Below are 72089 nucleotides of genomic sequence, written 5' to 3' on the forward strand. Positions count from 1 at the left end.
AAAACAGAGGAAAAAGTTGGTGCCTAAAGGAGAGACTGAGAAAATACAAACCGAGTATCATGATTCTTCAAGAGACAAAGGTTGCAGAACGCAAGCTCAAAGAATGTAGGAATTTACAGGGTAAGTTCCTCAGATAGAACATGACACCACTCACAAATAGATCACAGGTCAATACAACAGTATTCTTGACATGGTTAAAAAACTCAAAGAGGGAAACAATCCACGACCTGAGCCAATGCGCCCACTTCAGGAAGTTTATTAATAAAAGAAAGAAAATTTACATAAGCTTCTCTTATGAATTGTCACCTTACAATGACCCTCCATGCTCTTTAAATAGATATCATGGACCAATCGCGTGTTAAACCATGGATCAAGTGTCAGTAGTACCGAGGAGAGAATGAACCGTCGGATCACTTCATGTCTAGAACATATCGTCACTGTCAGATAGTAAGTTACAAAAGTACATAGTAAAGAAACACACTTTACTTAACTCTACACTAGACCAAGTTATACTTAACTATTTCATATGTGTTGGAATATCCTAACAAAGAAATCCTGCAGAATTATAACCCATCTTATGAGGTAATGGCCCAAGATGCTAGAGGTAGTGCTAGGGGCCTGGCTATCCTATAGAACCCAACGGAGGTAACATTTGAGGATTAGGTTAGCTTCCCAAGGATATAATCAGGGAAATTTAGACATGTGGGCTCAAGGGATTGGGTCCTTCTGATGGGTGTGTATGGGTTTCACACTCTAGGAGAAAAAGGGGTCTTCTTACAGAACCTCATAAAATTAAGGGAAGCATATCTGAAATACCTATAGATAGTTGGTGTAGATTTTAATATGATATCATCACTGAAAGAAAAGAGAGGAGGCACTCGGTGAACTGAGGTGGAGATGGAGGATTTTGGGGAGCTCATAGCAGACCTACACTTAGTGGACCTTTAGACAAACAATTGAGTGTACACGTGGAACAATCACCGGGGAGGAACCCATCAGATTAAATCTCGAATATATCAGTTTCTGGCCTCGAAGAAAGTCATCAACAAAGATATTTTCCTAGAAGCCTCGATCCTCCTGTGCATGGTCTCAGATCACTAGCTCATTTGATTGGAAATTGATCTGAAAATTGGACTAAAGAACCATCCATTCTGATTCGAAGCCTTCGAGCTACAAAATGCCAATATAGTAAACAAAATCGAGGAAGAGTGGAGGAACAATGAGGAGAAAGGGAGAAAATTCATGCACACCTTCCAATTGAAGTTAAAGGCGATCAAACACAAGATCAAGAAATGGAATCAAGAAGAGTTCAACCACATCATGAGAGACCAACACTAGTTGAATAACAAAATCCAGGACATATAGCAACAAATCATTCAACATGGTCGATCAGATAGCCTTGCGGTGAAAGAAGGGAAGCTAATCAATCAGCTAGAGGAAAGTGATGAGCCCCAATTTTGGTACAATTTGGGCTCATTTTGGCCTATTCTACTTGCTCAAACCATTCATTTTTTACTGCTTATGCATGCATTTCTTAGTTTATTCATGTTGTTTGTAGGAAGAAGGGTAGGCACTCTATCTACGTGACTAATGCATTGTGATTCCAGGTTTTGGCATTAAAAGGGAGCAAAAGACAACAAAAAAGGAGACAAGGAGACAATGAGGTGGCACTGCTGACTTTTAGGAGAGGATGTCCACGGTCTTGGGGACATTCCTCGTGATTCCCACCAAGAACTCCGAGCTCCAATCCATCTCCCCTCCGAGCTTAGAAGCAGCCAGCTGTTCTACAGGAACAACAGTTATAAACTGCTCTACAGGAACAGCAGTTATGACCGTCCTACAGGATCAGCAGTTAAACTCTAGTTGGACAGCCGAGCTCCTAAAATCAAGGACACTTGTTGGATCATCATTTTTGTATAAGTGTAGAGGCCTTAGTGTTGGATAGGTTGTTGAAACTCTCGTATTGCTATTGTAATTTTCGAGCACAGCTCAGTTTTTGTTCCTTTTTGTAAGCCAATTTGGCATGATATCAGATTATGAATAAAGAAGGCAGATTCTGATCTAGTTCTGAGTTTTCTTAAGGAGACTATAGCTCTTAGGTTAGGGCCCAACCTGAGAGCCATAGATCCCCTCTGCTGTAGTGTTATTTCCATTTCATTTCAGCACTTTGAGCTTTTCATTTGCACATGCAATTCGAATTACAGGTTGTTAAGTTGGTCTTTTTCATGAGTTAGATAGGAGTTGCTTATGATGAATTTGTTTCCACTTGCTTAGTGTAGCAGAGGATAGATATAATCGATTGGAGCTCCAACAAAAAGGTTGTTAAGGCTCACTGCCGTCTCATCTGGGATTGGAGTGAAGTCCATGACTAACCACCAAGAATACGCATTTCTTTATTCCATGATTGCTGCAAACACAGTCACGTTATGTTAGATGCTGTCACATGATTCACACCTGCACCACACTCCTTTACCACGGCTTCATGCACATTCTCCTTCGCGTTTAGATTGCTGTTCATTGAATTTATAAGCACAGGTAGTCTAAGTTAATGCATTTTCGGTTTGGTGATAGTCACAAGCATTTGTTCCATTTACACTGCTTTCTCTCATTCCATTACTTCGTCCTCCATCTTGATCACGCATGCAAACACCTCTTTGACCCCTGCTCCGCTCTGTTATCTCCCAAAGTCTTTCACTCCTCTCGTACTTCCATTCTCTAGCCCTTTTCGTTGACATAGCCCTCTATCTTCCAACCTACTCCCTACATTCACTCCCTATCCCATTCCTTCACTTCTACAGCCATCACCAGCCTCATTCCTACCTTACACATCTCCGCCTGCCATTTCATCATCCCTCCATCACGCCAAACACTCACGGTAGGTCATCCTGTAGCCATTTGTAGACATCCTGTAGAAACCAGAGTATCCTGTAGGATCCCCTGCAGCCATCCTGTAGGAGGCCACTCTCTCGGTTGCTGAGCATCTGAATGCGAGGAACCTCTGTGGATGGATGTTAAGGATCCCTAGGGACCTCTCCTAGCCTTCCCAACCTGTCCCACGCTTTCCTTCCTTCTCCATCCCATCTGCACAATCAAACCCTAGTTAGCACAAAATCACAATCATTCCACACACTTAAGAGAAAAATACAAAAACATATCTTTCATGATGCAAGTAGTTTAGATCCATGCATTTGCACTTATTAGAGGTAACAACAGCATTGGTAGAAGTTTCATTCACATGTTTTGCATTGTAGAGGTTAGACTAGTTAAATTAGGGTTTCCTAGGTTTACATGCTTTGATTTGCTTTCAGTCCATTTTGTCAAGTAGAGTAGTTTTCCTTTGAGAATAGCTTTCGTCCATCAATTAGCAAGCTTCTTCTGAGAGCCTACAGAAGTTGGCTTGAGCCCTAGCGGACTTGTGCCAGCTGACCAAGTGACAGCTGCGACAAGAGCTAGTACTTGTGCATATAGCACCGTCGCTTCCAAGTTTGTACGAACTACCGTGTGGATAAAATGAGAGACAGGAAGCCCCAGGAGTTGTAGCGTTATTGCTACAATACTGGAGCTCACCATCTTTTTGGCGTCGTTGCCGGGGAAGCGTCAGAGTATTAGTAATTGTTGCTTTTCTTCTACTTTCGTACTCTTACTTCTGCTCAGTAGTTTATTTCATTTCCATTCTGCAAAAGTAGCTTAGCATTTCCTGCTTTCCTAGATTAGCATTTCCTGCTTTCATAGATTAGCATTTCCTGCTTTCCTAGATTAATATTTCTTGCTTTCCTAGATTAGCTTTCCAATTCTGCAATTTCATTTGAGCAATATAGTTAGTTGTAGATCACTTTGTTTCAGTTTTGCAGGTACCAAAGAAAAAGCAAAAGCACTCAAAAAAGAAAAGTCCTTTCCATTTCATGCCTCGTAGGAACCGAGATAGATCAGGCAAATTCCTACCAAACACCCCCACCACATCACTGAGTCACCCTTCTCTCTTCTTTGGTGACAGTGACCCAGAGGAACCTATAGGTGAACATCCTGAGATATACCAAGACCCTATAGAAGAAGAAGAGTTAGAAACCACTCCATCTGAAGCCATGGCTGATAATAGGAGAGAAGATGAGAGAATAGAAGGAGCTTTCCCCATCCGAGAGACCAATGGAGATATGAAAATGAAAAACATTAGCCCCTCCGCCTTGCCTCACTTCCATGGACTGACCACTGAGGATCCTGATACCTTCTTGTTTGAGTTTGTTGTCCTTTGTAGAACCTATGACTATACTGAAGATGAGCAAAAGCTGAAGCTTTTCCCTTCCACTCTTAAGGATGCAGCACTACGCTGGTTCATGGGATTACCTGGGAATAGCATCGCTACTTGGGCTCAAATGCAGCAAGCCTTCAATACCAAGTATAGGGATTATTGTAGGTCCAAGGAAACCAAGGGAGAGATCTTTCGAATGACCATGGGGAATGATGAGTCTTTAGAGGATTATGAGGAGAGGTTCCAACTTAGCTATAAACGGGCCAGGTGCACACTTGACCCTGAATCCCTCAAGTTGGTTCTACTCCGAGGAGTCCCTGAAGATCTCTTAGACACCCTTCACATGTTAGCTGGGGGGGACATTTGCCAACTGCCTTATGAGGACATCAAGACTGTGTTTCGAAATCATTCCAGGGCAGCTAGAAAACGAGGTAGAGGAAATCTCCTCTCCACCAGTGTCCCTTTCTCCAAACATGAGTTTACAAACCAATTAGAAGATCTTAAGAGTGAGGTGAGACAAACCATTGCCATGCAGCTGGACACATTCAGGATCCAGCAGAAGAAAGAAGAAGCTGAGAGAGCCTTGGCTGTCTTCTGTCCTAGGTGCACCAAAAGACACCCTAAGAACGAATGTCCATTGCATTCGGTTTAAGTGTGTTTTGTTTGTGAGGAGGACCACCCAACAAATCAGTGTCCAACCTTACCTGGGTTTAAAACCATGTACCAAGGAACCGAAGCCCCCACTGAACCTCTCTACTTCATCAACCAAAGGAGGCCTCAAGGATCTAGACCTTATCAGCAGGGGATGCAAGGGGCATCTCAAGCTTATTACAACCCCAACCACTCGACTCCCATGCCTTCCTGGGGTCCCCCTACTCATCCTTCTTGGTCCATGCCTCCTCCATGGTCTTATCCACCTCAGTACCCTACTCAACCTACTTCTCATCCATATCACTCACATACCCAGTCGCAGCCTCAATGGAGTGCTCCTCAGTCGGGGTGGAGGCCCCAATACAACACTCCTCCTGCCATTTTGCCTCCACCACCAGTTCAACCTCAGCCTTTACCTCCTGCTCCTCCAAGGCAACCTCAGATGCCTTCTCAACCGAACCCGAACCCCAATAATAGACAGGCTCAGCAGGTATATACTGGGGAGACCTCATGCCCTACCTATGCTGTGGAGATCCAGGAGATCAATCTTAGATCTGGAAAGACTCTTCCAGATCACCAACCTCCTCCCCCAGAGGATGAGGAAAACCACCAGGAGAGTGAACCAAAGCCTATTCCACCCTTTCCTGAGAGACTAACAGCCACCACCACACAACCTAACCCAGAAGAAGATGAGCTTTTGGGTGAGCTCAAGCAGTTGTGTGTAAAAATCCCACTTCTCCAAGCCATCAAGGATGTGCCAATATATAACAAGCTGGTTAAGGAGAAGTGTTTCAAACACCCAGGCAGACGGAAGAAAGATGCCTCAACTATCAATGTTATAGGACAGTGGTCTGACCTTATGCTAGGACAAGTCATCTGCCCAAAGTACCTAGATCCTGGAAGTCCTGTAGTAGATGTTCACATCAATGGCACCATTATCCCCCACACCTTGATTGATCTGGGGGCGGCCATCAATGTGATGACCAGGGATACCATGCTTAAACTCAATCTTCAGGGTTCCTTGAGGAAGACCTCGACAGTACTGCAATTAGCAGATCGCTCCACCGTGACTCCCGAAGGGATTGTGGAGGATGTCTTGGTCTCTATCGATTCTTGGGAATACCCTGCAGACTTCCTGGTTCTGCAACCAAAGGCCAAGCTTACTGGATATCCTCTCATCTTGGGAAGGCCTTGGTTAGCTACTGCAGATGCTTACATAAGTTGTCGGGCAGGAAACATGACCATCAAAAATGGTCCCATGTCCAAGCAGCTAGTCCTATACCCTCCTGCCCAACCTTCTTTAGAGCATGATTTACCACTCTGGTTGGAGGATGGAGAGGAAGACGAGGTGTACTCTGCACCTCTGTGCACCCTAGATACCACTAGAAGAGACCCTCCTACCGAGGATGATTTGATTGAGACCCTGATCCAGAATCCACCTTCCAGTGCACTATCTTTAGAGAAGTTGGTGGAGGATGCCCAAGCTAGCACCTTAGTGGACCTTTGTACAACCAGCCCTGTCACTCCCAGAGTCAAAAGTGTGGATTTCGGCCCTGAGAGAGCATTAAAGATCAGCTCCTCCCTATCTCCTTCCCAGGAGAAGGAGTTGTGTAGCCTATTGGCCAGCCACTTAGATGCTTTTGCTTGGAGCTATAAGGAGATGAAAGGAGTCCATCCCTCGGTCTGTACCCATCATATATACATCAAAGAGGATTGTAAACCAGTTAGGCAACCCTAGAGGAGAATGAATCCAGCCCTTAAGGACATTGTCAAGGAAGAGTTGCAAAAACTGTTGGATGCCGGATTCATCTACCCCATCTCAGATAGTGAATAGGTGTCCCCTCTAGTGTTGGTTCCCAAGAAGAATGGGAAGTGGAGGATCTGTGTAGATTACCGTGAGCTGAACAAAGCTACCAAGAAAGACCATTTCCCTCTACCTTTCATAGATCAAGTGTTGGATGGACTGGCAGGAAAGAAGTTCTTCTCTTTCCTGGATGGGTTTAGCGGGTACAATCAAATCCAAATCAGCCCGGAAGACCAAGATAAGACCACCTTCACTTGTCCGTGGGGTACCTTTGCCTACCGAGTCCTTCCCTTTGGGCTATGCAATGCTCCTGCTACTTTTCAGAGAGTTGTCTTGAGCATCTTCTCGGAGTTGGTCCATGATGCAGTGGAAATATACATGGATGACTTTACTCCTTATGGGGCCAACTTCCAGGAAGCATTGTCCAACTTGGGAAAGGTCCTAACCAAGTGCATCGAGATGAACTTGTCCCTTAGCCCTGAGAAATGTGAATTCCTAATGACTGAAGGGACCGTGCTAGGCCATACCATTTCTTCCCAAGGATTGCAGGTGGATCCTAACAAAATTTCTCTCATCAAGAGGGTTCCACCTCCTCAAAAAGTAAGGGATGTCCGGAGTTTCTTGGGATTAGCAGGATACTACCGGAGATTCATTAAGGACTTCAGCAAGTTAGCCTCACCATTGTTTGGTCTGTTGGAAAAAGATGTGGAGTTTAATTGGACTGACGATTGTCAGAAGAGTTTGAATGAATTAAAAGACAAGTTAGTGTCAGCTCCAATCCTGAGAGGTCCAAACTGGGCCCTACCTTTCCACATCCACACTGATGCCTCGAACAAAGCCATAGGTGCAGCCTTAGGACAAGTTGAGCAAAAAATTCCATATGCCATTTACTTTGTTAGCAAAAACTTGTCCAAAGCAGAGCTGAATTACACTGTAATCGAGAAGGAATTCTTAGCTGTGGTTCATGCACTGAACAAGTTCCGAAATTATATTACTGGTTACCAGACTTTTGTACATACTGACCATGCTGCTATTAGATATTTGATGAATAAACCAGATGTGAATGCTTGTATTATTAGATGGTTACTTTTATTGCAGCAGTTTGATCTAACCATTGTTGATAAACCAGGGAGAGAAAATGTTGTTGCTGACTTCTTGTCTAGATTGGATTTGTCTGCAGATGAAGATGGGACGGTGGATGACCAGATGCCTGATGAGCATCTGTTTGCTATCTCAGTACTCTCTCCATGGTTTGCTGATATAGCAAACTACCTTGTTTCAGCTCAGTTCCCTCCGCACCTCTCTTCAAAAGAGAAGAGCAAAATCATCAGAAAGAGTGCCTCATTTACATGGATTGGGGGCAATCTGTTCAAGCTTGGCCCCGATCAGATCTTAAGGCGTTGTGTAAGGGAGGAGGAAGTCTTTGACATCCTCCTCACCTGTCATGATGAGCCTTGTGGAGGACATTTTGCAGCAAAGAGAACTGCCTTCAAGATCCTGCAGGCAGGCTACTATTGGCCCACACTTCATCAAGATGTCAGAAGATATGTTAGCCAGTGTGACCAATGCCAAAGAATGGGGAAACCGACCCAGAGGGATGAGATGCCTCTCCAACCTCAAGTGACTCTTGAGCCATTTGAGAAGTGGGGCATGGACTTTGTGGGTCCAATCAATCCCTCTTCGAGGCAGAGATCCTACATCATTGTGTGTACTGACTACTTGACAAAGTGGGCAGAGACTAAAGCAATCAAAGCAGCAACAGAAGAGAAGGTGGTCGAGTTCTTAAGAGAGAACATCTTCTACAAGTTTGGCTACCCAAGAGAGCTGGTGACCGATCAAGGGAGCCAGTTCACCTCCAACTTGGTTGAAGATCTACTAGCTCATCACAAGATCAAGCATAGGACTTCCACCCCCTATCATCCTCAGGCAAATGGGCAGGTGGAAGTCACCAATAGAGCATTAGAAGGGATCTTGACTAAAGTGGTGAGCAGCAGCAGAAAGGACTGGGCAGATCGCCTGGTTGAAGCCACATGGGCTTACAACACCACTTGGAAGACCACCACTGGCTTCACACCTTATGAGCTGGTCTATGGGAAGAAAGCTTTGTTGTCCATTGAGTTTGAGTATAACACTTTGAGGATGGCAGCTTAGCTGGACCTAGATCTCAGCCATGCACAGCAAGAAAGGTTATTGCAGCTGAATGGACTGGATGAGCACCGCATGTAGGCCCTCCTTCACTCAGAAGTGGTTCAACTTCAGAGGAAGGTGTGGCATGACCAACATCTCCATGACAAGCAATTTCAGCCGGGAGATTGGGCTTTGTTGTATGATTCCAGATACAAAGATTTCAAGGGGAAGTTGAGAACCAGATGGCTGGGACCATATTCAGTGGAAAAGTGTCATGACAATGGATCTGTCCTCATTCGAACCATTGATGAGGAAGCCATTCCCATGCTTGTCAATGGGCATCGATTGAAGATCTACAGGAAGCCTCCCTCAAGACAAGAGTTCATCAAAACAATGGAGAAGGCAGTATTGGTCATAGAGAAGGGTCCCGCCCCTGCTTTGGGCACACCCTGAAGCATCTAAAAAAAATATATATATATAAATAAATAATAAAGATCCTTAGGTGAAAACCTCTCTGAGGCACCCAAGGCAGGTGGTAGGGGTGAAAACCTCATTGAGGCTCCCCTGCTATCTTCCAAAAAAAAAAAGAAGAGATAAAGATCCTTGAGTGAAAACCTCTCTGAGGCGCTTAAGGCAGGTGGTAAGGGTGAAAACCTCATTGAGGCGCCCCTGCTATCTTTAAAAAAAAAAAAACAAAAAGAAAAAAACAAGATCAATAAGCTATTATGTGAAATTTGCATGCAGATTGCAGGTGTTCTATGTAGGAGAGGAAGCCTCTCAAGTCAAAGTCAAAGGTCCTTCTCATGCAGCCAGGACACCTCACAAGCTCCTCCTCCAAGAATGCTTATGTTTTTCAAGATATGTGCAATTTTATCATGGTTTGAATCTTCTACAGGAAACTGCTATCTTTCTACAGGAAGACACAGATTTTCTACAGGAAGGTGAAAATTTCTACAGGAAGAGCTGCCTGTCTACAGGAAGCTCTGTACTTCTACAGGAAACTTCCTGTAGAAGCTCAGAACGAGCCAGAATGCGTTTCATGAGCGGATCTGATGACTACGGGTTGGTGTGGACGCATGAAAGCCTCTTTTGGGCCCATGCACGACGCTGATACCTTGCTCCACCATCCTCGTCACCATGCAACCAAGATCCCTGCACCAGCAAACCAGATCAATGAGTTCTCGTGGAAAAAATCAGTTGTCAGAGAAAAACGAACACCGAGAGCTCATACCACGTCCATGTCAAGCATCAGAAGCTTCGGGTGCGCGATTAGCAAGTCATCTCCATAGTCAAGTAGCATGCACCCAAGGAGGTGAGACTGTTACAAGGCACCCCGCGGGAATCCTGTAGCAGTCAAACCTGCAGGAGTGGATACCATTCATCGCCCAACCATCTGCAAGCAACAGGCAGGCGCATGCAACCAGAGCGTCCACTACAGCGCCAGCATCCTGTAACCACGAGCCTCCGGGACTGTGTGAGCCACATGCAGCAGGTAGATCCGTCGTCCAAAAACTGGAAATCATGTGCAGACGCGCGCAGGTAAGTGTTCTAATCCTTCCTTCCATAAAATCGCATGAGTATCACTTTGATTTGTTTGCATGGCGTAGAAATGAATGGTTGAGCGGCCGTAAGGCCAGTTGACTGGCCACGTTGGCTAGTGAAGGGATAGTCAGATGATGGGTGGCAGCCACGACAAAGGGAACATGCAGCACGCACGTGAAGATTAGTCTCGTCAACCGAGAAACGAGTTTAACCGAAAAGGGCGACGGCAGATCTGTGGGAATGAATGTGGCAGCAAGCGAATGTGCAGGCGGATGATGGGTGACGTCACCCAACGGTCCGGCGGGGACAACTCACCCTCCGCGCCACGAGCTGCGCCGATTCAAAATCTAATCGGCTAGATTGTGCACGTATATCCATCCACCTCCACTTCAAAACTTGAGTAACTCTCCTGAATACCTTTGCATGTTGATACGCCAAGCTTTCGGCCGACTGAACACCAGTGAAGCGCACCTCAACCGCAGTCCAACTACCGTTCTCCCCGAAGCCTGCGCACTGCTCCTACAGGAACAGTTTCTACAGGAACGCAGTCCTACAGGAAGCAGTTTCTACAGGAATGCAGCTCTATAGGAAGGTGAAGTCTTCACGTAAGAAAAGGTGGCAGAAAAGAGGTAACCCTGAAACTCCTTCCGCAATTGGCTTTCAAAGGTGGCAAGGTCATTATTCACAGTCTGGTCATAAAAAAATATTGGATTGCCGTGCCAATACTATCGCTTCTACAGGATAGCAGTATAATTAGACTGTGGTCTGTGAATTCATTGCATGCTCTGTCTATAAGACCGAATTTCCTTTGTATCTACCGCCTTTGGTCAAAACCACTGTGTTCATCATGCCTGGTGGGTTTATCAGGCGAGAGCCCACTAATTCAAATACATTAAGGAGAAACCCGGCAGTGGTTGAGCTCTTCACTAGAGCACAATGGATGCCTTTTTGTGATAAACTACAGGGCTACGATGATGAAGTAGCCGAGGAATTCTTGCAGGCATTGAAGCCTAAATCCCAGACACTAGCCACAGTAAGCTTCAGAGGTCTCAGCCTCCAACTCACCCCAGAGCATATAAGTCGAATCACAGAACTGCCCATGGGTCTGCCGTGGGATAAAGAAGAGCGGAAGCAGAGCCAGCAAGCAAAGAAGGAGTTCTTCCCACCTGAAGAATCATTCACAGAGGACAAAAATGGGGTGAAAAGGACAAGCCTGTTGCCACCATGGAACGAAGTCAGTTTGCAAATTATGAAATATATCACCTGTGAGGGTCGTTACAGCATCGTATATGTGTATCACTTCAGGCTACTCAATGAACTAAGATACCAGATTGACCTCCCTGCAGCACAGAGGCTGAGCATTCCTTACTTTTTATTGCAGTCCTTGATGGAGTGCTCCACAAAGCTCAAGGACGGAATTCCGGATCAGGTAGCCCACCATGGGCTAGTTAAGCTTCTTGTGGAGGATGCTCTCCACTCATATAAAGTCCCCCTCGCTTGGGAATCATTTAGGAATTTAACAAGAGAAGGGAACATAAAAATGTTGCTTGAAGAAACGGAATTCTCTAGCGGTGAAGAAGAAGAGCCAGTAGCCGAGAGTAAGAAAGGGAAAAGCCAAAAGGTCCCGACTCCAACACAGAAGAAAGAACGAAAGGAGAAGGAGGAGGGAAAGGATGACAGAGCAAAAGAGGACACCCCCATCCTGTAAGCAAGGGAAAAGAGGTTAAAAAGCAGGGCAGTCAAAACTGAGGTGGTCCCTGCCAGCCCAAGCACCTCGTCAGCTCCTGCAGTCAAAGCCAAAAGCAAAATCCATGCAGCCAAGCAAGAAAAGGTGGTGAGAGTTGCATCTGCAGGAACGCAAACACAGGCTTCTACAGGAAGCCCGAAAACACAAACACAGGCTTCTACAGGAAGCCCGAAAACAAAGACAAAGGCTTCTACAGGAAGCCCGAAGATCAGTAAGGAGCAGGCTTCTACAGGAAGCCCAAGAGCAATGACCAAGGCTTCTACAGGAAGCCCGAAAATCGTTGGAGAACAGGCTTCTACAGGAGGCCCAAAAACGGAGACAAAGGCTTCTACAGGAAGCCCGAAAGTGCAACCACAGGCTTCTACAGGAAGCCCGAAGACAGAGACGGGGGCTTCTACAAGAAGCCCGAGATTGGAAAGAGGGGCTTCTACAAGAGGCCCGAAGGTCATTGAGAAAAAGCCTCCTGTAGAGAGTTCGAAGACAAAGAAAGAGTATTCTACAGGAGGCCCGGAAGCGGGCAAAGCAGGGTCTTCCACAAGAAGCCCGGAATCTAAAAAGGAGGGGCCCTCTACAAGGAGCTCCGAGAGAGCAAAACACAAGAAAGAGAAGGCTGGCATTCTCGAAAAGGAGGTAGCAGTGGCACTGGCTGCCCTCAGCACACCTCCAAAACCGAAAGAGAAAAGGGAGAGGGAGACCCCTCTACCACCTGAAGCCAGGAGAAGCAAGAGGATGACCGCGGGCAAGCCACAGCCTCCACCCAACAACCAAACCACTTCAGGGGATGTCCCTACTTCACCCAGTGCAAGGACCCCCTCTAAAACATCAGCTACCCCCGAAAAGGGGAGCCCAAAAATAACTTCCTGGACACGAAAGATAGGCCAGTCGCCTTCCGAAGCCCGACTCAAGGAAATAGAAAAAGGGAAGGAAGCATCACCCTCGTCACCACCAGGGGTAGAGAAGGCAGGGCCATCAAAAGCAGAAAAGAAAGAACCTGTTCCGGTCCCGAGTCCTCGGCCAAGGACAAGGAGCAGGAGCAAGGTTGCTCAAGGATGAGCAAATGGTTCAGCTGGGGGGTGATGATGAGCCCCAATTTTGGTACAATTTGGGCTCATTTTGGCCTATTCTACTTGCTCAAACCATTCATTTTTTACTGCTTATGCATGCATTTCTTAGTTTATTCATGTTGTTTGTAGGAAGAAGGGTAGGCACTCTATCTACGTGACTAATGCATTGTGATTCCAGGTTTTGGCATTAAAAGGGAGCAAAAGACAACGAAAAAGGAGACAAGGAGACAATGAGGTGGCACTGCTGACTTTTAGGAGAGGATGTCCACGGTCTTGGGGACATTCCTCGTGATTCCCACCAAGAACTCCGAGCTCCAATCCATCTCCCCTCCGAGCTTAGAAGCAGCCAGCTGTTCTACAGGAACAGCAGTTATAAACTGCTCTACAGGAACAGCAGTTATGACCGTCCTACAGGATCAGCAATTAAACTCTAGTTGGACAGCCGAGCTCCTAAAATCAAGGACACTTGTTGGATCATCGTTTTTGTATAAGTGTAGAGGCCTTAGCCTTGGATAGGTTGTTGAAACTCTCGTATTGCTATTGTAATTTTCGAGCACAGCTCAGTTTTTGTTCCTTTTTGTAAGCCAATTTGGCATGATATCAGATTATGAATAAAGAAGGCAGATTCTGATCTAGTTCTGAGTTTTCTTAAGGAGACTATAGCTCTCAGGTTAGGGCCCAACCTGAGAGCCATAGATCCCCTTTGCTGTAGTGTTATTTCCATTTCATTTCAGCACTTTGAGCTTTTCATTTGCACATGCAATTCGAATTACAGGTTGTTAAGTTGGTCTCTTTCATGAGTTAGATAGGAGTTGCTTATGATGAATTTGTTTCCACTTGCTTAGTGTAGCAGAGGATAGATATAATCGATTGGAGCTCCAACAAAAAGGTTGTTAAGGCTCACTGCCGTCTCATCTGGGATTGGAGTGAAGTCCATGACTAACCACCAAAAATACGCATTTCTTTATTCCATTATTGCTGCAAACACAGTCACGTTATGTTAGATGCTGTCACATGATTCACACCTGCACCACACTCCTTTACCATGGCTTCATGCACATTCTCCTTCGCGTTTAGATTGCTGTTCATTGAATTTATAAGCACAGGTAGTCTAAGTTAATGCATTTTCGGTTTGGTGATAGTCACAAGCATTTGTTCCATTTACACTGCTTTCTCTCGTTCCATTACTTCGTCCTCCATCTTGGTCACGCATGCAAACACCTCTTTGACCCCTGCTCTGCTCTGTTATCTCCCAAAGTCTTTCACTCCTCTCGTACTTCCATTCTCTAGCCCTTTTCGTTGACATAGCCCTCTATCTTCCAACCTACTCCCTACATTCACTCCCTATCCCATTCCTTCACTTCTATAGCCATCACCAGCCTCATTCCTACCTTACACATCTCCCCCTGCCATTTCATCATCCCTCCATCACGCCAAACACTCACGGTAGGTCATCCTGTAGCCATTTGTAGACATCCTGTAGAAACCAGAGTATCTTGTAGGATCCCCCGCAGCCATCCTGTAGGAGGCCACTCTCTCGGTTGCTGAGCATCTGAATGCGAGGAACCTCTGTGGATGGATGTTAAGGATCCCTAGGGACCTCTCCTAGCCTTCCCAACCTGTCCCACGCTTTCCTTCCTTCTCCATCCCATCTGCACAATCAAACCCTAGTTAGCACAAAATCACAATCATTCCACACACTTAAGGGAAAAATACAAAAACATATCTTTCATGATGCAAGTAGTTTAGATCCATGCATTTGCACTTATTAGAGGTAACAACAGCATTGGTAGAAGTTTCATTCACATGTTTTGCATTGTAGAGGTTAGACTAGTTAAATTAGGGTTTCCTATGTTTACATGGTTTGATTTGCTTTCAGTCCATTTTGTCAAGTAGAGTAGTTTTCCTTTGAGAATAGCTTTCGTCCATCAATTAGCAAGCTTCTTCTGAGAGCCTATAGAAGTTGGCTTGAGCCCTAGCGGACTTGTGCCAACTGACCAAGTGACAGCTGCGACAAGAGCTAGTACTTGTGCATATAGCACCGTCGCTTCCAAGTTTGTACGAACTACCGGGTTGATAAAATGAGAGACAGGAAGCCCCAGGAGTTGTAGCGTTATTGCTACAATACTGGAGCTCACCAGAAAGGAGAAATAAAGAGGAGATCTTATGGAAGTAGAAATCCAGAGTCAATTGGTTGAGGGAAAGAGAAAGGAATACATGCTTCTTCCATAAAGCAATGATTCAACATTGACAATAGAACCAAATCTATTCCTTAAAGAACGAAGATGGTAACAGTGGTAGTCCAACATGAGGAGATGGAGGATCTTTTGGTCCAGCAGTTCAAATCCCTTCTAATGGAACCATCCCAAGATCGATCCGAGGCTACAAAGTGGATTTTGAGGAACATTCTGCAACTTATCTCTAGGGACCAAAACCTTTCCCTCATATGAGCAGTAACGCTGGAGGAAGTTCAGGAAGTGGTGAAGGGCATGGCAAAGAACAAGGCACTGGAATTGGATGCCTTCATGGAGGAATTCTATTAGGAAACTTGGAAGTTCATAGGGCCTGACATATTGAATGTGGTGGAATAATCGCACCGGAACCAAAAGGTATGTCCTAGCTTAAATGCAACCTTCATTGCTCTAATTTCGAAATCCTCCAAATCTGATAACCCTCAAGGCTTTAGACCTATCTCCCTTTGCAATGTCATTTATAAAATTATATCTACGGTGATTGTTAAACGGCTAAAGCCTCTGCTTCCTCTCCTCAATTTCCTCAAACAAACAGGTTTTGTTGAAGGCTGACAAATCCTAAATGGACTTGTGGCTTCCCAGGAAATTGTGCATTCCCTTAAATCCCAAAAACTCCATGGCATGTTGATCAAGCTAGACTTGTCAAAGGCCTATGATCACCTCAGCTGGGAGTACCTCAGCCATGTCCTTGGGGCCTTTGGGTTTGATCAAATATGGATTAAATCGTTCGAGGCCTTGGTGTCATCCCTTGTGTTCTTTATTCTACTCAGTGACTCCCCATCTCAAAATTTCAACTCATCGCGTGGCCTTCACCAAGGCGACCCCCTGTCCCCTTTTCTCTTCATTATTGTTGCTGAAGGGTTGGGTCGATACCTTAAAACTAAAGCTAGAAATTCACACATCAAAGGATTGAGGTTATGGGGCAATGATCTCCCCATTACTCACCAACAGTTCTTAGATGACATCATGCTTTTTTTTCATGTGCTGCTTCGGGAAGCCCTTCGCATCAAAGAAGTAATCCTAGTCTTCATGGAAGCATCTAGGACAATGATCAACAATGAAAAATCTTGCATTTTCTTTTTCAATACCCCTGGAAACATACAATCCTACCTAGCCCAGGTCTTGGGGTTTGGTATTGGATCTCTACCTTCCAAGTATCTGGGAATGCCCTTGATGGTAAACTCCCTTAAGACTTCTTGCTGACAACCCCTACTACAAAAATTCATGGGCAAACTCAGCAGCTGTGCTTTTCGATGGTTAAATCTGGCGAGTTGGGCAGTCCTCCTCAAAGTAGTTCTCTAATCTATCCCAATCTATCAGCTTTATGGAATGGCAGTGCCAAAAACATCATGTGAAAAGATGGTGGAAATGTTTAAGAAGTTCCTATGGGGAGGAGCTCCACAAATTAAAAAATGGGCACTGGTATCCTGGCCAAACTTAGAAAAGCATAAGATGGATGGAAGCCTAGGCTTAAGGGACCCTTATATCCTAAATCAAGTAATGGGGGGGAAATTATTGTGGCGCTGGATGAGTGGTGGGCCAGATCTATGGAAACAAATATGGAAAAGAAAATATAATATGCTTGTAAGAATGGAAGATGTCCTAAGATACAGGGATCCCCCCAAAGGGTCGACCATATGGAATTTGGCGACCCAAAACAGAGACCTTGTTCAACAACACTTCTTCTGGGAAATCAGGAATGGAAAAACAACCTTATTTTGGAAAGAGTTAGGGAAACAAAGAGAAACAATTTAGAATAGACAAGACCTGGGAGACTTCCTGCTATACAAAACTGGGAGGGATTTTTATATAGTGGAACAATTCTAGAAACCAGACCAAGCGCGAGAAGGATGGATGAGATGGAGGGAGAAGACGGGCCCTGGAATAAAATCAATGGAAGTAGCTAGAGAAGGAGCTAGACTCAAGGAAAATAACTATCATAAATGGACCAAACATCCTTCGATGGGGATATACTACCAAAGGGGAATTCACAATAAAAGAAGAATATGGAATAAGAGCAGGTCGAGTTGTAGAAGGGAAGAACTTGATTTGGAAAAAGAAATGGGGTAGAGGCTGGTGGCCGAAGGTGGCCTACTTCCTTTGGCTTGTTTGCAAAGGCCACATTCTTACATGGGATCAGCTCCAAAAAAGGGGATTCTATGGGCCGTCGTTATGTAAGTTTTGTAATACGAATAGTGAGGACCTTGAACATATCCTCAACACTTGTCCATATGCTGAACATAAATGGATACAGATGGAGGACCTCTTCGGAATAATGGATCAGGATAGGGATAACATCCGAGAAACCATCCTCCTCTAGAGAATAGGTCTTTTCTCCAGCATAGTCATAAATAGAGCATGAGGCCTTGCACTGGGACTCACTCTCTAGGCCATCTGGAAAGAAAGGAATCATCAAATATTCAAGACTCAACTTCTCCCTTAAGAGGTAGTGTGGGAAGGGATCATATAGAACACCAAGGAAACAATTCTGGTAGAGAAGTAGTATCGAGAGGACTAGCAGGTCCCACCCCACAAGGCTAGAATTATGCATAAATTAAACATATCTCTGACCATGGTAAACCAAGCCTCCTAGAAGGTAACAGTGAGGGGAGCTACTTCCCTTAACTATTTTACAACCCCTCTAGAAGGATTTGAGAATTTAAGCTTCGATGGCAAATCGAAAGGAAACCCGAGACTGAATGGCCTTGGAGGACTTTTTCGGGACTTCAGAAGCAACACCAAGCTCATTTATGTTGATTACTATGGGTTTTCTAGTAACAATGAAGAAAAATTTGCATTTGTAAGGAAAGGCCTCTAAATTGCAACCAAAATGGGCTACAGGAGTATTGTAGTGGAAGGGGATTTGAGGCTTGTAATCAACATGGTAAAAAAATTAAACCAAGGAACCAAATGGGAAAAACTTAGCCGCAATTAGAGAACAACAAGGCTAATCTAAGAGATAGGAACCCTTATTAGAAAATTCAACTATATAATGACAAATCATGTCAGGAGGGATGGAAATAACTTCAACTCTAGAGAATTGGGGTTGCAGTCATCAGAGTGCACCTCCTGAGAAAGCTTGGCTGAACCAACCAAAAGATGATAAGTTCTAACCCTTGAAGGAGATCTTGGAACAAGACTAGAGAAAGAGTGGCCAAGGCACTCAGATCCGTGATCGGGGTGAGAGGTGGATGAAAGACCCATTAAGAGGTTCATCATGACAAGGACGTCCGAAGGAAGTGTCACCGCCTCCCACTCGCTCAAAGCGTAGGGTGCGGTGGTTGTACGCATGGTTAAGACAAGATGGCGGAAGGAAGGTTGCATTGGCATGCACCAGAGTTGGTTGACAACAAAGAGGGTTAGTAGAGAGGAGGGAGATCACATAATGGCGACAACAATGAAGGCAGCAAAATGGTTTCGGGAATCCGAGGAGATACAACAATCCCAAGCATTGGTTAACATGTATGTTCTTTTCTTGGACTCCATTATGCTTCCCTATGTCTCGCTTGTTGAATTAGGATTGCATGGGAGCAAGGGGCTGGAGAGAGAGAGCATTTTGGGTGGCGAGAATAGTTGGGAGGTGGAGGATAGCGAGATTCATCTCAGCAGCAAAAGTTATGCAGGTTTATTACTCTGCCTTGGTATTGCACTCTCGTGCATGGGGTCTGCTGGGGTATCACTCCACCTTTGTATTCTCCTCTCGCACATCGGGATTATAGGGATGGGGAGGGAAGGCTTATGGCTGAGCGAACCTTGTCTTCCTAGCAAACCTTAGGGTAAAGGGTAAGGTAGTTTTAAGTCTAGTCTAGGTCCCATAACAAGTCGCGAAGGATAGGAGATTGAGTAAGACAAGGGACATGAGGGCGGACGCCAAGCCCATGAGGGGAGTTAGTAGGGGGGAGGATGTCGGGGGCAGGGTTCCACTGGAATTGGGGAATTAACATGTTGGGAAAGTTGGACAAGTAGGCCTCGGTTGCTGGAGTGGGGGATTGTTTGTAAGGTATGGGAGGGATATCTGGTGGAGGAAGGGGCTCAAAAGTCGGGAGGCCGAGATGAGTAACATCAAGAATTCTTGAGACAAAGTCAGGGGGACAGGGGACGAGGTCAGCCAACAAGGGGCACAGGGGAGAAGGAGTGTGGCTCCTATAGACTGGGCTTCTGGGGTACTGGGCCTGTAGGTGGCCATGCAATTCGAGACCGAAACCACGACTATTGTAGGTGCAGGGCAGGGGGCATGCAGGGGTGTCCAGGGAATCTTGGGTGGGGGTTCCTCATGCTTGGGGGCTTTGAATAGGATGCATGGGGGGAAGAAATGTTGAATGAGCAGAACCATTGGTTGACAGAGATTATGAAAATAATGGCTTGGAATTCTTGGTTTCTTTTTCTCGTAATAGGTAACTCCCCTTGGAAGAAGAGAGCATTGAAGCTTGATCCCAACCAACGATAGTAGCAGGCTAGAAGGCCTCGGGACATTACGACAATGACTCGAGAAATGAAAGGCAAGGGCAGAGGCAAGAGACTGTGGGAGAGTGAGGCTAAGGCCGAGCCAAACACTGCTGGAAAATGTCATGGGAGGAAACCAGTGGCCATACTGATCCAAAAAGCGGCAGCTCCATATGCGGGTGGCACGAGAGCGAAGATTCAATGACTTATCACCGAGTGAGAGGAGGATATCAATAGACATGCGAGCGCGGGGGCAGTGGACATGGAAGAGTGGAAGGTCTTGGTTCCTAATCCAGGACACACCCGCAACAGAGAGACACAATACGAACATACTATATACTTGTACTGGCTGCTGAAATGCCTCCTAGGCAAGGCGATGGAACAAATCTGGATGACTTCCATTAAGGATTTACTAGACTATAAGCAATACTTTCAAAAGTTGTAGTTCCAATTATAGAAACATGATAGTCACCTGGGCAGTATCAAGAAACACTTCCCATGTTTGTTCTTTCATATTGAGTTGCCCGGTTCTAGTGCGAAAGACTCGACCCTGGTTACCTCGGCATCTGTTGAACAGGAGGACTAGAAGGATGAAGTCGTAGTCTTTTTTTATTAAGTTTATATGTGGATAGATTTTACTTTCCAGTTTGCAGTTATATATATATATATATATATATATATATATATATATATATATATACATACATACATACATACAACATATGGTTGTGGACATGATAATCAAGTTTATATAGCTTGGATAGATAGACTAAGTATTTTTTGCTATTGGATGACTTATAATGCGGTTAGGTGGTCAACAAACTTGGTTTCCCACCAAGTTGAGACCACCTAACCACGCTAAGTGGTTGTAACATATTTTATAATGAAAATGAAAGATCTACCAAGCTTAAGACAAAAAATGTGGAAAACATAACTATTTTCAAAATCCAACTTGATTAGTTAAGTAATCCCTTTATGACTTATTTAAAGTGTCATCTTAATTAATTTCCAAGATTAAACCCACTACATGGATGCATTAAGGAACTTTACTCTAATTTTGGAAGAACCACTATTTTCCACTAAAAATAATATGTAAACCTATAAAAATCCAAATAAACTTTAATTTATTTTCCTTATATTTATTATTTAATTTATTTTCTATATATATATATATATTTAATTATGTCATATTTATCAAAAGTTTTTAAAGAAATATTATTAATATATTTTAAAATTAACAATGTCTATTTTATATCAATAATTTAAAATTATCCTTTATATCTTTTAGATTTAGATTGCTAATAATAATTAAATTACTAAAAAAATTTAAATATAAAATTTATTTCGTATAACAAAAAAAAATTATAAATATTAACTAAAAAAATATAAAATGAAATTAATTTAATCATAAAATAATTATAATAATAAATTATTGTATATCTTAAAAGACATTTGAATATCAACAATATTGTAACGAGAGTAATGAATATTACAATAATTTTTTTTAGATTTAAAAATAATAAAACTAATATTAATTTACAAATCATTTTATCTTTAATTTAAATATTGAAATCCTGAATCCATGGAAAATATATATATATATATATATATATATATTTTTTTTTTTTTTTTCCTATATAAAAAGACAATAACGAAAGGCTTTATTGTCATGGAAAAACTTCACTCACCAAAAATAATTTATATAAAAAAAACTTTTGGGAATCACGTTTTACAAAGAATTCTCATCAATGGAACGTTGTTTATTGCTCATTTATATCGAACTTTTTTTTGTGTAAGTCAGCTTTTGATATTAACAAAAAGAAAATATAATACAAAACTTCTGCATTAGCAAATTACGGGCCGCTAAACCGCGGGCCTTACCACAAGAGACCAAAAGAGAACATAGTAACTGAAAACTAGAGAAGACAGAGTAACTGAAAACTAAAAGACAGCACACCTCGCAGGGCGGCAGAGAACAAGAACTAACAAAAGGACATAAACAGAGGAAACCTGGACAATGAACAGAGGAACCCACAGAGAAGAGGGAAGCGAGGATAGCAAGCCGGAAAACTAAAGAGACTGCCTGCCGAGGACGTGGAATCTGAGGGACTACAGAGTCAGATATGTTTAAACATCTCCAGGACCGGTGCAGACCTTGACATGTTGACCTGTCCTGGCTTGGGAGGATTGCCCTGCTGATCTCCAGTCGGATCTCCCTTCTGCATATCTGAAGGCTTGCTGTCTTGACCAATGACATGTCTTAAAAGTTTAATCAGGACCGTGAGTTTCTTGTCAATCGTGTCGACCTGTTGGTGCAGCGCACTCAGCTTGAATTCACTGCTCTCCACGACCGCCATATGATCATGCGTCATAGCTTCTGTGAACTGCTGAAGCTTTCGCAACTGCTCCGCATGTTCACCCTGAATATCCATTGCTTTCGCAAGAAGGGTCTTCATACGCCAGCTCTCAGCTTGGGTTCTGACAAATTGAGTAGCTCGAGTGCTGAGTGTTCCAGGGTCCTAGATCCAATCCACTTCTTTCCCAATTTGTTGGTCTGAAAGCTTGTTCTCCTCTTCCTGGACTATGGATTCTAAGTCGATAATCTTACGCTTATTCCTTTGCGAGGTCCACGTTTCATACATCTCTCTCGCTTGCCGAAGGTTGTTGTTGGCAGACTTATTGCGGCTGTCCTCTCTTGCCATTGTATTTCTAACTCTCCTAGCATTTTCCTGAGCTCTATCTGCAGAGTGAGGAGGTTCTGTCTTGCTACACAATAAACCAATGTTTTGCCTTTGGCTTTTGATAGTGGTTAAATAATGAATTCTGGAGAAATTACCGGTGTATGATCGCTTATCTCTGTGCAACTTGCACGTCAGATCACCATAATTGCTGCGTGATGGAATGTTGGTTGGGTTATGGAATAATTGCACCTCCTTACGGTCACCGCTCCCTACTTGCTCCATATTTTGCCAAGTGACCCTTTTCCTGATCGTATTTCGGCGGCTCATACCACCATAGATCATGAAACTTCAAAAATCTTTGTCACCTGCTTCTATCATAGTAGCCCTTATCTCGCTTGTCCTTCGAGGTCTGCTGGAAATTAATGGAGCGTGCCTAGTTAGCCTATCTAATCAATTATGGCGCTGAGTTATTCGACCCTCCGGTCGGACTCCTCTGCCGTCACCAGATCTAACCCGGAGAGTTGCATGCATTTGCCTCTTAACTATGGGTTGTCAATATCCTGCCAACAGTTGTCCCACATTGTGTTGGGGTGTTCAATCCCATGATTTGCCATGTGGTCAACAATTGAATTTGCATTTCGCCTTACCACATGAAAGATGAGGTCTTTCATTTCTCCTAACAGTTTGGCAATATTGTCTGTAACCTTGGCCAGTCTCCAATGTCTTGTAACCTTGCTGGCTGGTGTACCCCCGTAGATTTTCCTGGCCGCTATTATGGCCACCTCTGAATCTCCTTCAACCACTACATTGCTTGTTTGGTTCATTCTGAGAATCCTTAGTCCTTTTTCCATGGCTGCAAATTCCATTTCGTTATTGGTTCCTTCCCCTAGGGCTTTATTGTAAATGTGAAGAATTTGCCCTTTATGATTCCGGATGATTCCTCCAATGCCTGCCGGGCTAGGATTGCCTCTCGAGGCACCGTCAAAGTTTAGCTTTAGGAACCCTTCCGGCGGACGACTCCAGCCCTTTGGCACAGTGCTTGGTTTTTGCTGGCACTCTGTGGTTCCCATGTTTTGTTCGTTGATCAAGTTGAAGGCGTTCAGAATTCTCTGGTCCTCGGCCGAAGCTTGGTTGTCAGGATCGGCTCTGCATTTTACCAAGATTAATTGTCGAATATTTTGGGTTAAGGTAATTTGCGAGTGCTCTATATTTTTGTGCTCATTTTGAAAAATTCTTCTATTTCTTTCTTTCCATATGGTCCAAGTTATGAAGCCTGGCAAGACTTTCCATATACTGTTGATTCTTAAATTGTTAGAGTACTCGCTTGGCCAATTCATAATAGTGTTTTGAATGGAGTCCCTATCCCTGTTAGTTTGTTGCATTATAGTTTCCATCCCTCTCCAAAGGTGATCAGCCCATTCACAGGTGTTGAATAAATGGTTCATAGTTTCTTCAGCTTGATTGCACAGAGGGCATTTAGAAGGGCCCTTAAAACCTTTTTTGCGCAGATTCTCCCAGGTAAGAGTTTTTCTCCGCATTAGGAGCCAGAGAAAGGTTTTTATTTTAGGCCAAAACATGGGATCCCAGACCTTGTTGCTCCATTGCATTACCTCCACCTGCTCTGAATGCTCTAGCTGCTCTCTGGCCTCTTTGAGTGTGAAATTACCACTCCCTTTCATACCCCATCTTAGCATGTCGCTTTCTGTGGTCTTTCTGATTTTTCTTTTGTTTAGATGGTTTAGCAGATCCCTTGTATTATTGTTTTCCTCAATTGAGTTTTCAGTGTCATGGATTAACCATTCCCTCCATTCCTGGTCGCTGCTGTTGTGGCTCCAGTAATGGTGGACAGTGAACCTTCCCTTGTTCTGGCATTCTCTTTTAAAATCTTCGAGCTCTAGTTTTTCCAGCTTTGGGAGTTGCTGCCAAGCATCTTCCCAAAAAAGGGCGGTTTCCCCATTGCAGATTTCCCAGAAACTATGGTCCCGAACTAAGTTGCGATTCCTTCTATCTAAATTCCATATTGGAGAACCCTCAGGCACTTCCTGTAACCTTATTAAGTCATGTTCATTGCAATCGGGAGTGTATTTCTCCTTCCAGTGTCTGGCCCATGGCAGTTTGGTTTCCTTCAGCCAACGCCACCACAGCTTGGCTCCGCATGTCATGTTGATGGTGTAGGGATCTACTAAATTTAAGCCACCTGCTTCGAATTGCATAATTTGTTCCAGGCCATCAGTGTCCATTTCTTTTTCTCAGCATTGCCACTCCATAGAAAGGATATTTGTATAGCTCTAATTTTCTGGAAGACTCCACTAGGAGCCGGCATGATGGAAAGCAGATACTGCGAAATGGCTTGCAGTATTGCTTTAGTGAGGACCAATCTTCCAGCAAAATTAAGAGCCCTATGAGTCCAATGTTTACATCTTTTCTCCATTTTCGCTAAGATTTTTTCCCAATGAATGTTTTGCCAAGGTTTAGTCGTAAGCGGGGCTCCCAGATATTTAGAGGGCAGACTACCTTTTCGAAAGCCGAGAATATTGGATAGATGCTTCTGAATGGCTAGATGAATATTAAAGAAGAAAATAGTAGATTTAGCATGATTAATCGCCATACCTGAAGCTTTTCTGAAGAGGTTTAAAATGTTCTTGAAGGCCCTGGCTTCTTTCACAGTTAGAGTGCCATGCAGCATTGTGTCATCAAAAAACTGCTGGTGCGTTGTTGCAGGTATGGAGGGAAGAGGATGTAAACCTTTTATTTTTCCTTCCTCTCTTGCTTTGTGAATGAGCCTGCTGAGCCCTTCCATAAGGATCACACAAAGGAATGGGGAGAGAGGGTCTCCTTTTCTGATGCCTCGGGAGGGGGAGAAAGGTTCAGAGGGGGAGCCATTGACCAAGATAGAAAAATTGGTGGACTTAATGAGAGCTAGGATCCATTTGGTCCATTGTTTGTCAAAGCCAAAAGCATTCAGAATGGCTTCCAGATAATTCTAGTTGACTTTGTCGAAAGCTTTGGAGAGATCTAGCTGCATTAGCATGCCTAGTAATTTCCTTGTCTGAAGGGTATGAACCATCTCCTGAGCTAAAAGGATGTTGTCTAAAATTTTTCTGCCCTCCACGTAGCCTGACTGCTCTTCCGAGATTAAGTCAGGAAGAATAGGCTTAAGTCTGTTGGCTATAACTTTAGATATGATTTTATATATCACATTACATAAAGCTATAGGTCTAAATTTTTCAGGGGAGTTGGCTTCTTCTTCCTTAGGAATTAAAGCTAGGAAGGTGGAGTTCAGTGATTTGAGAATGGAACAGGAGCGTCTGGAATCTTCTACAACTTCCCAAACCTCTGTTTTAATAGTAGGCCAGCATGCTTTGTAGAAATTTATTGTAAAACCGTCAGGCCCAGGTGCCTTATCATTCGGCATACTCTTGACCGCTTCTTCCACTTCCTCCATCGAAACAGCTCTTAACAGAGCTGAGTTTTGCTTAGTAGTTATGATGTGGGGTATAACTTGGGTTAGTTCCTCTATGGCCTATGATCTTTCTTCCTGTGTTTCCTGAGTTATATGCTTAAAGTGCCTAGTAAGCAAAGTTGATTTTTTTTTGTGATTTTGAAGAGTTTCCCCTGCTTCATTATTGAGCCGAAGAATTTTATTTGCTCCCCTGTAGTCCAGCGTAGATCTATGGAAAAACTTGGTATTTTGTTCTCTTTCCTTTAGCCATTGGATCCTTGATTTTTGTTTCCAAAGTGTTTCTCCCTATTGACAACGGAGTTGCCATTGTTGCATCAATTCTTTCTCCTGTTCCTTTGAGTCTTCACTGCAGTTCCCCGAAGCCCATTCCTTATGAATTTGATTTAACTTGCCTTCTATGATGGTTTTTTCCTGGAAAATGTTCCCAAATTCAGTTGCATTCCAATCTTTAATTTTGTTTTTGATGTGTTTTAATTTTCTTTGGAGCTTAAACATTCTGGTTTCTCTGATATCCAATGGTTCACACCACCATTTTTCCAGCAAATTTACAAAATTGGGGTGAGTTAACCAGAACGTTTCGAATCTGAAGGGCTTGTTTCTAGAGGTTCCTAGGAAGGCTGCCTCCAAAGAGATTGGCCAGTGATCTGATCCTCCACTGGGAAGAATGTCAGAATCCACTGTTATTCCTTCAAGTAAAATGCTTTCAGAGATCAGAAATCTGTCCAAACGAGAGGCAATCAACTTCTCTCCTCCTCTCCTATTGTTCCAAGTGAAGGAACCATTTTTGGGAAGGATGTCTACTATTTTGGCAGAATCAATGAAATTAGCAAAGAGTTCTGCATCCTTATTGAGCCTTCTGATTCCTCCTTTCTTCTCTAGGAGAGAGGTTATCATATTAAAATCTCCTCCCATGATTATCTTCGAGGTGGGGTGTCTAAGCTTTAAACTCATGAGAGAATTAAGAAAAGAAAATTTATCTTCTAACCTTTGCGGTCCATAAACATTTATGCATAAGTAAGTTTCAGAATTACCTATCATTTGAACTTCTGTGGCTACAAACGATCATGTAGCTTCCATTGAGAGGATGCCTACCACTCTGGTGTCCCAAAGAGTAACTATGCCTCCTTCCCATCCTTGACTGGCTACGTCTATAAATTCTATAGGTTTACCCAGCCTTTTGCTGATGTTCTCCATTTGATTAATGGCACATTTGATTTCCTGTATGAACATAATGTCCGGCTTTTCTTTTTGGAACTTTCTCTTAAGAAGTCTTTGTTTGGCTTGACTATTGAGCCCTCTTGCATTCCATGAAATGATTTTCATTTATAACTAAATATATTATTGGTAAGACGGGAAGGCATTTAGAGCCTTCATTTTGCCTGAATTTAACATTAAAATCCCCAAGTCGTGCAATACCTCCCCATTTGTTCTTCGGCCTCTTCTCTTTCTTTTCTTCAGACCCGTTGGATTAAGAAAAATACTCTTTGAATGATTTCCTGTGCCTTTTGCTATTCCTAATCTCCTATTTTGCCTGTCTAGTTCCGCCTTTTGTCTTGCGATGAATAGATCACTGATCTTCCTTATTTCTTCTTCTGGAATATTTTCCAGTCCTTGAGTTCTCCAATTTTTTTCCATGTCTGGTAGGTTCACCCCTTCCTTTTCTAGAGCTTCATTGAGCTCCATCTCCTCACTACCCCCATCGCTGGTTAGCATATCAGTATCTTCTTCTAGCTCTTGCATTTGGATTTCTGTTCTGATTATATTTTCCTCCTCGTCCTTTGTTTTTCGTTCTTGCTTGTCTTTTGGCTCTTCATTAAGTTTCTTTTCCCTGTTTGTTCCTTCTGAATCTGTATCAGTTTCCAGAATGCTAAAGGTGTTGTTGGTGATGCCTGGGTCTGCCCCTGCTCTGTTCATTATTTTCCTGTTAGCTCTTTGTCTTGCTTTTGGCTTTGTGAAGGCTTCTTTGCTCTTTGCTGCTTGCTTTGATTTGTGCTCTTCCCCTGTTCTGTTTAGAGGGAATTCTCTGACAAGGTGTCCGTGTTCATGACACCTTCTACATCGGAAGAGGATTTGCTCATAATCGATGGCTTGATAATAGTCCTCATCTCTAAATTCCAGCCATAGGCCTTCATGCAGAGCTCCTGAGACATCCATCTCCACACAGATTCTTGCAAAGGGAGTGTATCTACGTTGCATCGTTGCTTCTGAAGCTTTGATGAAGGTGCCGAGACAGTCTCCTATTTGTTTAAGTGTCGCTAATCCCCAATAGTCTATTGGAAGGGAGAATAGGGGGCTCCACACAGGAACCTGTGTGAAGGTTTCTTTTTCTGGCACAAAGTTGGCCTTCCAAGGTCTCATATAGAGTCCTGCTGATGCAAAGAAGTAAGGACCTCCATCGAAGACACTGTCCTTGTCCTCTAAGTTCATAAAAACAACAGTAAAAAAACCTTTTGCCCCAAGGTGTAGTTTAACATCACCTTTAGGTTTCCAATGTTGCTTGATCCATTGACAGAGCGTTCGTTCCGTTGGCCATAGTCCCATGAACTTGCATATTATTGCATGTTCCGACATGTGTTCTCTATAGGCTTGAATGTCTGGATTTGTCGAGTCAGTCATCGACCTCTGTAAAGTAGATCCGCTATTCTATCTCCATGTGCTTCCAGAATTGGTTCTGAGCCTGCAGGTTTGAAGCACTAAACCTAGACCTCGAAGCTCACTTCTCCCCGGTCAGATATCATGCTTCCGATCAATTACTTTCCAATTCATTTATATCGAACTTAATAGCATTGTTCATCTCTCAATTATGAGAGACTTATTAGCCCCTTGCTCATTTCTTCAAACTCAAATGCCACATGCCAAATCTTGGAAAATAAATTTACACGCACACAAAGTAAAGAGTAGACACAATAGATTATGGTGCATAACAATATAGAGACATCGTACACTTTTTTCAAAGAAAGTTTTCCAACGATACACAGCATAAAGAATGAAAATGGTCTGAATCACACTTTACAAAGAACTCCCATCAACTCAGCGTTGCCCATTGCTCATTTACAGGTAGCTCATTTCATCAAACTCAAATAACATATGCCAAATCGATGGCTAAACACGGGAGAACATAGTAGGATAGTGTCACATGACATATGCCAAATCGATGGCTAAACACGGGAGAACATAGTAGGATAGTGTCACATCACCATCCAAAAATTCTTATTACAGTCTACTGCTAAAACAATATCCAACCTCGAAAAAACAAAAAAAATCATATCTAAATTTATTTGCACTACCAAAACATTTCCTCCATTCCTTGACGACCATCTGGACCAATTTATATAATATGAAAGATATCCAACCTCCCCAAAAAAAATTCCGATACTATGTTACTAAACCTAATTTATTTGCACCACCAAAACATTTCCTCCGTTCTTTGACGACCGAAGTACGTGATAACGATTTGCAGCATGGAGCTCCGGTCAAAGATCAATTTTACGTGAACACCCACATGGCGTTGGTGACGAAGATGAATTGGCAGAGTCCAAAAACAACTGTGCTACTGCGTAAAAATCAATTTTCCATGGTAACGCATGTGAGGGTCTTCACGTACACAAAAGCTACCGAAATTCCTGGTCGACTAAAGTGTACTGCCTTTATTTGAAAGGGGATCTTAATGAGTTGACAGAGTCCAAAAACAACTGTGCTACTGGTAGTGATGCGTAACCATCAATTTTCCATGGTGTCGAAGATGAATCGACAGAGTCCAAAAACAACTGTGCTACTGCGTAAAAATCAATTTTCCATGGTAACGCATGTGAGGGTCTTGACGTACACAAAACCTACCGAAATTCCTGGTCGACTAAAGTGTAGTGCCTTTATTTGAAAGGGGATCTTAATGAGTTGATTTTGTGAGTAATGTTGTATTAACGCCTGCATCCTAAGGTTCCGTATATCGTATGTCATGATTACCAACGTGCAATCGTGGGAGTTTGATAAGTTAGGGTTACACATACTTTAACACCTTTCCTTAACCCACAACATGTAGATAACAAATAAAATTACTTTACGACGACCTCTTAAATTTATTTGAATATGTGTTCATGCTTAATTTTAACTTTTATATTTATAAAAATAATGATCGACAAAAAAATTATTAATAAAAGATTTGTTTAATGTTATTTTTATATTATTATATATTGTATAGTTATATGTATGTTTAGATGTTTATGGGAATCAATTTATGATAAACATCAAAACACTTATTTTAAGATACATTGCAATTTATCTAATAATACATCACAAGATTGTCTATATTAAAAAGAATCATGAAATTAACTAAATTATAACTTTTTTTTTTTAATTATTATTATTATTATTAAATATAAAATCAATTAATATATGAAATAAATAATATTTTTTAATCATGGAGATTCACCTTCACTTTACCATGGAGTATGGAAATTCTTAAATTGTAAATAGTTTTTGTGGGCCAATACCATGGCTTATCAACCACATGCCCAATATGTCACATGTTGATATGACATTTTTTTAATTAATTAATTTGAGATAAACAAATTAATAGAACATAAATAACTTCAAGAATTTAGCAAGCAAAAAATTTGGAAATAAATATTAACTCTTTGTCTATGAATATTACTATAAATATTTTGGCATATTGCATGGAGGTTAAATTTACCATCTACATAATAATCATTGATAATTAAAGATAATTAAATTAAATTGTGAAACACATAAAATAATATATATATATATATAATTTAAATTATTTTCTATTTTAATTTTATTTATATATTTTTATAATTACTTTCATTTAAAATTTATTGAAATTATAAATTTGAATTTTAAAATATATATAATCCGAAAACTCAAGAATAAATTTGAAAACATAAATAATTTTATATATTTAAATTAAACAAATCACAATCGAACGAAAAAATATATTGCCGAATTCCAATTAAAAAAACAGAACATAAGATAACTCAACTATATCATTAATTAAAAATATTTAATATTAAAAAGTATATCATATTTATAATGGGAATATCATAAATGATCCAACTATTACAGAAAAGATGATTCCATAGAGGTTTCAAAGGCATAGCGAGAGAACTCGAGCTGGTAGTGTGAAAGAGGGCTCTCATAAAAGATTCCTCGACCCATACACTGCCAATGTCCGACAATGATGCGCAGGTAAGTAAACGCACGTGACGGTCGTAACGGATATGGATTCACAAAATCAAAATGCGTAGTCTTATCTTGCGACGTTTTGGACTTATTTTGTACGTTTTATACTTTTAAAAATACATTTTTAATTGAAAATTTTCTCGCCATAATAATATAATATAACAACCACCCATTACGTTGTTGAAGTCCAATTAAAGTTTAGCGCACCACCCACTCTCTCCAACTGCTCTAGTGTCCCGACATATAGATATATAGCTTCTCTCGATGTGCGCACACACAAGGATACAAGGAATGTGATACAGAGATTAAAAAGGAGAGCATACAAAGGAATAGGAAGAGAGCCGGATGGGTAATGTGCTGCTGCGAAGAGGAGTGGATGGTCGTCGTCGGATAAAGATCATGAAAGCCGACGGATCGGTGATGAAGCTGCGGGGTCCTCTCTGCGTGAAGGAAATACTCATCGATTACCCAAATCATGAGATGTTTGAGGCACCCGCTGGCCCTCCACCTGGGATCGCCAGTTTGAGTCGACCTCTTCCAGAAAGGGCAGAGCTTGTAGCTGCTCATCTCTATTATCTCGTTCCTCTCCCACTCGAATCGGACGAATTCATGATTTACGATAGCAATAGAGGGCCCTTTCCAAAAGCTGCTTCTCGTAGCGTGGCAAGGGCCAGTTGCAGGTCACAGCCACCGTGCTATGAGGGAACTGCCACAGATTCATTAAAACAACAGGAAGAAGCACATCCTGTGGCTAATAAGATTAATAGGGGAGGCTTGAGTGTTGTTTCTTCTTCCTACTCCACAGACGGATCGACCGTGCGTCTGAAGCTTCGACTCAGAGAAGACGAGCTCGCTTCCTTTCTATCAGCCAATAACCTACACATGGAAAATGTAGTAGTGCCTGCCATAATTAAACGAGCCACTGGACAGTCGGCCTTGTCGACATGGAAGCCAAGTCTGGATAGCATACCTGAAATTCACAACCCATTTTCAGGTTCATAAACGTCTAAGGATCAAGATCTTGAGTGCTGAGATTGACTGTACCATAATCTGTATATAATTACTGAGCATTCTGTTGCTGGAATGCTACAGAGTTTTGTTCATATTTATTCACCACATCAATATTATGCAGATGAAGTTCACTGTTCGTAAGAGTATTTTCATAGCGCACTCATCTAAAACAGTATCGATTGTGACAGCACAATAGCAAACAAATGGGAAAAATTTTGTAATACAAGCGGTACTATTAATGTATGTATACAATCAAATCCAACAAGTTTACGTTCCTCTCGTGTCTATGTTTTTCTACCAATTAAACTCTTGTTTCCCTCGTTTGTCCTTTTTCTTAATTAAGATTTTATTTACAATTTTATGGTTTTTTTTTTCGCAATTTAATAAGATGCATATAACTGTATAAGCCATCGACACAAAGGGTTTCATCTTTCCACCGGGGAAGCAGGAAATGGTGAAACTTCACATGGTGAGTCTTCCTGGATTTTGTTTTCTTCAAACCTATTTTTACATGCTCTCCACCCTCTCTTGAATATCCTTTATCCTTAATTTTGACCATCATTCCTATGTTTGCTTATAGAATCGTGAGAATATATTTACCCTGGGTGAACGCCCATCTGCGTTAACAGAAAAGCAAAAGGACTGTGGCATTATAAACCAAACGATTGCCCGTGGAAATATTTACAAATGGAAATCGATCATGAAACTTATTTTTAATATGCGGCAAATTTAACTTTACCATATAAACGAAATTGAAGCCTTTATACGAGAGAATTGGTTGGTTAAAATATTTTGAACATAGTCGTTACGAGAGAACTCCACATCACCAAAAACAACCCTATAGTCGTTTAATTTTACAGTAATGTGAAACAGGGCTCTAATGAAAGATTCTTTATGTCATTCACAATCAAATCTAATACTCTTGCTTAGAAGTCATGTTAGGTAGGTGGCGTGTATAGGTTAAGAAAGTCTAAGGACAACCACCCAGATTGCTTACTGGTCAAGCACAGTCTCCGAGTCATATTTGAAAAGGGCGTTGATGAATTAATTTAAGTTCCCTTCCGCAGCCATGGCATGCTACTCAAATCGGCTTTTGAGCCCACGTGATCTTCTGTTGGACAACTTTCGAATTTGACATCAAAACATTTTGACCTTGCATATGTTTGCAGACTTTCATAAAGATTTTCATTGTTTAGAGGCAACGCATGGTAATGAAAGTAGCTCATTTTGTCATTCTCTTGCTACTTCATGACGGGTCATTGGGATTAGTCAGGTCAGAGTTTGTATTCATTGAGTTGCATAAGATAGGAAATTGGGATCGATAGCAATTAATAATAAATAAAAATTTTAAGGTGAAAGATGAAATTATTATTATTAATAATGATAAGGATGATGATGATTAATATTTATTAAGATTGATGTAGTATATGATTTTAAAAAGATAAGAGATTATAAAGAATTTTTTAAAATTTTATTTTTATGCTTGAAAAGTATTAAGAGAAGTTTTTAAAGATTACATAGTTTTGCTAACATAAAGGTTAAGTAGGCTACTAGTGTGACATATACTTTAAAAAATTAGATTAAACGTATAAGAATGTCAATCCAAGAGAAAGTGCTTTTCATCTTCAACCCTCTTAGTGTTACAATGTTGACAAACTCTTTCATCCTATGGTGTTTGGGAATTGACCAACTTTGAGTTTCAAAATTTGTTCTTATTTTAACAATGTTCATTTTCTTCTTAAGATTACTCAAAAATAAAAATAATTTTGATTTTCGAGATCATGTTATCACCTCCTTATATTATCTTAGTTTCTTTTTTCCCTTGAGTCTTTATCACCCCATAGATTCTCCTTACATTTTGAAGTAATAATATTTTGAATGTTATTCTTATTATGTAAAATACTATCTTTCTTTATCCCCCAATGGTCAAGCCAAAATTGAGCATCCTTATGCCATTCCCACTTGAGCAGAAAGTGAGGGATTTTTCTAGAGTTAGAAGGAATTTTAGGAAATATTTTGGCTTCCATGTTGTCAAACTTCTTTTTATATATACGATACCTTCTCATAACCATGCTTTCAATGGGGGAAATGATTTATTCAATTAGGAGGATAGGTGTAATACCCCTTTCTTTCTATGTAAATATCTTTTTATTTTTAGATTACACTCATTATAGATGTGATGGCTAGGAAGTCATGGTAGACTTTAGTCAAGTGAACAATAAATTATGATGATTTAATAAAAGAATTTTATTAATGAAAGGAAAACTGGAAATTACTTGGAAACAAACACTTAAGTAGGTGACTCTTGCCAACATTCGGAAACCAATTTTGATGGATAAGATCAAGACAAACTTCCCCTAAATAACTCCTAAAAATCCCTAGGAGTCGATTAACAAGATTTGATATGATGGGGGAGCAAATATATTAAATCACTCAGTTGCATAAAAACACTTAGTAAAGGGTGGAATAAAGCTTCACAAGAGAGAAAAGTGGGCTTTAAGGAAAAAGAAAGAAAGGCTAGGCTATTGGGATAGCAGACCTTGAAAAACAAGAAACCGCTAAGGAAAAATATGATAGGGAACTAAGGCATAAAATACCTTGTCTGGAATAACAAGAGGTTGCTGATCCCTTGGCAAGCACATCTCAGCTCGAGGGAACTAGAGACACTTCAAGATTGGGAGGAAAGTGATTCACCCAAGTGCAGTTCCAATTATAGAGACAATTAGAATTTTCTAGAGAATGATTCACTGTGGTTTATGAAGAATTATGAGCATTCTAGTTTACTTTCTAAGCATGCGGTAGGATGTATAGTAAGCGTATCTATTTTGGTAAAGTATATTTTTAATAGCACTGGTTTGGACATGGTGGTATAATTTTGTGGAATAGTATGTAGATAGAAATACATGATTTATATATAAATGAATTTTTAAGTGGTTGTGAATGCCTAACTAGATTGTTTTACTTTAAAGACATTGCGAGAAGATCAAATAGTGCAATTGGAAAAGGAAAAAAAATTGATGTCTTGATAACCTGTATATTGAATCATTATTTTGATAAACTATCTTTAATTCCTAGTGAATTTTGGTTTCTTCGCGTGTGCACTCAACAACTTGGGGTATAGCAAGATTTTATAATTTTCTCTCGGGGAAAAGTGTGAGTCGCTAAACAATTGGAGGAATCGATCAATTTGGTCAAAACTACCAATAAGGTAGAAATTGGTGAGTTATAGGTAACATTGTCAAATTTAAAAAAAAAAAAAAAACCTCATACTTAGGGGGCTGTCGTACATATGTTTTCATTCACGCTGATACAGTGGAATTACGAACACCAGAAATTCACGAGAGGCGAATCAAACTCCCAGAGAGGAATATAGTGACAAACTCAAATTCTTAATTTGAGCTATAGGGCAATTTGAAGCTCTGTTTTTTTGTTTTTTGTTTTTTTTGAGAAATCCTTGATTTCGACACCATTTCAAGGGTGCTAACAACCAGTACTATGACACCCCAACTGAATTATAAAATAATGTACAACAAAGAAAAAAAAATCACTTGACATAGAAAACATTAAACCCTATAATATGAATTCAACGGGAATATATATATACATATATGCAACTTGAAGAAAAGCATATTTTCCTCAAAACATAGACCAAGATAAAAAAAAAGGCAAGGGGAAAGTCTGCTATACAATTTGTTTGGCATGGTCGCCAACGTTTTCTTCAAAATGGAAGAGAAGATTTACGGTTGAGCGAGGCAGGGAAATTATTTTAACAAAGAGATAACATCATAGCTACGCGAGGTATGGAGAGTTGTAACAGAGAATCGAGACAACAAAAGACTATATCCAATTACGTTGGAAAAGAAAACCAATGCTACATGAAACACCTAAATTGGAGATTTCATAGTACAATTGTTTCTATATAAAAATAAATCTTTCGATTAGTGATAAAAGACCCAGAAATATGATGGTACATGCTCCATTTTCAACATAGAAGGAATGGAGATTTAGTATTCATTATGTGTGTACATGTATATAAAAAAACAAAAAAATATATCAGAATCGTAGGTATGAACATCAATTCCATATTTAATTCAAAACTCACGATAATTTCATACATAAGACACTAATTAGAGAACATTATCCACACAGAATGGGAACAAAGGAGGAAACTTTCCATTATATGATAAACATTACACATAACTAAATTGTTCGTGACCCTAGAAATTTAATGACAGTAGTCATATAATCATTGTAAGGAGAAGAATTCCGAGAATATAAACACACTAAGAAAACAAGTCGGTCGAGTCATTCCAGTAGGAAGACTTTAACCAAGTTTCAAGTTGGAGGTACCAATCCCTCAAATAGAAATGAAAGGTACATAGTTCTTAAACAAAATTAACCTTAATACAATTAAATAGTTTCAATGTCTAAGCCTGTGGTCAGGCTGTAAGAAATAAAAAAATTAATAAAGGGGAACCAGTAACGGTCCCTAGCAAGTAGAAATTACAACAAGAGGAAAATTAAGTCCTCGTTTCTTTATGCGTGAACCCTCCTTGAGAGGCAGAGGTTATACAGAACAACTGACCTGGCACAAGGAGGAGTGGATAATCAGTAGAAGACAATATTATATCATTGATGGAATTTAAAAGAGTCACTTTGAATCTTGCAGGTGCAGGAGTTACCTACAAAAGGGAAACCCAGAACTAGTGATAGTCCTGTTGTGTCAAAATATCTAACATGGCTGAATAGGAAAACAAGAAAAAACAAAATGTTCCAAATTGTTTTAGTTACCCGCGGTAAGGCGTTCTCATGGAAACACCTTCACCTTTATGAGGATGCAACACAAAGAAGAAATATTACTAGCCGATGATAGTTACTCATTGTTATGAACCTACCTAACCTACCTACAGAAACAAATAATTTTTTTTTTTCTTTATTACAAGAGTGGTAAAAGTGAATTAGGCCCTTTTATTAATTGCTTACATGGGGTTTCCCCATGTCCTCTTTTAACATCAAGGTGACCCCATTAAGCAATGGTTGTGACTAATTTATCAACCTACCAAACATATGAGGTGTTATAGATATCCTTGCCACTATATAGTTATGTTCGTTATCATTTTAACTTGCATAAATATATATGTAGGAGTTCATATGGTTTTAATTATATTGCTACCATTGTTATAACTGATGCTCGTTAGTAAAGTCATTTTGTATCATTGTTGGAAATCCCTAATCGGTGGTTTAATTATTGATATAAATTAAACCTTTATGTTACATCCTGTGTTTTTGGTTAGCTATCATGGTGATTTAACTCATACGATGGCTCAAAGGATTAAGTCTTAATGCCTTCATTGATGGCCATTTACTGCCTCTCAAACATCGGTACTCATGAAGTCCTATCTGAACGCTACTTCAGGTGACAATTGTACCCTCTTCCTCACCTCTTGCCTCCAACATGCTCCACGTACCATATTCTGCATGCCAATGCACTTAGTCAAATGACTCTTGTCCTCGCTAGGAGAATGGGACTTCACCAGTTCTGATTCAGTTTAACAGATCTACGGTGCGTCTCCTCACATTCAAACGCTAATCTCACCCCATGTTGGCTATGCCCACATTCCGTTAGGCACTCTATTGCAGGAGTATGGAAGCTTTCTCTCGATGGTTTATGCCATACCACAGACTTTATGTGCATTAAACGTTGCCATTGTTGCCACATGCTTTATTTTCTATGGTTTTCCACGTCCAACACAGAGTTTATGGACCCTCATGACATTTTTTTCCGGGAAAATGGATGAGTTAACATGTTTGTTGACAAGCCATGCTACTCCCTACTAGGTTGAAGATAAAAATCAAACTTTGAATTAAATGAAGGAGTTGCAACTCACAGGTGTGTACAGCACCTGGGAGACTACACTCAAACAAAGAGGAGACTCTCTCTCGTTCACTCCACATTACATCAAATGAATATTACAATATTAAATACATCACTGAAAATTAGGTAGTTGTAAAAAACCTCCTAAACTCTAGGAACAAATCCTAAACTAAGGAGATGCGTTACAACCATATAACTATTTCTCCATTATTTTTAACTCCCCCCCTTAATGGAGAAAGGGTTATTCTGCAGTCCTAACATCCCTCTAAATAATTCAAACTTTACCCGCCCTAGAGGCTTAGTAAAAATATCAGCTAAATTATCACAAGTGTTACAATACTCCACACATATTTCTTTTGACTGTATCTTTTCTCGAACAAAATGAAACTGAGTGTCAATATGTTTAGTATTTTTATGGAAAATTGGATTGTATGCAAGCTTTATTGTGCTCTGGTTGTCAGTTTTGATGCTGGTTGCTTCTTTCTGTCCTTCACCTGCATCGCTAAGCAATCTCCTCAACCAGATGGCTTCGCATGTAGCTGCACACAACGCCTAGTACTCAGCTTCACATGATGATAATGCTACAGTACTTTGATTTTTGCTACTCCACGAAATAACCCCGGATCCAATACTAAATGCGTAACCTGTGATGGATCTACTATCATCCAGGTCACCTGCCCAATCAGAATCTGAATAACCCGCTAAAGTAACATCAGAAATGTCAATGTATAAAATACCATAATTACAAGTACCACTAAGGTACCTCAACACACATTTTGCTGCAATCCAGTGACTTTCAAGTGGTTTGGACATAAACTGGCTCAACACACTAACAGAATATGCCAGATCAGGTCTAGTTGTCGTGAGATATATCAAACTTCCCACTAGTTGTCTATACAAAGTGGCATCCACCTGTTTTGTGCCATCATCACTGCTTAACTTGAGATTCTGCTGCAATGGTGTTGTTGTTGTTTTGCACTGTTCCATTCTGAATCTTTCCAACAGGGTTCTGGCATACTTTCCTTGAGTTAGAAAAGTTTGACCAGAATCTTTCCACACCTCCAAACCTAGGCAATAATGAAGATCTCCAAGGTCTTTCATTTCAAATACCTGTGAAATTTTCTGCTTGATTTCTTTGATCAAATTATTTGCATTTCCTGTTATGATCATGTCATCCACATACAAAGAAATCAAAATGATTTGCCTCTGTTTATTTATCTTGGTATACATTTTTGGGTCGTTGAGGCTCCTATGAAAGCCATGCTATATAAAAAATGAATCAATTTTCTCATACCATGACCTGGGTGCTTGTTTCAAACCATAAAGTGCCTTATGCAATTTACACACTAAATGCTCCTGCCCCTTTTTCACAAAACCAGGAGGTTGTACTAAATAAATTTCTTCCTTTAATTCTCCATTCAGAAATGCAGACTTAACATCTAGCTGGTGTAGCTTCCATTTATGTTTTGTTGCTAAAGAAATTAGCATTCTAATTGTATTTAATTTAGCTACAGGGGCAAAGGTGTCATCGAAATCTATTCCTTCTTGCTGTGAGTAACCCTTTGCTACCAGTCTAGCTTTGAATTTTTCTACACTCCCATCTGCATTTATCTTAGGTTTATACAACCACTTGCATCCTATAGGGGTTTTTCCTTCAGGCAACTCAACTAAATCCCAAGTATGATTTCTATATATTGATTCAATTTCCTTATGCATTGCAGCCCTCCATTCATTTGATTTACTTGCTTCTTCATAGTTTGAAGGTTCTACAATGTTTAAAATTTTGGACATTAAAGCATAGCCTTTCAATCTTTCAGGTAGTCTAGTCTTCCTACCTGATCTTCTAGGTAGAGGACTTACCTCAACTCTATCTGTTTCAGCACTTTCCAGGCCTGCATCATCACTTATTACACTATCTGCTGCTACTTCTTCCTGTTTCTTCTCCTACTCCTGCTCTTCATCTTCGTCACTGTTCATCTCTATCAACAATGGAATGTGGCTGTCACTATTAGAGTCTTCCTTTCCATCTTCAGTCTGTTCATGAAAAATAACATCTCTGCTTGCAAAAACTTTATGAGTCACAAGATTATATAACTTGTATGCCTTATACTCTGTGCCATATCCTACAAATATGCATTTCAAGGCTTTGGGGTCTAACTTCTTTCTATCTGCTTTTGGTATATGAGCATAAGCTTTAGATCCAAATATTCTTAGATAACTAACTGCTGGTTTGAGTCCAAACAATGCTTCAAAGGGGGTTTTGAAGCCAAGACATTTAGTAGGACTCCTATTCTTTAAATAAACAACAGTATTAATGGCTTCTGCCCAAAGACCATTCGATAGACCCTTACCTTGAAGCATACTTCTCGCGCACTCCACAAGAGTTCTGTTCTTGCGTTCTGCTACTCCATTCTGCTATGGAGTGTGTGGCACTGTGAATTGCTGCATAATCCCATGCTTCTTGCAGAAGTTCATGAACTCTCCTAACCTGTATTCTCCCCCTTGGTCCGAGTGGAAAATCTTTATCCTTTTTCCTGTTTGGTTCTCTATCATAGATTTGAACTCTTTAAAGTACCGAAAGGCTTGACTCTTTTTACTTAAAAAATACACCCATGAAAACCTAGTGCAATCATCTTTCAACAGCAGAAAATAATATGCACCTCCTAAGGACCTAGTTTGCATAGGTCCACAAATATCCATATGCACTAGTTCTAGGATGTCTCTTTCCTTTTTGTTGACATGCAAAGGGAACTCTTCTCTATGCATTTTCCCTAATGCACATCCATCACATTCCAGCTTGACATTTTGAAAAACAGGGAGTCCATCGACCATACCTTTCTTCTGAAGTAAGATGAGGTCTTGCATATTGAGATGTCCAAATCTCTGATGCCAGAGATTTTCGACTGTTGATCCAGCTGCAACCATTGCTTGTCATGGCATACTCTTTGCATCCAATCTGTACAAATTCCCCACGCGTACTCCTGTTGCAACTGTTTCCATTTGGCTATCCATAATGACACAACCATTCTTAAAGAATTGCACCTGCATGTCCTGATCTATAATCATTGAGACAGAGATGAAGTTTTTCTTAATTCCTGGAACATATAATACATTTTTAAGATGTTTAATGTCACCACTAGGTAGCTTCACAGGAATATCTCCATATCCTTTGATCTCATACCCACTGTCATCTCCTAGATAAATTTTTGATCCACATGCAGATTCTTCAAGATATTCAAAACAGTCCTTCTTACCGGTCATATGTGAGGATGCGCCAGAGTCGACATACCATATGCCATCCTCATCTCCCTTTGATGCTGAAAGAGCACAATCGACTGTGAATAGTCAAAGATCATGGCTGTGGTCCTCCTATTCTCCAGCAAAATAGCCCTGATGTTTCCTCTATTTGCCTCTTCTTTCATCCGCCTACCTCTTATAGCATTCTTTAATCTGATGACCAGGTTTCCCACAATAAAAACATCTCTTAACATAATTATCAGTCATACCTCTGAATGATCTCTTTTGAAAAGAGTTGGCTCCCTTCTGCTACTGCTGCTGTGGTTGCTGGTGCTGATGTTGGTGCTGATGATGCTTTCCTCTGTACTGTCACCTCTTCACCATCAGAGCTAGGTCATTGCTCTGAGTTTTCAGATTCTTTCGTTTCTCCTCCTCCTGGAGCAGAATCGCTGTCAGCTCATCAAATGAAGGGGCTTTCTCCCTCGCTGACAGCCCTGAGATAAACGTCTGATATTCATCAGTCATTCTGTTCAATGTGAGTGTGACTAGATCTGAGTTGGACACCTTTTCTCCAATAGCTCCTAGTTTGTCACTCAGATCCTTGACTCTGGCCAAGAATCCAACAACGGACTCATTCTCGTCCATCTTCAATGCAAACAACTTTCCCTTGAGTGCCAAAACACGATTTGTATTCTGAGTCTCGTACAAGTTCTTGATCGTTGTCCATATATCAGCGGCCGACTTGGAATCTCTGATATGTGGGATAATATTGTCCTTAACGAACATCTTCAGTATAAATTTTGCTTTCGTTTCTCTTTTATCCCAATCTTGTTCTTGGGTCGCTGTTCCAGATCTCTGCTCATTTCCCTCAACAATCGACCATGCATTTACACTCTCCAGTAAAGTTTGCATTTTGAATTTCCAGTTGGAGAAATTCGATCCATCGAGTTTGCCAGACTCGTGGAGATATGATTCTATACTGTTGTTCATTTTCGCCCAACTAAACACTCCAATCGTCCACCACCGGGCAAGTCTGATCTGCTGCCACCGAACAGATCAGGAACTTCATTGTGCCACCACTGGGCAAGTCCGATCTGCTGCCACCGAACAGATCAGGGACTTCACTGTGCCACCACCGGGCAAAACCGATCTGCTACCACCGAATAGATCACCAAACAAGCTCCAACAAGCCACCACCGGGAAAAGGCGATCTGCTTCCACCGATCAGATCAAGGAGCTGCACTGCGCCACCACCGGGCAAAAAACTGATCTGCTTCCACCGAGCAGATCAAAGAGCTCTGGTTCGCCACCACCAGGCAGGTCCAATTTGTTACCTCCGAGCGGATCACGGAACCCCAATTCGCCACCACCGGGCAGGTCTGATCTGCTACCTCTGAGCGGATCAAGGAACCTCAATTTGCCACCACCGGGCAAATCAAATCTGCTGCCACCGAGCAGAAATCTCCACGTGCCACCACCGGGCAACTCTGATCTGCAACAAAAATTGCAGATTTCCAGAGAGAAAGAGGTTGGCTTTGTGGCGCTCTGAATAGCTACGAATCCGCGCCAATTGCAGAAAAGAAAAATTCATGGTGTGCACGGAAATTGGCGCGATTAACAGCCACAGATCCACGCCAATTCAGTCACGATTTCGTTGGCGCGCTTATCAGCCTCAAACCCATGCCAATGGGTGCGTCTATTCTTTAAAAACTCGCGCTCTTCTGTTCTGTTCTATATTGGCGCGACTGTCTGCAAAAAATCCGCGCCAACTGCTCCAACCCTTTCTTCGGCTCAGAGATGATCAGTCATCTGAGACCCTTCGCTCTAGGTGTTACTGTAGTTCCACCTGATCACACAAATACATTTACATGCTCTCCTACCACTACAGATATGTAACTAATGATACATCCCTAACAAAAATTTGAGGCTATCTCTACCCTAAGCTCCGATACCAAGATAAAAATCAAACTTTGAATTAAATGAAGGAGTTGCAGCTCACAGGTGTGTACAGCACCTGGGAGACTGCACTCAAACAAAGAGGAGACTCTCTCTCGTTCACTCCACATTACATCAAATGAATATTACGATATTAAACACATCACTGAAAATTAGGTAGTTGTAAACAACCTCCTAAACTCTAGGAACAAATCCTAAACTAAGGAGATGTGTTACAACCATATAACCATTTCTCCATTATTTTTAATTGTTGAAGTCTGCAAGAGGAATCAACGCAGCACAACAAGTGCCTCTTATCGAGTTCAAGTAGCCCTTACCTAAAATCTCATATTTTGTTTTTGTTTTTTTTATATTCCTGCATATATATCATCCCTGTAAGGCTAACTATGTTATGAATGTGTAGGGATCTGGGCACGTTTCCTTTGAAGGTGCAGGAAGGGCTTTCAGGAGGTTTTTATGTGGCTACAATCCTATCTTAGGAACTCATGGTATGTGTGTTTCTGGGTCAGAACGAAGCTTTAGCAGTGATTCTCTATACTAGTACCCAACTTTCTTACCTCATTAACCCTTTTTCTCATGATCTGGAATACCCAGTTCCATTCATCTCCAACCCACTTCCGTCATGCACCCTGGTGCAGGTATGGGGAGTCTTGCCATGAATTTATTTCTAGAGTTAAAATGGTATTTTCTAAGGATTCTTATTGAAAGTTGGTTTTATTAATTTATTCCTCTATCTCTAAATTTGGACAAGGACAGGTACCTTTCAACCTCCTATCCTTCATGTGTACTACTAGTCCTTGCTACTTATGTGCTAAGCTCGCAATCATATTTTTCCAAGTTTGTTCCGTGGTTCTAACCCCTCTCCTCTTGGCGCCTCATTCCGATTTTATTATATTTGATGAACTCAATCAAGGTTGAATGGTTTAAATTTTATTTGTTGTTGATACAGGATTTGTCACGATGTGTTACTAGGTTCTTGAGGGGATACAATCCTGACCCCGTCTAGTTTTTTCTCTACCTCCAAAACTTGAGGCTCCCCTTGTCTTCATGTGTCTTCTAATTTAGCAGGTATCCATTTAGTAATTACAGTTCTGCAAGTTAGGTAGTATCTTGACAGGGGGTTACTTTTGCTTCCCTTGAAACATTGTTATACAACACGCTCCTTAATTTATGAATTTATAAATTGTTCAGATGATTGACCGGATGTATTTATCTTTGTTCCTATATCTCTACTATTTGAAACATCTGACCCACACTCTAATTGTGACTGTGCTACTGTATCTGAACTTTTTATTTGCTATGCTAATACAATCTTCTATAAACTGTTTGGGTTTTTCCTTCTCATTGCTGAGAGAATTTCATGTCAATAAACTCAATAATTTATTATGTTTAGTGTTAATGAGATGGTCCTTGTATTCAAGGAAAACTCTACTAGAATTCTCTTTTCTTATTACAGTATTACGAATTTAATGTATATGTTGGGATCATGATGAATGATTTCCACAAGTGGTCCATGTTCATCCCAAATAATTTTGTTATCACTGTTAGTGTCAGTCTTTGCATCATGTCACTAGTAATCAAATGTGTTTTTACATAGCTATTTTTAGGTTTTCTGGTCAAATTTTTAGTTTCAAAAAGTTTTTTCAATAAAAATTTGATCACCGGTTAGGAAGGCCAGTCTCCATTATTCCTTTTAGTCTTATGGTCAAAGACACTATCTTGTTCAAACATATCATCATTAGTAGAGTCCCATACTCATTTTTATTCATAATCCACCAAATAAGTCATCAATATATCATCATTAGGTCACCACTAGGTCATTAGGTGTAATTCTGGAAAATTGGTCTTTTTACTATTTAAATTCATGTTAGGAGGAATAGTGGAAATTAGTTTGGTAACTGAGGTTTGAAAGTTATGTTTTTATTTCATTCTCTCAAATGAAATATCATCATAAAAAATAAAGTGTCAAGTCCAAGTGTAAATTGTTTGGTGGGTCCACTATTATTGTACAAAGGGAAAATCGATTTTTCCATCTATAAAAGCTCACCACTCACTCTCTTTCATTCCTCACTTGCCCATTGTTGCATCCAACACTCCATAGCATTCCACCAAGGTAATTCTGCCATGCCAAGAAGGGTTACTTGCATCCAAAAAACTGATTTTTGGAAATTGTGCTACGCAAATGACCCTGCCTCTACTACGCATAACCAGGTTGCAGCTCCATCGTTTCTCCAAAAGTGTGAGCCCTCTGCAGCTTCTTGCTCCATCATGGTGACATTATTCTACAACTGAAACAGGTTGGTGTTTTATCCTAGGGTTCAAACTCCTTTTATTTCCATTATCTATGCTCATTTATCTCATCTCTACTTCATAGGGTTTTGAAAGAAGTTAGCAAGTTTTCACCTTTCTCTTGTCAAATTTGTTGCTAAAAATCATACCTATATGATTTCACACCATTATCTATCCTAAATAAACTTTCCCAAACACCTCCTATCAAACCCACTCCCAAAATTCATCATTTCTACCCAAACCCTAGACAAATTGCACTCTTTTTCACTATAGGACTGTGTTTTCTTGTTTTGGAAGCCTTCCACTCACCCAAATTCTGTAATTCTAGTTTCCCTAGCTTCCTAAACTCCCCCAATACTTCCAAAAATTTTCTCATAATTTTCTCACATCCCTATCCCCCTCATTTTCCCCAAACTCCCTCACAGCTCTTGAAAATCCCCTATTTTAACACAGTCAAAACCCTAATTTGCTATCCTAAGAACTAAGTGCTAAGATGGAGTCTGAAACCTCAGAGCAGAAGAAGCATAGAGGAGGACATGTCATTAGACATGAACCTACATCAACCCATGAGGTCTTATCTTCTCCCTTTATCATGAAATCTTTTGAAGATGATGTTTGCCTTACATTTTGTCAGAGGGTTGAAGAATTGAAATATCATGACCAATTGACTAGTGCTTTTGCCACTAAGCTTAAAAAGGACAAAGTGACCATAGCAGGGTTCCAAATCATTGTTTCAAGTCAACTTATCTCCATAGCTATAGGGATTCCTGACACTGGAGAGATCTGGTTCAAAATAGAAGAAATTGATCTTGAAAATTACAAAATGTACCTAAAAACATAGTACAAGGCAGCTCCAACTTATATTTTTCCATTCAGACATTTGTTGGGTAAGTACACCCCTATCATGAAAATGATCATGAGGTATTTCACATGTGAAGGTAGGTTTTCAAGGATTTATAAGTACCACATGAAACTTCTGATGCATTTCACCATTGTATAGCAAATCAACTTGTCCTATTAATTGTACAAAAGTTTGGTTAAAATGGCAGAGAAGGTACAAAAGCAAGGGGAGAATCACTACTCTAGTTTGTTTCATCATGGCCATGTGAAAGTTCTTGTTTGTCATCAACTAGCACAAGCAAATATGTCTTGGGACCATTTTTCTAGTTCATTTTTTCCTCCATCTTCTTCAACTAGGTCTAACGATACCTACAAGCTCACCCATGCAACAAGAGATCGCTTCTTCAAGTAGATCAACTAAGAGGAAAGATAGGGCAGAAGGGTCTCAGACCTATTCTAGAGGTGATATGCTTGTGTTTGCTCAAGAGATGGTTGAAGGGGCCAAGCCTACAATAGGTAAAGAGACAGTTTCCTCACAGTGTGAAGAGTCCTCTAATATGGATACACATGTGTCATCTATGGAGAAATAAAAAGAGGGCATAATTAAAAATCAGATCATTAGGGCTAAGGAGGCTGAAATCAAGAGGTTGGAAGGAAAATTGATTCAGGCAAATGCTCTAGTAGCATGCCTACAACAAGAGAATATGCAACTGAAGGTGAACCAGATGATTCAAGACAAACAAACAACAATTTCAAGGAAAGAGGATACAAAGGGTAAAGCAGTGGTTGAAATGGAAGTGTCCAAGGGTAAAGGAAAGCAAATTTCATCAGGTAGACCTAGGACTAGAGCAGCTAAAAGAGCCCTTGAGCTACAAAGAGAGATTTCTCCACCAAAAGAGAAAATTATGGTAGATGGCCTAATCACTAGAAACGTAAATGATGATAGGGTTTATTGGCTTGATAAGGTAAATGGACACCTGGAGTAGCTCCTCAAGAAGTCAAATAGGAACAACAACTTGAAGTGGCATATGACTATGCACTCCTATACCAGAAACAAAGTATCTCAAGTCAGGATCAAGCATTTGAAGAACAAACTCAAGGAAAACCTAATTGGTCAAAAGGGCAAGGATAGGCTTGATTTACTTGCTGAGGCCTCACTCATGGCATAAAATATTCTATTTTACCACCACTTAGCAATTTTGATGAAATTTGGAGAAAATTTTTTCATTTTCAAAATTTTGGTCATTTTTTATTGTTTTAAAAACACAGAAAATTCTATAAGTGCGCGCCTTCGCACTATGCTTTCATCTCAGAGCTCAAAATCATGAAAAATTTATATTCTTGGATAGATTTTTCCCTAAGGATCTCATAAATCCACTTCTGGAAGTAGGTCAGAAAACTGGTGAAGAGAAAAGGTCAAAAAAGGGGTGAAAAACACACTTTCTCCCACTGTTCTGGAACATGCACTGCGCTTATAGAGTAACCTCAGGAGAATGGATTTTTGAAGGCCTTATTGTGCTCCATTTATAAAAATTCGAGTTGATATGGAAAGCAGACCAAAAATTCCAGTTGATTGTTCTCTTATTTTTCATGTTTTACCTCCAGAAGACCTCCAAAAACTCCCTGGAAGTTGGTGCTATGCATATAGCAGAATTACACTATGTTTATACCTGTAGCTGACTTTTTCACTTCAAATTTCACCATACTTTTTTTGATGATGTAATTTATGTAATTATGGAGTTAATAGACATGATAGGTTGTTTTAGTGTTTAATTAAAGCCTCATAAAGGTAGCAAAACTCAATTTGAAGTCTAAAAGAGGAGTTTGTGTTTGACCTTCTTACTTCCTCTGGTTTGTTGAGAGATTCTTGCTAACTGTTCCAACAACTAAGGATTCAACCCTTGAAGGTGGGGAAATGGTTGTTTTGAGACTATATGTATGTTTTCTCATTTAGTGAGAAGGGTTGGACTTTTGTGGAAAGGCTTGTATCTTATGTTTTCTTACAGTTAATCAAGGAGCAATTGCAGCTATATTTCAGGAATACTTGTTCAGTGAGTCTATGGTGTTAGTTTCCTTTCAGATTAGTTTCTACTTAATGAAATCATATCAATTTTCATGATTTATGTTCTTCTTATGGTTTTCCTTGCAGTCATATAGGCATAATTATTAAATTTAAGCTCTGTTTATGTCGAAAATCATGCTTGTGTTTCTTCTTTTATGACTAATGAATTCATGTTGATACATGCTCATTATGTTCTCTTAAACTCTCAAACCTATACTACATTGGAAAAACCTTAAGTTCACTATAACACACTGATATCTAGCTCTTGTTTATACTTTTCACTGCAAAATTAAAGCATTGACCTAATTTACCTGCTCTAATCCCTAGTCCAGCAAATTAAAATACCCTAAATTCTCAAATACTCTAGAAGACTTGTATATCTAGCCTAAAATGTATTTTTTCAGTTTTTCATTGACAAATCCTTTGAGAGATCCCTCTCTGGTTTAGTAGGGCTAGCTACTGAACTGAAAGTGGTTCGAGGTTACCTTTTTCAATTTCCTCCTCAGCCTAGGAAATTGTAGAGGATAATAATCACCATTTTGTTTTATACTTCTTTACTCAAGGCCTATCCCACTTCTTGGCCTTTATTCCTATATTTTTCTCTATCTCCACTTCAAGGAAATTTGTGTTTTAAATGCTAAGAAATTTTACGAATATCATGCGAAATTTCTACTCTTGGCATATGACCTTCTAGAGGTTAAATAGTTTACATTTCCCTTGATTGTGAATTTAGTACAGACGTACCTGATTTGATTTCACTACTACTTGAGCTAGAATTATTAAATAAATTGATAATTATGTGTTTAGAGAAAAATCATTTATTGCTTCCTTAAATATTTACTGTGTAAAATTTACCTCTTTCTATTATTAACTGTATATGTGCAATATGTAGCACATATTAATAGTATTGTTTTCTACCCAATCTCATTGGATTTATGTGTAAGATCATAATATTTTGGAAAGGATACATTATGGTAATTCGATTGAGTCCACAATTTCGAAAATAAACTACATGCATTGTACTTTGCATACATCTTACATCTTGATTTGATAACTCTTTTTATAGATACATTTTGGTATGGATTCCTTGATCCGGATTTAAACAGGAACGCAAAAAATTACAGAGATAACCATAAACATAGAGATGTAGTGGAAATAATACTTCATTTCATTAGTGTAAAATACTGAAATATGCTTACAAACAGAATTGGAGATAAACCAGCTAGGGCGATGGTATCTTATCTCTGAGAAGAGATGTGGCAAATACATGCCTCTGAACCATGTTACAATGAGGCTCGAAGGCCTATTTATTGTTGAGAAACAATGGTAAACCCTTCACATCCCAAAACCTAACCCTAGAAGATGAAATGCCAAATTGTGGGCCCCGTTTGGGTAAATTGGTACATCAATTTCCAAGGGTTGTAACTTTGGCATACGATCTCAGTTTGACCCGTATAATAGCTCGTTAGAAAGATCTATTCGAGAAATACAACTTTGGGAAGGGTAAAATCAGTCCATGGACCCATGTTGCCCCCATATTTCACAAAAAACGTCGTTTAGGGCCTCAAATGGCTTTGGAAGTTCAGGACCCGAAAAACCGCTAAAAATAGTAAATTGTGCTACAATTTAGGAAATTGAAAAACTGAAAGAGATAGTTGTGGGGGTCTAAGTGGGATAGGTGGGTGGCCACCAACATCCACCAGGATCATTCCTTCCCCCTTAGGAAGCAATGGTCCCCATTGCATTGAGTTCCTCCATCTGTTGAAGTTGGTCCCTGGTGAGCTGTTCTGCAATCTCGGATGTGTCCAGTAATGGTGGGAAGCATGGTTGAGGGTAGTAAACATTGAATACTTGGTGCAGGCGAAGGAATGGAGCAATTTTGTGCTCCAAAGCATTATTTCCCACAACCTTAGTAATGGTGTAGGGACCATGTCAGCGTGGTCGGAGCTTTTGATGGGCTCTTGTAAGGCGTTGTTTCTACATATGCAACCAGACTTTGTTTCCCACCTGAAGCTTGTGTGGTACCCCTGTGGGTGAGGAGAAGTTGTTCCTGTGTTTCGTCATGACCGTATTCCTTTTCTTCTACTACTGCCTGGAGGAACCCTTTACAGGGGTCATGGATGTGGCAACGATCTTCCCCTTACTTTGGGAGCGAACCAGACAGATGAATTTCCTAGTCTGGGAGATGAGCTTGTTGTCTTTCTTAGTAGTGATCAAAGAGGTGGCGGTATGTAGGGCTAACTCCGGTATCCTGTATAATGAATCACCCAAAGAAATGATGACAGCATGAGGCCTTGATTCATATGCAACATGTCGCCTCCATAAGTATGGCTAGCCTAATAACACATCACAAACATCCAGAGGTGTAACATCACACAATACCTCATTTATGAAGGGCTTGATGTTGTAGAGAAGGTGGTACTGCTGGCGAACTTTGAGATCTCGTCCTTCATGAAGCCACCCGATACTGTACGACTGCGGGTGTGGTGTAGTAGGTAGACCCAACCGCTTCACAACCTCTATTGAAATAAGGTTCTTTTGGCTGCCACTGTCGACAATGAATTACAACAGCGAACCCTTCACCCACATCTGTGAGTGGAAAAGACACTCGCCCTCCTCTGGATCTTCAAGTTCATTCTTCTGGATCTTGGAGTTGGCAATAGTGGTGCTGGGCTCCTCATCAATGATCTGCTTCTCTTTGCCATTCTCCTTGTTGGGTTCTGGCTCAGGGTTGGAACATGCATCTGATTCAGAAGCCTTCAACTCGACCACCAACGACTGCTTGGTTCGACACTCACTTGTGTTATGAGTGGGACTCTTGTGGAACTCACACCACTTTCTTGTGTCCTTCTTTGGCTTCGTGGTGTTGTTCTTTTCTCGCGGCTTCGATGGGTTGTCTAGGGTCAACCCGCCTTGGCTTTGTCCTTTGGGCTTTGGATTTGTAGATTCAAAGTCTCGCTTCTTCTGTTTGAACTTTTGCTTGATTTTGAAAGCGTATCGGTACGGCGTGCCAAGCGAGGAGATGTTCAGGAACTCCATCTCTTCCTGGATGTATCTGTGTAGGAAGCCACGGTATTTCAGTACCAAATGCAGCTTAGCGTCCTTTATTCCCAATTGTGTGCGAAGGGTATGAAAAATGTTTGTGAACTCTGGCACATCTTGGTCTCGTCCTTGCCACAATGTGGTCCATTTGATGTATTTGTCCTCATAGCTTTTGACAGGGTAGTACTGCTCCTTGACGGCATCTTGGAATGAATCCCAAGTGGTTGCGGCTGAAAATAGTGAGCCCGTACTTTCATCTTTCTGCTGGTAGTAGGTTTCCCACCAGTCCTTGATGTGGGGGGCTGCTTTGAGAAGAGAAAAAAAAATCTTTTCCCGACTCAAACATTCATGAACAGAAAAATACCCATCTAGCAGATTTAACCATTTATCTATGACATCTGTGTCTATTTGACCCTCGAAGATGGGGATTTCAAAATTAACTTGTACCTTAAACGGTGTGGCGTTTCTAGAGTAGCTGTTGGAAGCTGATGCGTCGCTTCTGGGTAGCCGCTGAACGATCTGGGAAAAGTTTTCCATCATCACGTTCCTTTGTCGCTTGAGGGCTTCTTTGAGCAAGATTTTGATAGGATCTCCTGCCCCCTCATCTTTCTTCTCATCTGCCATGGGAGGCCCTCGGGATTTGCAAGGCTGCTCTTGCAAAGGTTCTACTAGTTCAAGCCCTAACTCCTTATATCCTGACCTCGTTGGGGACATGGAAAGAAAAATAGAGAAAAAGCAGACCGCTCTGATACCACTGATCTAGATTTAAACAGGAACGCAACAAATTACAGAGATAACCATAAACATAGAGATGTAGTGGAAATAATAATTCATTTCATTAGTGTAAAATATTGAAATATGCTTACAAACAGAATTGGAAATAAACCAGCTAGGGCGATGGTAGCTTATCTCTGAGAAGAGATGTGGCGGCTACATGCCTCTGAACCGTGTTACAATGAGACTCGAAGGCCTATTTATTGTTGAGAAACAATGGAAAACCCTTCACATCCCAAAACCTAACCCTAGAAGATGAAACGCCAAATTGTGGGCCCGGTTTGGGTAAATTGGTATATCAATTTGCCGGGGTCGTAACTTTGGCATATGATCTCCATTTGACACGTATAATAGCTCGTTAGAAAGATCTATCCGAGAATCACAACTTTGGGAAGGGAAACATCGGTCCATGGACCCATGTTGCCCCCAAATTTCCCAAAAAACATCATTTAGGGCCTCAAAACAGCTCCAAAAGTTCAGGACCCGAAAAAATGCTAAAAGTAGTAAATTGTGCTACAATTTAGGAAACTGGAAAACTGAAAGAGACAGTTGTGGGGGTCAAAATGGGATAGGTGGGTGGCCACCAACATCTAGCTGGATCATTCCTACGTTACTGGGCATGTATATTATCCTCTTTCCTTTCCCCGAAGCTACATTCAAAAAGCGACATGTAGGATTTTGCTTGTGTTCACCTTCAAAACGCTTCTCCGATTCACTTCGCTATTCCTTTCTTCCATGCTTTGATGCAGTTAAATTTAACTTCTGTACTCATACCGATATTCTAATCAGTCCAACACAAGGTGTGATTTGGTAGCCATGTTTTCAACATCAACATTTTGTTGTTAGAAAACTCTGCAGTATCATTATTCCTAACTTGTTAGCTAATTTTACCACAGTCATATAATTTCATTGTAGAAAACAGACAATTTTACAAAGAGAACATCCACACATTACCCATATTTCAGCTACATATGAATACATGTAACTGAGTATATATATATATATATACGACAATTAATTAATTTTACATTACAAGTCATACGTAAATAAATATTTGAGTAATTGGAGTTCATCCCGGGGGGGATTTTCCTCATAGAAAAATTCCATATTTCTTCTGCAAAATTCAAACTTTTACATTTACTGTCACAGAAATAATTTAATGTGCACAAATATTTCCATTTCTATAATCATACCATTCAGTTGTACAAAATAAAGATAACTAATAAGATGCACAAATACTCCATTTACTTTAAACATACCAATCAGTGGTACAAAATAACTATAGCAATAACCTCAAACCAACAATTTAGTTTGAAGAATAAACTTGGGAAAAACAATTTTCCTCCCAACCATGAACCTCCTCCTCTGGTTCTCCGCCGTGTTGAGATCTTTCTTTCCCCCAAATAAAAAACCTTTATTGTTCTGATAAAGGCATTTTTATGCCTCACTTTCTATGGGGCTATTAATTTTAAAGGCATTTTTATGCCTCACTTTCTATGGGGCTATTAATTTTCATTATTATTATCACTTCTTAACATCTATTTCATCCATTTTTATTTTTATTTTTTTTATCACATTATTTATCATAATTTGTTATATAATTTCATTTCATAATTATTTATGCTCTTGTGGATAAGTAATATTTGTTCTCCTTTATTTTTAATAAATTGATGATTATTATGCATGATTTTTCCAATCATGGCTTATTGATGAATTTGTTATAACATCACTCATGATTTTAACCTCCAAGATCTCTTCCAAATTTTAAATTTGGTCTTCAACTCATAATCAAATATTCCAACTTAGAAATTCGATAGAATAAAAAGTGACAGTTTTGCATTAGACGTTTCAGGAAAACGAAGAAGAATATTGAAAATCTAAGACGCGGTTTTTGGGTAGAACATACCAAATTAGTTTCCCAATAGAAGCTTTCCACAATTTGGTCTGGATTGGGAGAAAAGAAAGATTCTTCGAAGGACATATTCGCAAATTTTCTATTCTGGCCGTTTTCTAAATTGTCCAATTGCAATAACCAGATTCGACTTGTTCCATCTGAATAATGATGGGAATATATCTCAAATCTAATCTTTCTTATTGAGATTTTGTAATTAATCTAAATTGTATGGGAAATCATTTTGTAATCAGTTTATTGTAAATTTCCCTTTGTTGTTTGTATATTTAAAAGACACAAATCAAAGAGAAAAGGGAGATAATGCATATAGGGAGCAGATAAGATATTGAAGGTTTTCCTTTCAGAATGTAGCAACAGACTTCTGTATTTTCCCAATAACCAGATTCGACTTGTTCCATCTGAATAATGATGGGAATATATCTCAAATCTAATCTTTCTTATTGAGATTTTGTAATTAATCTAAATTGTATGGGAAATCATTTTGTAATCAGTTTATTGTAAATTTCTCTTTGTTGTTTGTATATTTAAAAGACACAAATCAAAGAGAAAAGGGAGACAATGCATATAGGGAGCAGATAAGATATTGAAGGTTTTCCTTTCAGAATGTAGCAACAGACTTCTATATAATCCTTTTGATTAATGAAATCTTGATCTTCTTAGTATTATCTAGCCTTCGATCTTTTTTCCACAACCCTAATCAGAGAGTTGGGCCCACTCTCCTCATTAGGTGTTATTGGATTAGTGGCATATGTAGATTTATTTATGTTGTGATTATTCCTTTATCTTTGTAATGGTTCATTAAGTTTGTGTTGTTGTGAATCCTAATTTGTTGTTATTATTATTACTTGTTGTTACACATTGTTATATTATTTATTGAGTGCTCAATGCTGGGTAGGAAAACTGTGCCCTGCATAAACTTTACATGGTAGCCTTGAAATAAAAAGACCAGCCCCAGATTGACAATTAATGTGGGGAAGGGTGAATTCTATAATTCATATCTAAACACCAACATTTTGGTGTCGTTTCTAGGGAGGCTATCAAAGGCACGAAAGTATGACCAATATTGACCATAGGACCACTCTCTCATACTGGGAAGAGAATTTTTCGCCCTGTTCCAGGTCCTGAGCATTAGATTGCTTTGGTTGTTTCAATTTATTGCATTTTTGATTGATTATAGGAACCGCTCTCTCGTCCTGGGAAGGGAAGTTTCAACCCTATTTCAGGTCCTAAGCTTAGATTTTATGGTTGGTTTGTTTCTTTTTATTTTGTCTTATTGATTTTAGGGGCCACTCTCTCATCGTGGGAAGGGATTTTTTCACCCTACTCCAAGTCCTGAGTTTTAGATTCGTTTGAATGATTTCTTTGCTAGATTGTATGAACAGAAAAACAAACAAAAGGGGCAAAGGAAGGCCCCCAAAACTCGCAGGTCGAGGTCAAGGAAGCAAGCATCAACACAATATGGAACCTAGTCGAAGAACTTCATGATACGACAACTATGGGAAATCAAGACTATATTGAAGAGTGGTTTCACTCTATCGTTTTCTTGCAACATCACTCCCTAGTTCAACAATTATTGGTACCATCCTCAACAAGGAAATTGGTCTCTCATACCCCTACTATTTATTGACATGCATTTCTCAAATTCGGGGATATAGACACTTGAGGCCTTATTTCGAAAATTGTTCCATTGGAAGTACTCTTATACATAAGTATATTTTATTTTTGAAGGTAGAGTAGGTTAGTATAGAAAATAGAATAAATAAGTACATAAATAAATAAATTTCTTTATATGTAAAAAGAGTTGTGATTGCTGTAATATGTTCAGTAAATTAATATTAGTGGTAGATATTTGAATTTATTTGTGTATGTAGACATATTATATTGAAAATCATATTTCTACAAACACTCATCATCATTTCGGAAAAAAATTGCTTGTTTATCATATCTTATGGCTTGTGGGCTTGATAAAATCACCGAAAACACAGTTGGGACAGTCATGTTTTGAGGGCCCAATGGGCATATTTTCAAAACATATTACTATCCTAAGTATCCCTTTATGTCTTCCTTCTAATCCAATTTTAATCACTCAAATTTGATTTGAAATGAAAATGTTATGACCAAAACATTGACAGGTTGTCTAGTAGGTAGCTTAGAAACAGAGATGGGACAATCAAGTTTTGGATGCCTAAATGACTAAATTTTGAAAGCCTGTTTCTATGGTATATTACCCTATTAATATAGTTTACAACACAATTTGAATCACTCGTTTTTGAAATCATAGGAGAAAGTTATCACCAAAACACTGATTGTTTATCGTAAATCGACACCTTTAAAACTGTTTTTCCGACCATACCTTAGCAGATTTGACCCATCAAATCTTCATGTATTCAAAACCTATTTATATTGGAGATATTTACATGAATATAATTTAATCTCCAATTTGAATCAGTTCGATCCGACATCAGACGAAAATGTTATCCTTAAAATATCAATTGTTGGTCTAAGTTGGGAAATGGAAAATGACTATGTTATGCAAGTTGTTCTAAGTAAATTTGACATATCATATCATGGAATTGTTAAACATTGTTTCTATTGGTGATGTGTCTTTGAATTAGCTTTCACTTGGCTTTGGAATCATTCAAATCGGACAACAAAAAAATGATTTATGATTGAAACACCGCTACTCAGTATGTCGACCACTACTCTCCCGCAGGTAACAAATGAATTTTCCTTTGTTCATATTTCCTTGGATTCGTTTTACCGAGTAATTATTTTTTATTATTTTTTGCATATTTATTGGATTAAGAGAGCTCGTACTCTTATTCCATGATTTCATGTTTTATTGCAGGTAGATGTTCATTTTTTTTGCAGGTCCAAGGAGAATAAAGGAGATCCATTTATGAAAAAGTGATTCTTGAAAACAATGTTAATGAAATAAGGACATTTCACCCAAGAATCTATTAAGAAATATTATATCATATGATTTTGAGTATTTCTAGGTGTCACGATCTAAAAAATTAGATCATAATAGCTTGCTGCAAAATTGTTCCTGTTATTGTTCATCAACACAGAGAAAACAATAAGAAGACTTTTCATCACTTAACGGATTTATAATAGGAGAAATGGGGAATTGATTTCCATTTGAAGATCCAAGTCATTTCCGCCAAAGAATTTTCTTTTCAAAAGATCATTTTTCATTCACCATTGAAATAGATTGATGGTTCCCGTAGGAAAAAAAAATTGTTGCAACCAAAATCACAACTGTTGTAACTTAAGTTATTTATTTATCTATTGTTTGTCAATAAAGTGTTATTTATTTTATTATTTTTCTTATGTTTTTATGTTTCAGGTATTGTTTACTTCAAAGTCACATTTTTTGTTTTCAAAATAAAAGAAGGAACTTCTTAAGTTTCATGATGTTGTGCCACATCTATCCATTTGTTCCCTAGCCTTATCAATATATGGTTTCCTTAGATCTAATATCAAAAAATATTATGGTGTTGTTACTTCATTGGTGTCGATACTTTATCGATGTTGATACTTCAATGGTGTTGTTACTTCACCGATGTTGTTAGTCCACTGGTGTTGTTACTCTGTTGGTGTTGTTACTCCGTCAGTGTTGTTACTCCACTAATGTTACTCCGCTGGTGTTGTTACCCCATCGACGTTGTTACTTTTTCAGATGTTGTTACTCCGCCAGTGTTGTTAATCCACCAATGTTGTTACTCCACCCATGCTGATACTTTGCCAAGGTAAGTTGCCAGATACGTCCCCAATCGACTATGTGGATTTGATTGGTATTTCACTTATGACATGAACAACCATGACCGAGGACGATCATACCTTAGTTGGGGGTAGGTATCACATTTAATAGAAAAGGTATCATATTTAATAACAATGATTTTATGTTAGCATTATTATTAAACCTTGCGTCAAGTCATACATCTCACGATTATTACCACCATAATTTGTAACAATCTATAACCCCCACCATACCTTGCACACTTATCCATGCACATTGGAACTTGAATCATGTATGATGATATTAACTTGGTGAATGGGAAATTATTTTAATGGTCTAGGTCCTCTTTGACATAATGATTGGGTAGTCGATTTATCTTTGTTTATCTATAAACATAAACTTATTTTTAAGAAATAATTATGCAAAGATGATTTCATCATGCCAACTTTCAACTTTCCTAATTGGTTAAGTCCCTGATCTTGTAAAATTTATGATGATGACCACAAAATTGTATTTAAATATTTCCGTCACTATCTAATGAATTGTTCCTCAACCCTAATATTAGCAAAGAAAAATATATTTATCAATAGTCATTTTAATTTTATTAGTTTTTTAGAAGCAAAACTACCCAAGTTGAAAATAGTTACTACAAAACGTTTTACGCCATCACTAGCTCTTAAGGTGTTGGCCTACCACCCCATCTATTAAGTAATATTTTGTGATTAACAATAACCGTAGTTGAATTTTAAACATAAATAGTCAACTGGAGGATAGGAGGTCCCATAATGAGCCAACCTACCATGATCATAGGTCCTAATAGAGTGACATTACCACTATTGGTCACCAAGCCAGGGTAATTTCCTTCAGTCATAAAACTAAATGACAAGGGGTCTCATCATGAGTTGACTTGTTCATTTTTGTTAGCTCTCGTGAATGGAATTTTTACTAATTGGTTACCAAGCCAAAACAATGATATTTGGTAGACATCTAAGTAAATAGAAATGCTTTTGTAACTATGCACTTATTTCTAGTAGATGGGGCACTGGCATCTCAATGGGCTAAAAATGAATCCATGTCGATGCTATGGATGCCTACTGGAAGCAGTGGACATGCCTATGGTATAGAAATTAATTCAATACTATGATCTACTTGGTTACCTTGTTTTTTCAAATCTAACTGCCGATAAAGCCCACTGTTGCATATATAAGGTTTTATCGAACTCATGGTTCATGGGGTAATATTTAATCAATTCTTAGATGATGCTCTTTGTGGTTTATATCTATTATTGAGTTATAAATATTTTCTTTACATGTTAGGGATGGAATTTTAGGATATTTGATATTTGACACTTTGTATCATCTAATCTATCATTCCTTTATCCTACAACTATCATATCTTTAACCAAAGATAGTTGCTTTGCCCAATTAGTTACCATTTATTCATAGCTTAACAACAATACTATTTTGGGGTAGAATAAAGAGGCCTAATTCTGATTTTGAATCCCAGGTAATTGGTCAGACCTTGAGAAGCAAAGACTAAGATAACTAATTTTCATCATTTTTTTCTCATAACAACCAAAGCTTATGGGTATAGGGAATGCATCGTTTCCCTTCTTATCCATTATTATCCCATGCTATTCAGAACATGATTATGTCACTTTTATAAATAATGAGGTAATTGAGGTATTGAATTACTGATTGAGGATACTCATGAGATGTGTTATAGAAATCTTGATGACAGGGAAACTAATAAGTTTGGGGGAAGGAAAACCTACTACACTTTTTTATTACTTTCTTTCAACTTTTATGCCTTCCACCCTCCGCATCATTTTCAACAACTGCTCAACTTACATTAGCTTCAACAAGTGTCAATCCATACATGTCATTCCAAATTTTTACAGAGGTAAAACTTGAGGTAAAATAGCATAAGTTTTTGATTTATTAAAAGTTTAGGAGAATGTCATGAAAAAACACTGAGCATTATTCACTCATATTTTTCAACCATTATTTCCCCTTCTTTACCACTTCCCATTTTTCAGAAACAGAAAAGCTTTCAGTTTGGGGGAGTGTTACTTTCATTAATTTATTCATCATGACCATGTCATTAATATTCTTTATTATCCATCAATCTCCTTATTTATTCTCAAAACCTCCCTTATTTCATGTTGTTATACACCAAGCAAATATTTCAACAACCATTGTAGCAACCACCTCAATTTCTTTTCTAGTGTAGCATGACGGCATGCTAATCCTCCAGTTTGGGGGAAGAGTTGTTACGTGTGATGGTTGTTTTCTCATTTCTTCCTCATTTAAGGTATAAAATTTCATTTTTTTATAGTGCATAAATTGATTTGTGTATATCTTTAAAAATATCAACTGAATTCTTGTGATTTTTGGACAACAAAGAGATATCATTAACCCAAAAAATTTTAAGCTAAACCAATTGGTAAATTCCAAAAATCATGCACTGTTACCTACAACCATTTTGTTGATATATTGAAATCCGTTCATTGGATTGCTTTGATTTTTGGTGTGGAGAAGTATTAAGGTAATAGGAACAAACCTGTGAAATTTCAAGCAAAACTTATTTACAATTTTTGAGAAATTAACATCATTATATACATCCATTTTGTTTATATCACGATATCTATGCATCAGATAAATTTGATTTTTAGATTGGAGAAGCATTGATATAGTAGAAACTTTCTTGCAAAATTTCAGCAAAATCTAGTTTGTAATTTTTGAGAAAATGGTTAATGAAGTTTGTTTTTACTTGTATCATACTTTGCTACAACTTCATATGATTGAAAGTAAATATGAAAATTGTTACAGCTTCACCAACATTGCTAGAATTGAACAACTATTGTTTTAAAGAAGCATTTAGGGAAGAATCCTTTTGTTCCTTCAATATCATGAGCTGGGGTGAACATTTTGATTATTGTATTACAACTTGGTTAATACAGAGGCATTGGGTTGCATGAGGACATGTAACATGTCCAGTTTGGGGGGGATCTTGGGCTACTAATTTTTCATTATTATTATCACTTCTTAACATCCATTTAATCCATTTCTACTATTATTTTATCACATTATTTATCATAAATTATTATATAATTCCATTTCATAACTATTTATGCTCTTGTGGATAAGTAATATTTGTTCTCCTTTATTTGTAATAAATTGATGATTATTATGCATGATTTTGTCAATGATGGTTCATTAATGATTTTTTAATAACATCACTAACGATTTTAGCCTCCAAGATCTATTCCAGATTGAAAATTTGATCGTTAGCTCATAATCAAACATTCCAACTCAGAAATTCATTGGAATTAAAAGTGACTGTTTTGCGTTGGACGTTTCAGGCAAACGAAGAAGAATATTGAAAATTTGAGACACGAGTCTTGTGTAGAACAAACAAAATTAGTTTCCCAAAGAGCATCTTTCCACAATTTGGTCTGGATTGGGAGAAAAGTAAGGTTCTTTGAAGGACATATTCACACATTTTTTGTTGTGGCCGTTTTCCAAATTGCCCAATTTCAATAACTAGATTCGAATTATTCTAGCTGAATCATGATGGAAATATCTCTCAGATCTCATCTTTCTTATTGAGATTTTATAATTAATCTAAATTTTATGGGAAATCATTTTGTAATCATTTTTTTGTAAATTTCTCTTTGGTGTTTGTATATTTAAAAGACACAAATTAGAGAGAAAAGGGAGATAACGCATATGGGGAGAAGATTAGATATTGAAGGTTTTCCTTCTAGAATGTAGCAACGAACTTCTGTATTTTCCTTTTGATAAATACAATCTTGATCTTTTGAGTATTTTCTAGCCTTTGATCTTTTTGTCACAACCCTGATCGAAGAGTTGGGCCCACTCTCTTGATCAGGTGTTGTTGGATTAGTGGTGTGTGTAGATTTATTTCTGTTGTGATTATTCCTTTTGTTGGAAATAATACTGAGAGGGGGGGTGAATCAGTATTATCAAGTCAAATATTCCCTTTTTTCAAATTCAGATAATATACACTACTTCAGTTAATTAAACTCGCATATATACGCAATTATGTCGAAAGAAAACCGCGTATACAATGCAAACTTATAATTTACTTTATCTGTCAGATGTTGATTGTTAATCTGTGTATCAGAATCAAATAACCAGTAACACAGGAACAGTAAAACAGAGCAGAAGACAATCACACACAATAATACATGATATAAGGTGGAAACCCAATGTGGGTGAAAACCACCTGCTGCAATTCATCTCTATCTTCTTTTAATTAGAAACTTCTTTATACAATGTACTGGTGCAGTCCTTTACCAGTACACAGGCTGCAACCTTCAGAGAGCTACAACCCTCTCTTGTTCTCCAGCTTCTCCTGGAAGGGAGCTACAACCCCCTTAGCTCTTGCACTAGCCAAGATACTAGTACGTAGGTGCTGGCCTATAGAAGGCTACTACCTTCTCTTTCTTCCAGGGACCACGTTTCATAAATTTTCAGACTAGATCCATGAACATCAATAAATCATAAACAATTTCTGCATCAAAAAATCTCCTTTTCACCAATTAGAACTGAATCAAGTAGATACTTCTCTGACAGTTGTACCCAAAACACAGTAACAATAACCACACACCAAATTCTGAACCCAGAACATTGGAGCAATAAACAGAAGCAGCTAGATCACAACTCAAAAGATATACGCTACTTCAATAACCTGAAACTTGCGTGCATACGCTTCTGCGTTTGGAGAAACCTGCGTATACGCCGTTTTCATTCACTGAACCAGCATGTATACGTGCCTTCGCTTCACTGAACTTGCGTACAGATCTATAAAAGATAATTCACTCTTTCAAATATTCAGACACTGATTAACCCAGATTATTAGATTTATAGATCAAGCATGTGCCACATATAACAGATCAAAATCATGCAAAGATATTATCATGACCCATCAAGAGAACTTATCCTTCTTTGTGCTAAGGTTCCTCCTTTATTCAGATCCAGATCTGCACCATAACCCCAATCACCAATATTTCAGATCTCGCACTTATTATATATTCAATTAATTCAGATGATGCTTTGCCAAATGATCTCCTTCCTCTTTTATAGTCTTAGGCCTTTCATAATACCACGGTCCAAAACCATAATAAAACAATACCTTGGACCTAATACTTGGGGTCAACACTTCTGACGAGATACCATGGTCCAAAACCATAGGTTCAAATACCAAGGACTAACTACCATGGACCAAAAGTAAGTTCTCCAACATATACGTGCTTTTCCTTGCATGAAAGTGCGTGTATACGCATACGCGCCTTTGTAATGTATAAACCGTGTGTATACGTGCCTTTGTCTATTTGAACCTGCGTATATACCTTTTTCTTCATTCTGAAAGCCTGAACTGAGATCTGGACCTAAGATCTGTCACCAAAGAGAGTTGCCATCAAGGACAACACTTGTTCCATAGCTCCAAACTTGTGCCATAATGCCAACAATCTCCCCCTTTGGACTTGATGGCAACCCCACAATCCTCAAAGACATTCTCCCCCTTTGTCATCAAGGGAAAATGGTTGTGCTCCCCCTGAGTACATGCTGAAATCTCTGCCCTGCTGTGTTGACCATGCTCCCCTTGACTGTAGGCAAGATCTGCAAAAAGATGTTCTTCAAGAAGAACCATGACTTATACATCATAAAAGACCTTCCTATCACCAAAAGACTCAATACATACATCCATCACCCAACCAAGTGGGGATCATCCAGAAATTTACCTATGACAACCAAGTTCATTACATGTTCATCCTAGGCATAGTGGGGAAACCAAAATAGGCCGTTACATGAACTTGACACCATAAAAGAGATACCACAAAAGAGATACATGACATAGAGACGATATATCTAGAACAAGGCTTATGAAAGTCACCAATAGCTGATAGCAGCAGCATCTGTCAATCACCATTCAGATCAGCAACTAAGATTTCCTTCTGTTCTCCCTCTGCCTTTGTTCCACCTGAACTCAACAACAGCTAAGAACTAGAACCAAAAGCTTCTAAGATAATGCCAACAATGCATCATTAGAAGTTTATCTGCCCCCCCTGAACCTGTGCTGGATGGTCTCTGTCAGACCCATATCAGAATATCTTCGACCAGAGCCTATCCGTACTGATATCCATCAAACCTCCATATATGCGACTGTCTCTACACAAACCAGCGTATGTACGCGGATCCTCCTCAGGAAACTCGCGTACAGCCATTTTTCTCTAAAACAGACAAGATTTAACAGCAAGATGATGCATCAACTACTCCCAGCTTCTATCTGAGGTATTCAAAAGTTTCTCTGGGCAGTGGTTTAGTTAGAATATCAGCAACTTGTTCCTTAGAAGGAACATACTCCAATTTGACCTTTTGTTCCAACACTTGTTCCCAGAGAAAGTGATACTTGATTGGTATGTGCTTGGTCTTTGAATGCATGACAAGGTTCTTTGAAATGCTGATTGCACTTGTGTTATCACATAAGATGGAGATAGGTGGTGTACAAGTGATTTGAAAATCCTACAAGGTCTACATCATCCAAAGGAGTTGAGTGCAGCAAGATGCAGCAGCCACATATTTCGCTTCAGTTGTAGATAAAGCAATCGAACTCTGTTTCTTGATGAACCAAGATGCTGATCTAGAACCCATAAAGAATGCACCACCACTTGTTCTCTTCCTATCATCCACGCTTTCGGCCCAATCTACATCTGTATAAGCATGAAGTGTGAGATCTGTATCTCTAGGGTACCATAAGCCATAGTTTTGAGTTCCTTGAAGGTACTTGAAGATTCTCTTAACTGCCTGAAGATGAGTTTCCTTTGGATTTGCCTGAAATATTCCAACCATTCCTACTACATGCATGATATCTGGTCGGGTACCTGTCAAATACAGTAGACTTCCAATCATGGACCTATAGGTTGGTTGATGCACTGCTACTGATTGATCATTTGCACTAAGGCTGCATCCTGTAACCATGGGGGTACATACTGGTTTTGCATCTTCCATGCCATATTTCTTCAAGATCTGCTTGAGATACTTGGTTTGAGACAAAAAGATACCGCCTTCATTTTGTTGGATTTTCAATCCAAGAAAATATGTCAGTTCTCCAAGAAAAGACATTTCGAATTCTTTCTGCATCACTAAGGCAAAGCTTTGACTCATAGCTTCTTCATTGCTGCGAAAATATCATCTACATACACAACAAGTATTAGCAATTTGTCATTTTCAATTTTTATATAAAGATTGCTATCTGTTGATCCTTTTGAAAAACCTTGTTGATGAAGATATTTGTCCAAACAGTAGTACCAAGCCCTTGGAGCCTATTTAAGACCATAGAGAGCCTTTTTTAATCTACATACAAGATTTGGATCATTCCCAAGAATGAAACCATCTGGTTGCTCAATGTGCACTTCTTCTTCTAAGTCTCCATTCAGAAAGGATGATTTCACGTCCATTTGAAATACTTTGAGCTTTTGAAAGCTTGAGAGAGCAAGGAACATTCGGATGGCCTCAAGTCTAGCAACGGGAGAAAATTTTTCTTCAAAGTCTATTCCTTCTTGTTGAGAATACCCTTTACAGACAAGTCTGACCTTGTTTCTAATCGCTTCCCCATTTTCATTCAACTTATTTTTGAAGATCCATTTTGTCCCTATGACATTCTTATCTTTTGGCCTAGGAACCAACTCCCAAGTGTTATTCTTTTCGATCTGCTTAAGTTCTTCATCCATTTCCTTGACCCAACATTCATCCTTGCATGCTTCTTTTACATTTTTTGGTTCAGTGGAGGAGAGCAAGGCCAAATAGCTTGAGGCTTCTGCAATAGTTCTTCTTGTTTGTATACCTGCCTCTTTCTGCCCCAAAATTTGAGATTTTGGATGATTCTTCTGAACGTACCTGGATGGAGCTTTCTCTTCTATCCTTATCTGTTTTTCTGGTGCCTCTTGAGGTTCTTCTTCATCATCAGTCTGATTTGAAGGATGGTCTTCATCCTCTTCGATATTTTCATAATTTACTTGCCTAGGAATGTTTCCTTCTTCATCAACCACTACATCAATGCTGTCAACTATTCTTCCAAGTCTTTTGTTGTAACACTTATATGCTTTGTTGTGAGGAGAATAACCAAGGAGAATGCCTTCATCTGCTCTAGGTTCAAACTTGCCAAGATGTTCATCATTATTCTTAATATAGCATTTGCTTCCAAAGATTTTGAAATGTTTTACCGAAGGAGTCTCACCATACCAGAGCTCATGAGGAGTTTGAGTGATGTTCACCCGGACATTTGTTTTGTTGAGAACAACAACCGCAGAAAATGCAGCTTCACCCCAGAAGGTTGCGGGAGTTTCAGACTCATCAAGCATAGCACGAGCGATTTGTTGAACCGTTTTGTTCATCCTTTCCACTACTCCATTTTGCTGAGGAGTCCTAGCTGTACAGAATTCCCTTCTTATTCCATGTTCTTCACAAAAATCGAAAAATTCATTTGAGGTAAATTCTCCACCTCTATCAGACCTGAGGCACTTAAGTTTGTGATCTGATTCGTTTTCAACCAAGGCTTTGAACGATTTGAATTTTTCAAAGGCTTCGTCTTTGTGCTTCATAAGTCCTATCCAAACCATCCTGGAGAAATCGTCAATGAATAATATAAAGTATTCTTCTCCTCGAGGTGACCTTTTCCTAGATGGACCACATACATCTGTATGGACTAGTTCAAGAGGCCTGCTAGCTGATCCTTCCTTCTTAGGGAAGTTAGTTCTGGTTTGCTTACCAAACTGACATGATTTGCATATTGTATTGTCTGGAATTCTGATGTCTGGAAGACCACGAAATGCCTGGTATTTGCATGCTTTCCTTATCTGTGAAAAGCTTAGATGCCCCAACCTCCAGTGCCATAACCAGTGTTCATCATTCTTGCTCAAATAACATTGTTATTGTCCTTCTTCAAATATGTATAAATTGTTTGGAGTTCTTATGCCTTTGATCATTGCTTTTCCTGTATCAAGATCACGAACACCACATCCATTTGATCGAAATATTACCTCAGTTCCTTGATCGCACATCTGACTGACACTCAGTAGATTATGCTTCAAGCCATCAACATACAAAACATTTCCAGCCTTAACTTTTTCTTTCAACTGAACAGTGCCTTTTCCTTTTATGACTGCAGGGGTATCATTTCCAAAGGAAACTTTCTTTCCTTTTTCTAAAGCACTATATGATTGAAGTTTTGCTTTATCACCTGTCATATGCTTTGAACATCCACTGTCAATGTACCATTGATTTTCCTGTCCTTCTACATATAAAGCTATCCCACATCTTTCTGGTTGCGGTTCCTTCATTCTCCATGTTCTGGCATTCGAGGTTTGTTGAGTTGTCTTCTGAAACCTGCTCCTACATTCAGAATCTTCATGACCGAAGTTATTACAGATAGAACATTCAATTTCACTTTCAAGGGCGGAAAAGTTGTTATAGGTCCTTTTCGTGATTCCAGTCATACTTCTTTGTTTTTGAGCTTCTCTAGTCATGATTGTCTTATAGGCAACACATTGAGCTGCTTTGTGACCAATGTTATGGCAAGAGAAACATTGGCCATTGAAGAAACTCCTGCGATTATCAAATCTATCAACCAACCGATTGTAGTTTCTACTGACATCCATTCTTGAGGTAAATTGGGAAGATTTTACCTGTGGCTGGTTGTGGCTTCTGTTTGTCCTTAAGGTAGATTGCCCCCGATTTTCTTGATAGTCTTTGTTCATTCTTGAGGTAAACTGTCCCTGATTTACCTGAAGATTTCTATTAGGCCTTTGCTCGCTCCTCCTTGCTGCATTAAGATAACTTTTGGAGGTGGATGCTTGAGATGCTTCTCCATTATATCCCAGACCTGTCTTGATTAGTGGAGAAAGCTGCACATTGATAATCTCATCCAGAGTTTCAGATCCTTTAACAAATTTAAGATTAAGAGCTTTTGTTTTCTCAATCTCTTTTCTAAGACCAACAATTTCACATTCCAATTTTTCATGATGTTTTTCCCTTTCAGCCAGTTGACATTGCAAAGAATCAATAATCAGATTTTTCTCTTCTAAACAAATTTTGAGATTAGAAATCTCTTCATAAAGACCTTCTTCATCTATAGCATCCATGTAATCATCATCTTCAAAAGCCATTAAAAGTTTATAATTATTACCTCGTTCATCTTCGTCACTATTTGAAAGTCCATCACTATCTTCATGAGTGTAATAGCTTTTCTTATTTGCATTCTATTTCTTGTTCCATCTAACAGGTTCCTTCCCCTTGTCAATCTTATCCTTATGAGGACATTTGGCAGCATAGTGACCGACTCTTCCACAAGCAAAGCATTTGAAAGGTAACTTACCTCGGAATCGTCCAGCACCCCGTTGAAGGTTTTTGACAAAATTTGATTCTTCTTCTTCTTCTGACACGTGTCCTGACTCATAGTAATCTCCTTTGCCTGAAGCCTTGAAGGCAGCTTCTCTCCTGTCTGATGGTCCTCCTTTCCTCATTTCATAAGCAGTTAGAATTCCGTGCAGCTATGACATGGTAAGGTTTCGTAGATTCTCCTTTTCTTCTATTGCAGAAACTTTAGATTCAAACCTAGGGGACAAAGATCTTAGAACCTTTTCAACCACAACAACCTCTTTTATTTCTTCACCCAAAATTTTCATACAATTAACAATCTCATATACACGAAGGAAATAATTAGCCACACTTTCATCATTGTGCATTCTAAGATTTTCATACTGAATTCTGAGGGTTTGAAGTTTTGCTCGTTTTACCTGATCATCTCCTTCATAGCTCAAAACAATCTTGTCCCATATTTCTTTTGTGGATTTATACTACATAACCTTCATGAATTTTGATTGAGATAGGCATCCTAATAGAGTATTGACAGCCTTTTCATTTGTTTCATATTTCTTCTTCTCAGCCGGATCTGTAGGAGTTGCTGATGGAAAAGTGTACCCTGTATCTATGATATCCCAGACTTCTGTACTAAGAGATTGAAGATAGGCAGTAACTCTTACCTTCCAATATACGAAGTTTGTCTCGTCAAAGATTGGTGGCCTGATAGATGCTTCTCTCTCGTAGTTGCTCATGATGATGAATCTCCCTTCAATCGATCAAGCTTCTTCAAAAGGACCTGCTCTGATACCAATTGTTGGAAATAATACTGAGAGGGGGGGTGAATCAGTATTATCAAGTCAAATATTCCCCTTTTTCAAATTCAGATAATATACACTACTTCAGTTAATTAAACCCGCGTATATATGCAACTATGTCGAAAGAAAACCGCGTATACAATGCAAACTTATAATTTACTTTATCTGTCAAGGTTTGATTGTTAATTTGTGTATCAGAATCAAATAACTAGTAACCAGGAACAGTAAAACAGAGCAGAAGACAATCACACACAATAACACATGATATAAGGTGGAAACCCAATGTGGGTGAAAACCACCTGCTGCAATTCGTCTCTATCTTCTTTTAATTAGAAACTTCTTTTTACAATGTACTGGTGCAGTCCTTTACTAGTACGCAGGCTGCAACCTGCAAAGAGCTACAACCCTCTCTCATTCTCCATCTTCTCCTGGAAGGGAGCTACAACCCCCTTAGCTCTTGCACTAGCCAAGATACTAGTACGTAGGTGCTGGCCTATAGAAGGATACTACCTTCTCTTTCTTCCAGGGACCGTGTTTCATAAATTTTCAGACTGGATCCATGAACACCAATAAATCATAAACAATTTCTGCATCAAACAATCTCCTTTTCACCAATTAGAACTTAATCAAGTAGATACTTCTCTGACAGTTGTACCCAAAACACAGTAACAGTAACCACACACCAAATTCTGAACCCAGAACATTGCAGCAATAAGCAGAAGCTGCTAGATCACAACTCAAAAGATATACGCTACTTGAATAACCTGAAACCTGCATGCATATGCTTCTGCGTTTGGATAAACCTGCGTATATGTCGTTTTCATTCACTGAACTAGCGTGTATACACACCTTCGCTTCACTGAACCTGCGTACAGATCTATAAAAGATAATTCACTCTTTCAAATATTCAGATACTGATTAACCCAGATTATCAGATTTATAGATCAAGCATGCACCACATATAACAGATCAAAATCATGCAAAGATATTATCATGACCCATCAAGAGAACTTATCCTTCTTTGCGCTAAGGTTCCTCCTTTATTCAGATCCAGATCTGCACCATAACCCCAATCACCAATATTTCAGATCTCGCACTTATTAGATATTCAATTAATTCAGATGATCCTTTGCCAAATGATCTCCTTCCTCTTTTATAGTTTTAGGCCTTTCATAATACCACGGTCCAAAACCATAATAAAACAATACCTTGTACCCAATACTTGGGGTCAACACTTCTGACCAGATACCATGGTCCAAAACCATAGGTTCAAATACCAAGGACTAACTACCACAGACCAAAAGTAAGTTCTCCAACATATACGTGCTTTTCCTTGCATGAAAGTGCGTGTATACGCATATGCGCCTTTGTAACATATAAACCGCGTGTATACGCGTCTTTATCTATGTGAACCTGCGTATATATCTTTTTCTTCATTCTAAAAGCCTGAACTGAGATCTGGACCTGAGATCTTTCACCAAAGAGAGTTGCCATCAAGGACAACACCTGTGCCATAGCTCCAAACTTGTGCCATAATGCCAACACCTTTATCATTGTAATGGTTCATTAAGTTTGTGTTGTTATGAATCCTAATTTGTTTTTACTTTGATTGTTGTTTTTGTTATTGCTTGATGTTACACATTGTTATATTGTTGATTGAATGCTCAATGTTGGGTAGGGAAACTGTCGCTTTCATAGAATTTGCACGATAACCTTGAAATATCAAGACGAGCACCAGATTAACAATTAATGTGGGGAAAGGTGAATTCTATAATTCATATATGAACACCAAAACTTTCCCTAGCAGACTTTCTATAGAAAAATCCCATTTTTTCTGGGTTCTACCAATTCCCATAGCTTATGACTTTCCTATTTTTTTTTTTGAAAATGATTACTTTTCCTCCTTTAAGGCCTGTCTTTTCCACTACGATGCTTATTCACCCATTCCAGTGTTCTTTCCCCCGCACTAGGTGATTTTCCTAGATTTTTCTCTCCTCATCTAGTCAATCACATAATTTTGCTCCAAGGATTTGTTTGGAGTAATTTGGGAAAGTTTTCTTTTTTTTTCCATCCAAACCATCCACCTTGGATCATAGATTGGAAAAATGATCACATTCATTCATTTTTTCTTTTCTAAGTTAGTTCTTAAAATGATATATTTATTTATTTCCAATCAATTAATTACATTATCACAGTTTTTTCCCACAAGGTAAACCATAGCTTTCATGCCATTTCTAATAGTAATTCGACTACTAAAAGAATAACAATAATTTGACTACAATAGTTTCTGGAACATAGGGGTCATCACATCTTCCCCCTATAATAGAAAATAACATCATCCTCAATGTTTATTATTCAACCATTTCTTTGTCAAATAAAGCTAGATTTCACATTGTCTTCCAGATCCCAAGTAGCCTCCTCGGGAGTAAAGTGACTCCACTGCACTTTAACTTGAGCAATGACTCGATTACAGAACACGGTCTTATTCTGCTCCAAGATACGGAGTGGCTCTAAAAGAACATCTCCTTCGGGTTCCACTTGTAACACATTCCAGTCAACTATATGAGAAGGATCATGAACATATTTTTTTTAGTAATGATACATGAAACACATTATGAACTTTAACATGTCCAGGTAGAGCCAGCTAGTATGCTACTGGACCCACTCGATCCAAAATTTCAAATGGCCCGCAGAATCATGGTGTTAATTTAGCACACCCTTCGGTTCTAAGAGTACTTATTTGAGGCTTAACTCTTAGATATACATGTTATCCCACTTTGAACTCCTTTTGTTTCCTCTTTTTATCTGCATAGCTCTTTTGTCGATCTTGGGCGGTTTTAATATTCTATTGAATTTTCCACATCATCTACTCCATTTCCTGCAAAACATCTGGTCCAAGAAATAATTTATCCTCAAGTTGGATCTAG

General features: G+C 39.4%; 1 protein-coding gene across 1 annotated transcript; it reads left to right on the top strand.

Moving 5' to 3' along the window:
* The first annotated feature begins 31564 nt into the window (after positions 1-31564).
* On the top strand, positions 31565-32221 carry LOC149163343 (uncharacterized). Its single transcript, XM_089429095.1, has one exon. The coding sequence runs from the start codon at positions 31565-31567 to the stop codon at positions 32219-32221; it is 657 nt and encodes a 218-aa protein (XP_089285221.1).
* Positions 32222-72089: the final 39868 nt, after the last annotated feature.

This window comes from Pinus tabuliformis, chromosome 5_1 (genome assembly GCF_031772625.1).
Source record: "Pinus tabuliformis cultivar Carrire ecotype Pingquan chromosome 5_1, CPIR1, whole genome shotgun sequence".
Lineage (NCBI taxonomy): Eukaryota > Viridiplantae > Streptophyta > Pinopsida > Pinales > Pinaceae > Pinus > Pinus tabuliformis.

Coding starts and splice junctions, on each gene's coding strand:
- LOC149163343 (XM_089429095.1), top strand. CDS start 31,565: ATGGGTAATGTGCTGCTGCGAAGAGGAGTGGATGGTCGTCGTCGGATA.